Genomic DNA, 72,089 nt, shown 5'->3' with positions numbered 1-72,089 from the left:
TTTTGAAACCCTTTCTTAGAAAATTTGTGCTAGTGTTTATGAAGACACACTAATTTCCAACATATATTTGGAAGAGTACGTAGAACATGTTTACAAGGTCTTAGCACTATTGCAAGAGAAAAAAATATATGAAAATCCTTCAAAATGTGCCTTTAGGTTTTAAGAAGTGGAACATTTGGGTCATATTTATCATATTGTTGTCAAGGTGGATCCTAACAAAATCAAAGCTGCGAGAGAATGGCCAATCCAAATAGATTGAAGAAACTAAAAGGATTCTTAGGATAATCAAGAATTATGGTCAAATAGAATCACATCTAACAAAATTATTGAAGAAGAAATAATTTTCTTTGACTGAAGAGGCAACCAAAGAATTTGAAAAACTTAAAGAGGCTATGTGTACAACTCCCATCTTAGCGACACTTGACTTCAAAAAAATATTCATTGTGGAGTGTGATGACTCAAGCCATGCCATTGGCATACTTTTGATGTAGAAAGAAAGGCCCATTTCCTTTTAAAGTAGTGAAATTAAAGGAAAGAACTTACTCAGACCCATTTATGAAAAAATTTTACTATAAAAATACCACATATAATTTAGAAATGACATCCATACCTAATATCAAGACACTTCAAAGTAAGAAATGGATCATGATAGTATAAAGTACTTATTGGATCAAATATTATCTTTGGAAGAGAAACAAAAATAGTTCACAAATATATTTGGTTATGACTTTGAAATTATCCATGAAAGGGAAATAAAAATATTGTGGTAGATGCACTCTCAAGCAAACAGGAAAACACAAATAATTTACCATGTGTTATTTCCATTCCTCAATATAACTCGACAGAAGAATAAATTATAGAATGCAAACAAGATGAAAAGATATGGAAGATCACTCAACAATCATAGGAGGACCTTGTTGTAGTAGAAAAAATTACTTGGAACAATGATTTGTTAAGGTATCAAGATTGCTTTGGAACACACTCCTCCCACATTTACCCAAGCTAACCTGTCCACCAGGGTAAAAATGTGATGAAGAGTTACTATGATATGATTCAACTCCCTAAGTGTTACCGGGAATAGTGTCTATGCAGAACTGCTAATCCCACTAAGGCTGGTAGCTACCTTAGAAACAAAGTAAAAATACTTTCATTTTCCTTTATGAAAGATAGATGAGAGAAGAATAAAAGAGACCAACCTCTGTCTTGTGCTTGGTTCTTTGTTCGATTCCTCTCTCTTCTGATAGTCCTTTGCTACTTTCTTTCTTGTATACCCAGCTTTGCAGAGTACCTGTAGAATCAAAGCAGCATAACACTATACGAGAACATGGATCTATTATCATAAGCAATATAGGATCAGATGTATATTAACCACACAAATGCATAAAACATCAATCACACAAGTGTATGGAGGAAAACTAGAATAGTTTTATTGATAATCAAGAAAGATCCAAGAGAATTACAACCAATTGTTCTGACCCAGCATCATCCACTCAACAAGTAAGCCCTTCTTCACCTCATGAAAAGCTTAGATCACCCAACACTATGATGTTGCCTCAAGAAACCAACAGCAATTCCTTACAAGATGCAAAATTCTAGCCTCTGGATCTCTGGGATGAGGGATCCATATATAGATGTCTGCAAGGGAGATGAGTCAGCTTGTGATTTGATTAGTGTCTTCCCTCTAATAGTTGTTGATTCCACTTGGAGATTGATGATCTCTTACTCATCCCTGGTCGAATTTAGATAGGCAAGTGTCACTGGAGAAGTTTCTGGAAGATTCCATGCTTCTCCACCTTGCGGATTGACCCTGCCATTTGTCCCTTCTCGCCCATCGCACCCCATAGAAGGGTTTTTTGAAATGCAACACACCTACTGTGTGTATTTAGGTGGGATGCAATGCGCTTTGCCTATGGAGCAGGTGAAATGGTCCAGTTTTGACCAATTCTGAGTAGTTTTTCATGGAGAAATTCTGGGAGATGTTGTAATCAGTCGACCTTGTTCTTTTAGGGGTTGGAACAACACCTTTAAGGACTTAGGAGCCCTTGGTTTATGGACATTTTATGCTTGGGGTTGTAGTGCCCAAAAATGTCTATAACAGTTGCCCCTAAAGCATGAGGTCGTTAATATTTTGATGTCAGGTGAAATGCTTTATCATGAGGATCCGAAGTTCTTTCAAGCTGGAAGGAGACCTGTAATAAGATACAATACAATACATTATCTTCATAATTTTTTCATGATCTAGCTGAGGCGGGCATTCCCATGCTCAGCTTTATAAATTCATTTTTCATGTACATGAGACAGACAATCGTCTAAGTGTAGACTGATGATTCTGGTAGAGCCATCATCCCTTAGATCAGATGATTATCTGTGCAGCAATGATGTACATTTGATTTCTTTATTTTCCTAAATATATATCGCAGCCTGGATGGATGAAACTAGATCCAGGGTCTTCAATCTATTTCAATCTTCACTCAAAGTACAAGTTGATCCATGTGAGAGATGTTCTGGAGTTGAACATGGAAAGACATCACCTGATTACCAACCAATGATGTAAGTTGTTAACAGGCGCGAGAGGAATCACCGATAATGATAATGATCCTCAAGGTACCGCAATACAATTCACGTCGTGTGAATAAGAGACTTGCTGTTGAACACCACATAAAATCTTTGGGTCGAAGGCCATTGATGTAAACCTGTCGCTGGAAGTGAGAAACTTGCCATTGAGGCATGCAAGCTTCAAAGTACTGAAAGGGTTGTTCCTAGATCGCCTTCTTGGATAATGAGCTGATGTCGACAAGAAGAGATCCGTCATAGGAGGGCACTAATGAATCCCACATCAATGACACGGAACGGATCAAATGACTTTAATGGAGGTGAAAACAATCTGGTGATATATGGTTCAGGGTGGCGGTCATGAAAGAGTGGAGCGAAAATGTATTATAGTGGGTGAGACACAGGTGAATTCTCTGAATGACTTCTCTTGAACATATCGGCGACACTGGCATGATGGATTGGTAGCATTAACCCCAAATGTGGATGGTGTGATGGAACCATGGTGATATGATTAGTGAATGGAACAACCCAACCCGACTAGGATGTGGAGTGAAAGTGTCATGTTCAAGAGCGACTTGCTACCAATAAAGTTTCTTCAAGTTTTCTTCCCAATTTTTCCCCAGTCATTGCTGACCAGTACCTCTTTATTTTTTTCAAGCTTGAGGAGGATAACATATGCTTGTTCTATAATTTTCCCTTCAGGCAAACCCATCGCTATGTTTTAACAAGCCTAGCGATAGTGAAACTCGTTCTTGTCTGTTATAGACAAGTTTGTCGCTATTAGGTTTTAACGAGTTTAACGACAAAGATAACTCGGTCCTTTTCAATTTTAGAGAGTCTAAAAAGGAATGTAAAGGAAACTCCAAATATCCTTTTTCATCATCAAATCCCTTAAGTCTGAAAAAGTATAAAATAATACGAAAGGGATGAATTTTCAGTAATTTTAACGAGCCGAACAAGACAAGCGCTCGATCTTTTTGTGTAATAATCCCTCAGGTCCAAAAAAGATTAAAATCTAAAGGAGGGATAGCACTTCCGGTCACTTTAACGAGCTAGAGCGGCCAATGGCTCGGAAATCTTTTCATATTTTATGAGTCAGCTGAAAAGAGCTTAAAGGAGACTCATTTTTTAGGAACGAGTGATAAATTTGGGTAGCAGCCGATTCCAGGTAAGGTTTGGAATTTTCCAATCATGACAGTGTCACAAGGATGGCTAACAAGATCACTCTTTGCAGTTGTTCCTCAAAAGGGGTAAACAATCAAGTGGAGGTGAATGATCAGCAAATACAGAGTGGAGGTGATGATGAGAGCACGACCAAGGCTTTAAAGGCTGAAGTACTACATTCACGATGGTTATTTACTAGAAATTAGTTCATTTTTTAATGAGCTTAAATGCGGGGGGAAACACTTGCTCACTGCTTATGTTTATTTTTTAACGAGCTTGAATTCCACAATAAAACTACTCGATCCAGTCGTATAATAAGGATGTCTCATCTAAGATGCCATTTTTGTGGAGCTTGCACCTTACAAAGCTTTGCTCCAGATCCTTTCTTTATGCAAGTTAGGAAAAAATTAATCCTACGATTTTAAACGGTTAGAGGACCTACAAATTTAAAAAAAAAAATAGTCGCTCTTCGCTTGCACACCAAAAGGTTTGCATGCCCCCAGGTATAGAGAAAAATTTCCAGGTTACCAAGAAAGTTTCATCCGCATAGCAGATAAAATTCTTTCTCGGCGATGCCTATCTAAATAGGCAAAGAGGAGTGTCGTCACCCGGAATAACCTTAACGAAGGTATCTTATTCCAGTCTGTTCCCATTTTCTTGTAAGGACGGGTTCGCCAGATTAGTCATATATCCTTCGCGGAAATCAACCCTATACCCAAGGTTCTTCTGCCGAAGCAGACCAGGCTGCATGCCCGCTGGGTTTCAATCATGTCCCCCGAATCACTCGCGTTCATCAGGTGGACGGACTAGGGATTGATGAGACATTCCTTGCGTGAAAAGACCATTCAGGGATGGTATATGACTATTTTCCATGCGTGAACAGGGGAATGAAAGCTGGTCTACGAGCTTGACCACTCTTCCTTCGTGCGGAAAACACATTTCTCTAAAGATTGAGGAGACAATGGCTCCCATGCAATAAATATAGTCTTGTCCAAGGAGTAGATTATAATCCAGGGGTCCTTGGACTACCATTACGTTCATGTGAACGGTTTTCCCTCTCAATGTAAGGGGCACATTGGGAAGGATCCCTAACGGTCGACTGGTTCCTTTGTCAAAGCCTGTTAGATTTCTCATTTTAGGCAAAAGTGATGGCGAACCAAGTGCTTTCCAAGCAGTTGAGGAAAGGATACTCACAGAAGCACCTTCATCTATGATGGTATCGGACATAACCATTCTATATACTTGAGTGATGATTCGGAATGGTATACTAGCTGGTAAACGGGGTCTGCCTAGTAGATTCCAATCAAAGGAAACGACCAAGTTGCTTGGAGGTGGGACCGAATAGACGGCTGGGTATGACTCTGACGAACCTCCTTCCTACGGTAAAGGAATGGGTAAACTGCCCCCATGTTCATCGGAGTCTGTGCTTATGAAGAGAATTTGGACGGTGTCATCTTTGTTCTCTTCGGTGACTGTATCATCTGAAGATGGAACCTCTGAAGGCAAGACCAGGTCAACTGTCGCCTTGACCTTTTGACTTTCATCTGGTATGGATTCAGATGGTTTATCTTCAATGATAGATTCTTCAGCCGACCACAAGGGCGAGTCAGCCGGATTTTCAACTAGTGACGAACTTGACAAGAGTTTCTTATATCTAGGAGGGAGCCGTAACGGTGAAACCGGACGGTCGTCCAAAACTCTTTTGGCCTCATCTAAGAAGGGACAATGGTGAACGGCATGATCACCCTCACATAGTCTACAATGAAGTTTACTTTTTCCTTTTTTTCCAGGGGCTTCACTTTCACTAGTTGACGGTGTACTTTCAACATGATTACCAGAGGTTGACAACACCGGGTTGTGCAAACGAGGAGACCAGTCCCTTAGGATCCGAGGGATGCAAGGAAAATCTCTATGATAGTGGTCTCCTTTGCAAATGACACATGGCGATTTAGGCCTGGTCAGTGCAGTGTGTGGATTTTCGCTAGACAACGCTTGGTTACCCCTTTTCGCCTTTGGCGCCTTCTTCTTCTTCTCTTTCTTCTTCTTTTCCTTCTTCTTCTCAGGAACTTGATTTTTGGCTTTACCAGCTTCATCAAGTGAAGAGGAAGGAGGAGAGGAAGAATTGGACGAAGTAGAGGGTTGGGGGGTAACTCCAGTATCATTTAGTTGCTGACTTGATTGTTCAGGAATTGCGGTGTTCTGAACGACGGAGGTTGAGAAGAGCCATATGGGCAAACCAATTGTCAATCCTGGAAGTGACAATGTGGCCATGTGGGGTGCACCAACATCTCCCCAAGATGAGAAGGGACTAGGATTTCCTCCAAGAGGAATTCCTTGGTTGGTGGACTCCATTTTCCTCAACCCAAGACCAGCGTAGGAAAGGTGACAATTATTCCGTTTAAAATAAATTTTAGACACTTTGACACAACTTGTTTTTTCAATTTTAAAGAGTCGAGAAAAAACAAAAGATGACTCTAGTCGCCTTCGATTTTTAATGAGCCTGAAGTGACAAGTGCTCAGATGGACCTTTTCCGTTAAGGAGTCTGTAAAGGAATGAAAGGGACTGCTCTGGAAATCTAGGCAGAGGGATTACCAAACCAATCGCAAAACTGCAGAATACTTTTTATGGTACGGCAGTCAATCTTCCCGAATGTTGTGTTCAGTGCATTGTGATCGATAGGGCGGCAAACACCGCTTCCTATGGATAAAGGATTAAGCCTATTGTGGTCTCCCAAAATATACTCGACGGTACGTCGGAGCACAAGTCCGTACTGGCACTTATCATCTCAAAGTGGAGGAATCACCCAACCAACAGTGAAAACAACAGTTACCAGGCTTTACGACACCGGAATACGTCTCTAGCCTAGACTTCTAGATGTTGTATGTTAGGTTCCAAAGCCTTGTTAGATTCATTAAATTTATTTTATAGTTGATCTTGCTTAAGAAATTTGCCTTTCAGGTTCACCGCATGATGTAGATGTACAATTCCTAAAATGCAATCTAAGATGATAAACAGTCATTTTATCTTCTTTGTGCAATGAAAATCCTAGCTACTAAGGAAAGAGAGATAGCATTCTTTCAACAAAGAGCAAAGAGCACACACTATATGCACCATCCTAAATCAAACCAACAAACAGTCTAAATGCAAATGCACATGCATGTATTTGTTTTCAGCCTTCTTAATGTGTAAATGATAAAAAGAAAGCTAATGCGCAAATCTAAATTATTTTCAAAGTGACAATTACTAACAAGTTTCTTTTCAAAACAAAATGAGGACAATGACAACACTTTGCGATTTGGAATTGAAAACTTGCTTTCGACACTAGAAAAACTACTAATTCATATCAAATACAATAGTAACAGGGTAATCGACTATCAAGAGCAATCAGACTCTCTTCTATGACTAAAAACGACACTTGCGACACTTTCAAATCAAGAAACGACCGTACAATTACGTTACTTCTTTGTAAAGGAGAACTGAAAATGACTCAAGAAATACATAAAAACATTTACAGTTCTTTGCATAATGCAGGCGGAATAACAGCAAGGAAAGGGGTTTCAAATAGAGGTGTACTAACTACAGGCAGCAAAACTCTTGAATAGATCTAAAAAGAGTGAACACAGAAACCAAAATTTTAGGAACAATGCCTAGTCTGATCAGTGCACCTGTAACACAGTGAAACTGAAATGCAACGCACCTACTACACTCGAGAAGTGCGCTGAATTTGAGATTCACAAAACGGATAGTGTACTGGACTAGGGATGAGACTTTGATTGGGTTCCGGGTCACAGTTTGCAGTTTAGTTCAGGGATTTTGGCCGAGCAAGTGGTAATCAGTAAATCAATCACAGGGGTAGATCTAAGGAGGTTTCTAGAGCCACCACAAGGGCAATTATAGAGCTTGTAAATCAATTATTTAAATCATAAACAAAACCCGAAGATTGACTGAAGCAACGTTGATCTACTTTGCACTTGCATAGCAAATGCGGTTCGAAGGCTAGCTAGCTTGACTTCAGGCTCCATCTGTAAGTTTATAAAGTAAACAAATGTAGATGAACAAACAATCTACTCACTCCCCAGTGGAGTCGCCATTTTGTTACTGGGAATAGTGTCTATGCAGAACTACTAATCCCACTAAGGCTGGTAGCTACCTTAGAAACAAACAAATTAAAACTACTTTCATTTTCCTTTATGAAAGATAGATGAGAGAAGAATAAAAGAGACGAACCTCTGTCTTGCGCTTGGTTCTTTGTTCGATTCCTTTCTCTTCTGATAGTCCTTTACTACTTGCTTTCTTGTATACCCAGCTTCACATAGTACCTGTAGAATCAAAGCAGCATAACACTATACGAGAACATGGATCTATTATCATAAGCAATATAGGATCAGATGTATATTAACCACACAAATGCATAAAACATCAATCACACAAGTGTATGGAGGAAAACTAGAATAGTTTTATTGATAATCAAGAAAGAGCCAAGAGAATTACAACCAATTGTTCTGACCCAGCATCATCCTCTCAGCAAGTAAGCCCTTCTTCACCTCATGAAAAGCTTAGATCACCCAACACTATGATGTTGCCTCAAGAAACCAACAACAATTCCTTACAAGATGCAAAATTCCAGCCTCTGGATCTCTGGGATGAGGGATCCATATATAGATGTCTGCAAGGGAGATGAGTCAGCTTGTGATTTGATTAGTGTCTTCCCTCTGATAGTTCTTGATTCCACTTGGAGATTGATGATCTCTTACTCATCCCTGGTCGAATTCAGATAGGCAAGTGTCAGTGGAGAAGTTTTTGGAAGATTCCATGCTTCTCCACCTTGCAGATTGACCCTGCCTTTTGTCCCTTCTCACCCATTGCACCCCATAGAAGGGTTTTTTGAAATGCAACGCACCTACTGTGTGTATTTAGGTGGGATGCAACGCACTTTGCCTATGGAGTAGGTGAAATGGTCCAGTTTTGACCAGTTCTGAGTAGTTTTTCATGGAGAACTTCTGGGAGATGCTGTAACCAGTCGACCTTGTTCTTTTAGGGGTTGGAACAACACCTTTAGGGGCTTAGGAGCCCTTGGTTTATGGACATTTTATGCTTGGGTTTGCAGTGCCCAAAAATGTCTATAACACTAAGTATAGTTAAGGAAGTGGAATCGACAAACCGAAACCAAATTGTCCTTCCTCAGGAGCTATAGGAACCCAAGAGGCTAACAAACCACTCTAGGTGCCCAACCCCTGAGTTAAGTTACCTTTTGACTAAACCGGACCCTTAGTCACTCCCATAACAAGCCAACGATGCAAACGAGACACTCTAGTCATTCCCACAACGAGGAATCTATGGGAATGTGGCCTTTCTCAGGTAGTTATGTGTTAGGGATCCTATGCTTCGAGCCACTTTTTTAGGGCTCAGAATCAAGCCTCTTCCCAAAAATTCATGAAACTTCTAGAATTGATAAATAACAACAAAATAAGGTTACTAATATAGACACTTGAATAAGGACTTGAACTTACCCCTAATGGCCATTACAGGCATTCAATCAAACACATCATGAACGTGTAATCTATAGGTCATAACAACAAATTTGAACATAGGGACTTCATACTTATCTGAGATTCGTCTAGAACATCTGATGCCCTGTCACAATAACTATATTATAATATATTAGGTAATTCATTCATTAATATTCCAATTGCAAAACAAAACAAGGTGCGAGCCATAACTTAAGTCTATCATAAACCATGCTTATAACCAGCATATTAACAACAAAATAACAATGATAGAACTACCATCAAAACCGCATATTAAAAAGTATATTTAAACATGAACCATAAGAGGAAAATATCTCTTATTAACATATCTAAAATCCAACCAAGTTACAGGCTTCCACATACCACTTGACCATAGATTGGGATGAACCAAATCTTTCTTTCAGTCAATCACCCTCGTGCCATATTCCAAACATGAATGTGGGACTCACAGCAAAACCAATAAAGGCTTCCTCAGGCTTTACCATGTATCCTTCCAAGGGATTTCTAGGACCAAAAAATAGACATAAGTTATAGACTTTACCACAGTCCATACATATACCAGTCAAGGGATAACTAGGCCCTAAACAAGCATGGATGCCTCTGGATATCTCTACCTAAACCATGAATAATTTTTCCATCTCCACCCTCTAGGATTTACTGTGTATCCCACCATTACCGATCTAGGGATTCCTAGTTCCAACGAGGGTATTCACCTCTACAATTTACCATGTATCCCACCATTATTGATCGAGGGATTATTACACTCAATGAGGTTATTCACGTCTAGTCATTACCATGTATCTTCCATTACCAGTCAAGGGATTCCTAGGCCTTGTGATTTTTCCCAAGACCACTCCACTCAATTTCAAAACCATCTAGAAATCCATCTCAACTAGGTAAGAGAAACCCCATCACACCATCGCTATCTGGAAATGAAAAGGGAAGGCTAAAAACTGTTTTCACACTTGGAAAATCCCATGACAATGATAGCAAGAGAACCAAAAACACACATGCATGTACAATGCATGCCAAAACTAGCAAAGAAATCATACATGTAACTTGATACTTGCAATTAATCCTGATGTAAACACTTGATCCCTCTCTTCCTTTCTTAATATTTGCTTCCCTTTTTATTTCTTCTCCTTCCTTTTCCTTCCTTTATCCAATGCTAGAGTGCTCCAAGAATTATTTAAGTGTATGACATTATCAAAGAATAAAGAGAGAGCTCCAAAAATGAACTGACAAAGAGTTGTGAACTTTTCCTCAAAAGCATTTTTATAATTGAGGCCTCTATTTTATTCAATTTCCATTATTTTCCTTAATTTTCCTCCTCACATGAAACTTGTGACATTTCACCTTCCTTTTCTCCTATTTTCCATTATTTTCACAAATAAAATTCCAATTAATGCCTCTTGCTTTTATAAAGCCTTAGTCATTGCCTTTTCTAATTTCCCTTAGCCATAATAACCCAAATGAACACCCACAATAGGATATTTTTCTCAACATTCATCTTGGAATAAGAGTCTCATGACCTTAGTCTTATTTTTTCTTTATTAACTTTATTACATGGATTTTTAACCCCGGGGCTCTTATAGACACCTCCCCCTCAAGGTAACATCATCATTGGTGTTCAGTGACACCTACAACAAGCAAGATCACTGAAAAGAAAAACATACTTCCCATGGAGCTTTATAACTTAGCTCAATGCAATATTTATGTTGGGTCCCTATAATACTAGTGATTACCCCATTACTATTGTAGTTATACCCCTTATTAATATTGTTGTGCCCCTATTGCCCCCATATTGTTATTACTGTGCCCCATAGAATCCCTCTATTGTTATTTTTGTGGCTTTATATTATTATTGTTAGGTCGGATGGATTATATTGTGACTCCTTATACTCCTATATAAAGAAAGGAGGTTTTGTCATTTGAATCATCCAAGAATTGTTCATTTATGTAATGTAAAGGAGGTTGCCCCCTCGAAGAGGATAAATTCTAAGGCATTGATCTATCTTTTCTATCTTTTCTTGAGCTGGTTTCATAACATTTCGTATCAGAGCTTTGGATTCTAGGGTTTCGCTGCTCCAAACAGGTCATCGTAGAATTGTCACTATAACCTTTTTCTGTGACGTTTCAGAAGTTTCAAAAAAAACCCATTTGAGAAGAAATTGTGCTGAACCTCGGGTCCGAATTTCAGAGCTTTTCGCGCTATATTTGCGGAAATATGACCTGAGGAAGTTGGTATTTTCGCAGACTCCTGAATTGTATTCCAAACAGGTGACCCGGGGAAATCATCATAACTTTCTCTCTGGGGATTAAATTGCAATTTCGTAAGAAGGTATAGAAAGAGGACGGACTGTAGTTTCTTGTATGCATTTTTTAGATCCAAAGGTCGAAACAGTGACTCGTGGCACATCGTACAAGTTCGCTCTACTGAACTAGTTTATAATCAAGTCACTGTGGGAGATTTCGCATAACTCAACCTTGGAGAATCCAAATTGGGTCAGACTTGTGGCATTGGAAAGAGGATACAGAAGGCTACTACAGGCTGCAATTTCAGAACTGGAGGATCTGAAATTACAGAGATACATCAGATTCAATATCAGGCTTCTACAAAGTGAAAAAAGGTGTGTAGTTTTTTTTTATATTTTTACATAAGCTTGGTTTGAAGGAATTAAAAGGGCATAGTAAAGCATTATTATCGGTAATTGATGCCCCGAGGAAAGAAAATGCAAACACCTAGTAAGGAACCTGAAATCTCTAGCATGACTCATGAAGAAGAGGAAGAAATGCTACATGATATATCAAAATTACAAGAACAAGTGCAACAAATGTCACGCTCACAAAAGCTAACAGAAGCTAAGATAAATGGCATGGAATCTAAGATAAATGGCGTGGAAGCTAAGATGGATGATTGGAAGATAGATTTGAAGACAGACATGGAAGAACTGAAGATAGATTTGAACACAAACTTGAAGACAGGAATGACAGATATGAAGACAGATTTGACAAATTTTCTACAAGAAATACTTACTAATGGTGAAAAGGTAGTAAAGGAAACTCATGATGTGAACAAAAGAAATGTTAATCATGATATCATAGACTCTAATGTTGGATCGAAGACTCACCATATTCCAAAAATCGATATGAGGAAGTTTGATGGCAAGGATCCCGCCACATGGATATTACAGATGGAGCAATTCTTCGATCTCAATAATGTGCAAAACACACAAAAGGTACGTATGGAAACTTTATATTTGGAACCAAATCAGTTTGTATGGTATCAATGGCTTTTCTCTCGTAAACAATTTATCACTTGGGCAATTTTTACGGAAGAATTGATAGCACATTATGAGGATACAAAAAGCAACACTTTTTTTAGCCAATTGATAAGTCTCAAACAAAAGGGTTCAATAATGGAGCACATTGAGGAGTTCCAAAAATTGAACATAAGGGTAAAAGATATTCCAGAGGAGCATAGGATTGATGTGTTCATAGGGTCTTTAAAGGATAATATCCAACATGATGTTTGCCTTTGGGAACCTGATTCATTAGAGAAGGCATTCAGGTTAGCAAGAAAAATGGAAAGCAAAATTATGGCAACCAGGAAGCATACCACTCACAACTATAAAGACGGAAGTGTTGTTGCCCCTAGTCTTCCACAACCTATAAGGTTGACACCACAACAATTGGAAGAAAAAAGAGCAAAAGGGCTTTGTTACAGTTGTGATAGCAAATACACTAAAGGTCATAAGTGTGCTGAGAAGAAATTATTCTACATAGATTGTGAAGAGGAAGAAGAAAAGGAGCAAGAAAGGTCAAAAGAAGAGGATATACTCCAGGAACAAAGCCTAGATGAAGAACAAATAAATCCGACCATATCTTGTAATGCATTGGCGGGAATTACCACTCCTCAAACCATCAAGATAGAAGGACAAATCAAGAAGAAAAAGGTAATAGTGTTGATTGATTCAGGAAGCACCCACAATTTTATTCATTGTAGGGTAGCAAAAGAATTGAATTGCTTCCTATATCCAGCACCAGAGTGTCAAGTGATGATTGCAAATGGAGGAACAATAAATTTCTCTGGAAAGTGCCATAATATCAAGCTATCCATGGGAGAATATGTATTGACTAGCCCAATGCTTTCCATTCCAATGGGAGGTGTTGATGTTGTACTAGGAGTCCAATGGCTACAATCCTTGGGTACAATAGCTTTTAATTTTCAAGAACTTTTCATCAAATTTTCTACAGAAGGAAAGGAAGTTGAATTAAGGGGTATTGCAGGGAAACCAGGAAAGATAATCAGCTCTAATGGTATGACAAAGCTTCTAAAAAAGGAGCAAAGAGGTGTAATTGCACAATTATGTTCGCTAGATGTTTCCACATTGGAATCATCTATTTCTCCAGATCTCCAAAAAGTCTTGGACAATCATTCCAAGGTATTTGAGACTCCAAAAGGTCTCCCACCTATGCGTGATCATGATCATGCTATTCATCTGATTCCAGGAAGTGTTCCTCCAAACATCAGGCCGTACAGATATCCCTATGTCCAAAAGAGTGAAATTGAACGTATGGTTGCAGAAATGCTAGAGGCTGGTATAATTCAACCGAGTCAAAGTTCTTTCTCTGCTCCAGTAGTATTGGTGCACAAGAAGGATGGATCATGGCGCATGTGTCCGGATTATAGGGAGCTCAACAAGCTCACTATTAAAGATAAGTTCCCCATTCCTGTCATTGATGAATTACTGGATGAATTGCATGGATCAATTTACTTCACCAAGTTGGATCTTCGTTCAGGATATCATCAAATCAGAATGAAGATTGAAGACATTCCGAAAACAACATTTAGAACTCATGAGGGTCATTATGAATTTTTGGTCATGCCTTTTGGCCTTACCAATGCACCTTCAACATTTCAAGGTTTGATGAATTCAATTTTCAAACCATTCCTTAGAAAATTTGTGTTAGTATTTTTTGATGATATACTAATCTACAGCAAGTCTTGGAAGGATCATGTTGAACATGTTGACAAGGTGCTACAACTATTGGAGGAGAAACAATTATATGCAAAAAGATCCAAATGTTTCTTTGGAGTCCAGGAGGTGGAATATTTGGGTCATATTGTATCTCATGAAGGAGTTAAGGTAGACCCTAGCAAAATTAAAGCCATTAAGGAATGGAAAATCCCCACATCCATAAAGCATCTGCGAGGATTTCTTGGGTTGACAGGGTATTATCGCAAGTTTGTTAAGAATTATGGGAGAATAGCAGCACCTCTAACAACATTATTGAAGAAAGATGCATTTTCATGGACTCCAGAAGCAACAAAGGCCTTTGAACATCTTAAAGAGGCAATGTGCCAAGCACCGGTCTTAGCTACACCGGACTTCACAAAAACCTTTATTGTGGAATGTGATGCTTCAGGAAATGGAATTGGTGCTGTTCTAATGCAAGATGAAAGACCCATTGCTTTTGAAAGTCGTCCAATCAAGGGAAAGTTTTTAAGCAAAGCTATTTATGAGAAGGAAATGTTGGCAATACTCCATGCACTTAAGAAATGGCGACCCTACCTAATGGGAAGACACTTCAAGGTAAAAACGGATCATGATAGCCTTAAATACTTTTTAGAACAAAGATTATCCTCTGAAGAGCAACAAAAGTGGGTCACAAAGATGTTGGGTTATGACTTTGAAATCATCTACAAAAAAGGGAAGCAAAATGTGGTGGCAGATGCACTCTCAAGAAAGGATGAGGATGTGGAAGCATTGTTGTGCGCCATTTCTATTATCCAACCAGATTGGATAAATGAAGCAAGGGAGGAATGGAAGAATGACGAAGAAGTGTGGGCACTTATTCGAAAGCTACAACAAGATTCCAGTATGTTTGATACATTTAGCTGGCAAAATGATTCGTTATGGTACAAAGATCGCTTATACCTCTGTAAGAATTCCCAGCTAAAACAAAAGATTCTTATGGAATTGCACACTTCTCCCTTAGGAGGGCACTCAGGATTTTTAAAAACTTACCACAGGGTTAAGAAGGAATTTTTTTGGGATGGCCTTAAATCAGATATTCAAAAGTTTGTGGCGGAATGTTTGGTTTGCCAACAAAATAAAGTTGAAACAATTAAGACACCGGTTCTATTACAACCTTTATCCATTCCAAGCCAACGTTGGGAGGAGGTTTCAATGGATTTTATCACAGGTTTACCCAAGTCTGAGGGAAAGAGTGTCATCATGGTGGTAGTTGACAGACTTACCAAGTATGCACACTTTTGTGCATTATCACATCCATTTAAAGCCAGTACAGTTTCTACTGCATTTATGGAAACAATTCAAAAGCTACATGGAAACCCAAAGATTATTGTAAGTGACAGAGATCCCATTTTCACTGGAAATTTTTGGACAGAATTATTTTCTTGTCTTGGTACTCAGTTAGCTCATAGCTCATCTTATCATCCTCAATCTGATGGGAAAACTGAGATAGTAAACAAATGTTTGGAAGGATATCTTCGTTGCTTTGTATCTGATAAAAAACACAATGGGTCAAATGGTTGCCTCTGGCTGAATGGTGGTATAACACTTCCTTCCATACAGCAACAAAAATGACCCCATTTATGGCACTTTATGGGTATCAACCACCATCCATCACATCATATTTAAGAGAAAATTCTAAGGTTCAGGCAGTGGAACATCACATCGAACATCAACAACAAGTCCTCCAACTCTTAAAGGATAACCTCGTGTTGGCACAGAATAGAATGAAACAACAGGCAGATCAACATCACAGTGAAAGAAGTTTTGATGTAGGTGATTGGGTATTCCTACAGCTACAACCATATAAGCAAATGTCCCTCAAGCAAGCTAAGAAGGATAATAAATTATCACCAAAGTATTATGGTCCGTACAAGGTGTTGCAAAAGATTTGTACTATGGCATACAAATTGGAGCTTCCTGCAGCTTCTCGATTGCACCCAGTTTTCCATGTTTCATGTTTAAAGAAGGTTATAGGTGACAAGCTCCTAGTTCAAACAATATTTCCAGAACTTGACGAGGAAGGAAAAATTATATTGGAACCAGAAGCAGTCATAGAAACAAGAATTCAGCAGCTATGAAATCGATCAATTTCAGAGTATCTTATCAAGTGGAAGAACTTATCCGCTGAAGATTCCACATGGGAGGATGAGAATTTTATGCAGAAGTATCTAGAACTACTCAAGCGTTGAGGACAACACTTTTTTGAAGGCGAGGGGCATGTTGGGTCCCTATAATACTAGTGATTACCCCATTACTATTATAGTTATACCCCTTATTAATATTGTTGTTCCCCTACTGCCCCCATATTGTTATTACTGTGCCCCATAGAATCCCTCTATTGTTATGTTTGTGGCTTTATATTATTATTGTTAGGTCGGCTAGACTATATTGTGACTCCTTAGACTCATATATATAGAAAGGAGGTTTTGTCATTTGAATCATCCAAGAATTGTTCATTTATGTAATGTAAAGGAGGTTGCCCCCTCAAAGAGGCTGAATTCTAAGGCATTGATCTATCTTTTCTATCTTTTCTTGAGCTGGTTTCATAACAATTTACAATGAACAACCTGCTAAAAAGAAAACCAACATGACAACCATAACTCTTATTAGAGCTTTATAACTTAACTCATGGTGGTATTTACATTCATATACATATATACATATACCAAAACACCATGCCAAAACATATATTGAAATGCATCAACTCAACCAGCGTATAGAGAAGTATATATAGCCCACATTTGATTAGTTGTCTCCCATGTAGCTTCATCAGTCCCAAAGTGCTTCCATTGCACTTTAACCTACTTGATTTATCTGGAATTCCAGAGCATGAGAATCTTTATCTGCAAACTACATTGAGATTTCAGTTGGAATTCTACTTCTGGCTCCACCAGTAATAGAGACCAATCAATAACATGATCAACATATTTTAAATATATTTTAAGAAACAAAACATTGGAAACATCATGGAATTTCACTGTCATAGCTAGTGCAATTCTGTAGGCCACTACTCCAATCCTCTCAAGTATCTTGAAAGGCCCACAATATCGGGGTGCTAACTTTGCAAATGACCTAATCCTCAAAGAGCTCTTCTTGTGTTTGATGTGAAATTAAACATGTTCCCCAACTTGAAACTCATTAAACAACCTTCACTGATCTGAATAATGTTTTTTCTTGTCTTGTGTTTCCTTTAGATTCTTCATAATTACTTGCATTTATTTTTCCATCTCTGCCAACATTTCCAATCCTATCAGCGCCTTGTTCATTGGATCACTATAACTGATTAGAGTATTACAACTCTTCCCATACGATTCCTCAAATAGACTCATCCTCAGTGACTCATGATACCCATTGCTGTAAGAAATCTAAAACAAAGGTAGATACTCTTCCCACTTTCATTACTGATGCATTGCATACATTTTAAACATGTCCTATATAATCATGTTGACATGTTCTATCTTTCCATCTATTTGCTAATGATAAGCTATCCCGAAGGCCAATTCTATACCCAAAACTGCAAATAACTCCTTCCAAAACTTGGAAGTGAAATTAGCATCTTTGTTTGACATGATCTTCTTTAGTACACCATGAAATCTCACTCTACCTCTGATGAAGACCTTTGTTACATCACTAGATGAATATATAAACTTCACTGGAATGAAATGTGCTACCTTAGTCAACTTGCCCACCACAACCATGATGGAATCATGTTGTCTAGATGTCCTTGGTAAACCTATAATGTAGTCCACAGAAATGACCTCCCATTTCCATTATGGAATCAGAATCAACTGTAGTAATCCACCTGGATGCTTACACTCTGCTTTTACCTATTGACAATCCAAACATATCGCCAAAAACTCTGCTACCCCCTTCTTCAAATTAAACCAATGATGGAACTTACTCATCGCTGTCAATGTCTTATGATATCCTGGGTGACTTGAATACGACTTAGCATGAAATTCTCTTGGGATAAGATTCTTGAGCTCACTTTTGTCCAACACATAGATCTTGTAACTATATCTGATCAAACCATCCACTATACGACGATAATCCACATCCTGTTCACTTATACCTTGTTGTAACTTATGCCTAAGCTCCATGTACTTCTCATCCTGTTGATCTGCTTGTAAGATCTAATTCTGTAGATCTGTCCCATAAGAACTCATAGCTGATATATGATTCACTGCACTTTTCTGCTAAGGGCATATGAAACCCTGTTTTCCTTTTCCTTAATGTACTTGATATCAAAATAAAACTCAGTGATTGTGGCCAATCATATAGCTTTCCTAGAATTCAGATTCGGTTGGTCAAACAAGTATCTCAATCCACTGTGATCACTCATTAGTACAAACCTCCTGCCAAGAAGATAGTGTCTCCACATCTTCAATGCATGGATGATCGCTATGAACTTAATATCATGTGTAACATAATTATGCTTGTGATCATTCAATTTTCATGATTCATAGAACACTACTTATCCTTACTTCATAAGGACTCCACCAATTCCTCTTTTGTAAGCATCTGTACATACCATGAAATCTTTATCCAAATCTGCAATCTTAAGAATTGGAGAATTTGTCAAGAACTGCTTCAATGGCTTAAAACTTGTTGCACAATCCTTTGTTCATTAAAACTTATTACCTTTTCTTTGCTATGATGTAATAGGATATGAAATGTGTGAGTAGTTCTTGATGAACCTCCTATAGTAACCTGATTACCCCATCAATCGCCTTACCTCATCCACATTCCCAAGAGATGCCTATTCCATGATAGCTCTTATCTTTTCTAGATCCACTACTATCCCTTCATTTGAAACAACATGCCCCAAGTAATGTGCCTATGTCTGAATGAAGTTGCATTTGTTAAGCTTGGAATACAACTGATGCTCTCTTAGAAACGTTAATACTTATACTAAAATTTTAGCATGCTCTTTCTTATTGTTAGAAATCATCAATGAACACAATGACGAATTTGTCTAGATAAGGATGCAACACACTATTCATCAAACACATAAAAGTAGCTGGAGCATTAGTCAAAACAAAGGGAACTAGAAAAAGCACATAATGCAATGACTCAAACAATGTATAGGTAAACAACTGCAAATTGGACTTCTCTTGAACACATTGGCGACACGACTCTGGAGTGTGGCAACATCTGACTCAACATGGGACTAAAGGTCATGATGACAATGTGGAATATTCAAATGAGAGGCAAGATGGATCACCCAAACCTGGGAGGACAAGTGACTAAGTGAGGATATCCCAAACCTGACACGAGAGCAGAAGAGTGTCATGTTCAAGAGTGACATGCTGCCTATACAAAGGATGTCTCATCTTCATTTTCCCCCACTATTTCTAGCGAGTACCCCAATTATTTTTATCACAAGATTGAAGGGGATATCATATTCTTGCTATATAAGCTCATTCTTTGATTGAATCTACCCTAGTAAGTTTTATGAGCCCTAGGAAGAAGAAGCTTGGTCCCCTCATGGTGGTGAGCCTTTCGTCGTAAAATTTTAACGAGCCCCACATAAGAATAACTCAGTATATTTTTCATGTTTAGAGAGTTTGAAAAAGAAAGGAAAAATATAACTGGACCATGTCCCTTTTCATAATTTGTCCCTCAAACTCGAAAGGGTAGAAAACAATATCTAAGGGAACCTCTTGACCATGTCGACCAAGGTGTACATTTTTCATAAATAGTTAGTCTCAGCCCCAAAAAAGGGTAAACGTATATCGCTGTGACATCGATTCATTTACCTTAACGAGTTTGAAAATAAAAGTACTCGGCAATATTTTTAATTTTTGAGAGTCAGAAAAGAGTGGGAAGATGACTCCAAGGGGGTTCCTTTTTCGTTTATTTAAGGAGTCCAAAAAAGAGATAAAATAAAACTCCTATAATTGTTCAATAATGATAAATATTCACATTGAAGGCACTTGTAACTACATAAGAAACACACCCATCACTGATATCAAGAAAATATTAAAATATTACAAAATCTTTGACAAAATGACTTTCAAAACTTATCAATAGGCAAAAGTAATTTCATTTTTTACCATTTTACCAAACTGAGCTCTGAAAGTGCTTTTGTGCCCTAATTTCCTTAATTGTCTAGTGGCTACTGTGGGAGAATCGAGGGACCATTTCATGATTCGTCTACAATAGGTAAGAGCCTCATCCCTGCTCTTGCATTTCATAACCTTTCTATGCAATTTTAATGGTGAATTTTAAGCTAGAAAAGAGGATTTTTAAAAGTTAGGTCATCAGCGACCATCGCGGGTATGGTCATCGAACCCACGATGGTCACACTCGAGCCAAAAAGGTTGATGAGACGCTATCGCATTGTTTTGAAAAACAAGCACAATGGTGCCGAGAGTGACTTTGAAATAATAAAAACTCATATTAAAGCAAAAAATGGTGATTTTAACCATGGAAAAGGCACTAAAAAGGGTTTAAATCTTGTTTGCAGGAGAAAGATGGTCATCGAGTGGAAGGAAAGAGGCCCTGAGACCAAGGATCACCAAGCATCTCAAGGTCTGGCATGCATAAATGCTTTAAGGGATTGTGACCTGCTGAAATTCTTCGAGACCATAGGGTTGAGGGCACAAGTGGAACTGCTACCTTATCTACTCAACCTTTGGGATGTAGATCGAAAGATCTTCATCATCAAAGGGCAAGAACTAGAATTGGAGGAAATGGACATTTACTTCATCATGGGATTATCCAATGACCCATCAAGGAGAACCCATTTAACTCTTTGGCTCTTGCTAAGGAGGTGAGAGCACTAGGAGTCTAGTCCATAGATACTATCCTGGAATCAAGATAAACAATAGAGGTAAGGTGAATATTGCAACAATCACCAATAACCTTGTTCTGAGAAAAATATTGTTCACCCTGACGCATGTATTTGGCATGCAAGCTCTTTAAGAGGCCTCCAAGTCCCATTTTTGGTATGCCATTTCTTGTTTGACTTTTGTTAGCTCTTCTACATGCTTCAGCATTTGGAGGACCAAATACTAGCTTGTACATGTGTTTATGTAGAAAAGGAGCTCGCAACAGTCTGTTTCCTTCTTCTCCTTCATTTTCTTTATACTCGCATAGCCCTCACTATCTCTGTTTTCCTCTAAAACCTGGTTAAACCCACTTTCCCTCAGGTCCCTGGGTGCAAAGTTTAAACCCATGAGACCATGATCGCATGACCGCGCACTTTTCATAAGCTCTTTTCCCTCAATCGCTATCGCAAATCACATATGTGTGAAGGCTACACCCTTGACTTCCGCCGATGCGATATTGCAATGTGATCTAATCACTATCAGCAAATTGCATGTGCGTAAAGGCCCAAAATTATCAAAGGAAAGTGCCGGACCCGATATGACTCATCGCTCCTGTGTAATAAATTTCAAGTCCGCTTTCCGCCTCCGATAGTGTACTTGCCATATTGCATAGTTTTCCTCGGCTTTTAACCCCCGTTTATTTCCTCCATCGTTCAATCATCTGCCATGAGGTCCAATGCTATCCAGTTCCCCCCTACCATAACCTAACCACTCGTTAACTTGCGATAAGGTGGTTTTCACCCTGTCCCATCCACCATGCATCGCCCGGTGAGTGTGATCGCGAGACCATGTACGATTACCACTGTAGGCTCCAAAGTGGTGCGATCAATACCACCCGCCGCCTAAATTGTTTTCCTCGGCCGTTAAGCTCCGTGTACCTTCTGCCCCCGATAACTGTTGGATCTATCCACCCAAGATCCAATGGCTCAGGACTGTTTGTTCCCACTTCTTCCTAATGTCTCCCGTCGATAGATCTCTGTCGTCCATCCATGTGATCCAACGGCTGATATTTGTTCCCATCTTTCCCATTCATCTGCCATGCAGTCTTCACGTCCATAGCCTGTCCTATGCACCCGAAGGAAGAAGGAGGCCAATATCCAGTTCCCGACGCATTTGCTCCTCAACAACTGCTTTCAAGAGACAAAATGGCCGAGAAGGAAAGGACATGCCTCAAGCAGTTGAGTGAATTTACCAGTTATGGAAATCCTTCCATATAACACTCCACCTGCTCGAGAAGGATAGCAGAGCATCCGAGAAGGTCAAATTCACTCACAGACACAGTCAGATTGTAGCAGAGACCCATATTAGAGAGTTAAAGCGGTTGGTGGCCCATTATGACCCCTCCACACATAGAATAGCAGAGAATTTTTGTAAGGAAACTCTATATATACCCAGAAAACAGATGTAATCTAGGAGATGGGTTGATGGTTGTTGTTTTGATGTAAGGTTCAACTTTTGGACACTGTAACTACTTTGATACTTGCAACATCTGGTCTTCATTTTCAGCTAATACAAGCTTCTTTTGCTGTTAATTGCTTACTTTCCATTTCTACTCTATTCGAGGTTGTGCCTGTTATGCATTTGTTCATGTTCTCTTGATATTTAGCATTAGAGGGGCTGTCATCCTACCTCTATGTTGAAGTCTAGTATGTATCATTGAATGTGTTATGCAGGTTTCTATTTACTTAGTGCCAAAGAGCTTTCATCCTATCTATGCATTAGGAAATAGATTTGCGGACCTCCTTACTGGTTGCAGCTGGCCATCACATGGTCTTCTACATCTACTGGTGTGGTCAGTATTCTCCATGTTCACCTAATCCTCAAATTGTGAGTAATTGGTGGTCTATAGCCTTGTAGTCTAGGGGTGTTCACCCATGTCTGGAGTTAAGCATAGTAGAAGTGGTTATCTAGCTTGAACAAGCATCATTCATTAGATTCATCCATCTCCAACATTTTGTTGAGTTTGTAATGTTCCCGAGCATCTCCGAGATACAACCTAGGAGAGTTTCTTGGGGTGATAACATTAATTGGCGTTGTTGTTGGGGAGAGGAGATTGAAGCTCAACTTCCTTGGGAGAATGACACAGTTCCAGATTTTGATGATAGACAAAGTCTGGGCACATTTCTGGTTGTAATCATCTATCTAGAGACTCCACTGGAGGAAGACCAACCTTTGGCGACTCAACATTTTAGTCCTGGCTCAGTTCGTGAGACACACTCAAAGAAATCCTCAGAAATCACTAGCTGTTCCAGTGCATGACCCTAATAAGATTGTTAACCCAAAGAAAACATCACAGAAAGGAGCATCAGGATCAGATAAGCCCAAGAAATCTTATTTGTCTCTGCATGAGAAGTTTTTAGTTGAAGATACATAGTTTGAGGATCTAGAGCCTAGTATTCCTAGTGAAGAATCACCTACAGAGACTCATAAAGATCCTCATCCATTTAGTTCCCCTATGGATCCCAGTCCAAAGAAAGTCTAACATACAATCCATCATATTCCCTTGTCTCTGTCATCCATTTCATTGTTCCCCACTATTCAATCTACCAGTATCCTTCCACCTACCCCAGTCATGGCAGGCCAGCAAGCACCTACAAATATAGAAAGAATCGTTGGTGCAAAAAATCCAACTTCTTGTGATTGGTATTCTGCAATAGTTAAATTCTTACTAAAGCTAGAAATCTCTCCAGGCTTAAGCACAAGTCAAGCCAGAACTATAAAGCTTAGGGTAGCTAAATATTGCATTAATGAAAATCTGCTATATTGGACGGACCCATCTGGAATGCTTTTGAGGTGTCTGGACAAAGAAAAATCAATGGAGATTATGCAGTAGTTTCATTCCAACATGTGTGGAGGACACCATTATCGGAAAACCACTACCCATAAGATCCTCAGAGCTGGGTACTATTGGCCCAACTTATTTTCTAATGTCTTTTCATTTGTTAAATCTTGTGACAGGTGCCAAAGATTTGAAGGGAAACAACAGTTGAAGTCTCTGCCCTTAAAACCAATACATGCAAAAGGACCTTTTCAGTAGTGGGGCTTGGATTTCATTAGAGAAATAAATCCACATTCCATTGGCCAACACAGATGGATATTAGTAGCCACTGATTATTTCACTAAGTGGATTGAAGCAATCCCGACTAGAAAGGCTGATCATAATGTGGTCATGAAGTTTTTGACAGAAAATATCTTCACCAGATTTGGTTGTCCACATAAATTAGTCACAGACAATGCAACAGCCTTTAGGGCAAAAGAATTGGTGGATATGTGTGATTCAATGGGAATTAAACTGGTTCATTCCACCTCATATTATCCTCGAGGCAATGGTCTAGCAGAATCCTCTAACAAAAGCCTGATAAGGATAATCAAAAAGTTGTTGGAGGAAAACAAAAAGAATTGGGTTTCTAAGCTCAAGTATGCACTATGGGATGATAGAGTCACCATTAAGAAGTCCACAGGAAATTATCCATTCAGGCTGGTATATGGCACTGAAGTTGTATTCCCAATTTAGCTAACTCTCCCTGTGGCAAAGTTCCTGCAAGAAGAACAGAATGAGGAAGAAGATATGGCAAAAACGATCACGGATTTGGCAGAGGTACACCAAATCAGAGAAAAACTAGTTGAAAGGTCTGCAGCACATCAGAAAAAGATCAAGGAAGCTTTTGAAAAAGGGACAAAGTCAGGTAATTTTCAGATTGGAGACTTGGTTCTGAAGTGGGATGCACTAAAAGAAAAGAAAGGCAACCATGGGAAGTTTGATTCTTTCTGGACAGGGACTTTTATCATTTCTCAAATCCAAGGGAACAATACCTTCATGTTGAAAAGCATGGGAGGAGAAGCAGTTTTTGATGGCCTAGTTAATGGGAATTTTCTGAAAATTTATGTGATTTAAGGTCTTTTGGCCTTAAAGTTATAAATATTTTGTTTTATCAGTTTAGTGTAAGCAAAGTAGACTCCATGCCCAATGGAATAATAGGAAATATTGCTAATTTGTTTTTCACAGAAGAGGCATTGATCTGTATGTTCTTGAGACCTCACAGGGAGGATCTCATCCCCAGAAGGAGCCAGTGTTAGCTCTGCTACATGCTTCAGCATTTGGAGCTAGCTTATTCGTGTGTTTATGCAGAAAATGAGCTCGCAACAGTCTGTTTCCTTCTTCTCCTTCATTTTCCTTATACTCTCATAGCACTCACTATCTCTGTTTTCCTCCGAAACCTGGTTAAACTTGCTTTCCCTCAGGTCCTCGGGCGCAAATTTTAAATCCATGAGACCTTGATCACGTGACCATGCACTTTTCATAAGCTATTTTCCCTCAATCCCTATCGTAAATCACATATGTGTGAAGGCTACACCCTTGACTTCCGCCGATGAAATATTGCGATGCGATCTAATCGCTATCAGCAAATTGCATGTGGGTAAAGGCACAAAAATATCAAAGGAAAGTGCCGGGCCCGATATGACTCACCGCTCCCGTGTAATAAATTTCAAGTGTGCTTTCCACCTCTGATAGTGTATTTGCCATATTGCATAGTTTTCCTCGGCCGTTAACCTCCATTTATTTCCTCCACCATTCAATCATCTGCCATGAGGTCCATTGGCATCCGCTTCCCCCACTGCCATAACCTAACCACTCATTAACTCATGATAAAGTGGTTTTCACCCTGTCCCACCCACCACGCATCGCCCAGTGAGTGTGATCGCGAGCCCGTGTACAGTTACCGCCATAGGCTCCAAAGTGGTGCGATCAATACCGCCCGCCGCCTAAACTTTTTTCCCCGGCCGTTAAGCTCTGTGTACCTTCTGCCTTTGATAATCGTTGGATCTATCTGCCCAAGATCTAATGGCCCAAGACTGTTTGTTCCTGCTTCTTCCTAATGTCTCCCGCCGATAGATCTCCGCCGTCCATCCATGTGATCCAATGGCTAATATTTTTCCCCATCTTGCCCATTCATCTGCCATGCAGTCTTCATGTCCATAGCATGTCCTGTATGCCTGAAGGAAGAAGGAGGCTAGTATCTAGTACCTGGCACATTCGCTCCTCAACAACTGCTTTCAAGAGACAGAATGGCCGAGAAGGAAAGGACTTGCCTTGAGCAGTTGAAAGCATTTATCAGTTATGGAACTCCTTCCATATAACACTCCACCTGCTCAAGAAGGACAACAAAGCATTCGAGAAGGTAAAATTCACTCGCAGACACAGTCAGATTGTAGTAGAGACCCATATTAGAGAGTTAAAATGGTTGGTGGCCCATTGTGACCCCTCCATGCATAGAATAGCAGAGCATTTTTGTAAAGAAACTCTATATATACCCAGAAAACAAATGTAATCTTGGAGATGGGTTCATGGTTGTTGTTTTGATGTAAGGTTCAACTTTTAGAGACTGTAACTACTTTTATACTTGCATCGCCTGGTCTTCATTTTCAGCTAATACAAGCTTATTTTGTTGTTAATTGCTCACTTTCCATTTCTACTCTGTTCTAGCCTGTGCCTGTTATGCATTTGTTCATGTGCTCTTGATATTTAGCATTAGTGGGGTTGTCATCCCACCTCTATGTTGAAGTCTAGTATGTATCATTGAATGTGTTATGAAGGTTTTTGTTTAATTAGTGCCACAGAACTATCATCCTGTTTGTGCATTAGGAAATAGATTTGTAGACCTCTTTACTGGTTGTAGCCGGCCATCACATGGTCTTATGCATCTGCTGGTGTGGTAAGTATTCTCCATGTTTACCTAATCCTCAAACTGTGAGTAATTGGTGGTCTAAATACTTGTAGTCTGGGGGTGTTCACCCATGTCTGGAGTTAAGCATAGTAGAAGTGGTTATCTGGCTTGAACAAGCATCATTCCTTCCATTCATCCATCTCCAACATTTTTTAGAGTTTGTAATGTTCTTGAGAATCTCCGAGATACAACCTAGGAGAGTTTCTTGGGGTGATAACAACTCCCACCATCTTCAACTAGTGTGGAAGTCTTCTGGTGAACATGAAGTGCCAACTGACGAAAGGTAAGCACAGACACCTAAAGTAGTTCAGGTTTGGTTCCATACTAGTGACCTTCTTCTTGGAGCAAATACCACTCTTCTGGTATCAGTGGGTAGAAGTACCACATCCTTCCCTCGAGTTCTGAGGCTTGTGAAATGGAGCCAACTCATGCCTCAATGAGACACGAGCCAACACAGGCTCTATCCACCATAGTTCTTCGCTTCTCTTGAATGCCAGTTTTTGATGGTAGATGACCATGTATATGACGACACATATTTTAGAGGGGATGCAAATCTACCTCTAACACTGGGTGAACAGTGGACTGACGTATGCAAAAACTTGTTTTTTTGAATTTTTTCCCAGTTTTTATGTTTTTTATGAGAATGTAATCTAATACTCAACTTATGATAAATGTGCACATGTGGGACCAAAGAGACCACCAGACATGTCACCAATAGCATGGCAAGTTTCCCATATGATAATGGTTGTAGACTACGAAGAAGGGGTTGACCACTTAGCTGAGATGGAATGCAACCTCGAGGCAATCACTCGAGGGGCTCTAGATTATGCCACCATCGATGATGTTCGACTGCATTGGCAGAGACATATAGTAGGAGTCTCTGCAAGACTATGTCGGTTGTTAGGCCGAGTGATCAAAGCAGTCGCGTGCTACCATGAGAACTGTGCAGTTTGATAGTCCTAATATTTTATAGATTTCGTAGCCTTTGAAAGCCAAGTGTCTCAGAACACTCTATTTTTTGAAATTTTTATGTAAACACTCTGGCAGACGCGATATATATAGATATCTATATATATCTATATCTATATCTATATATATATATATATATATATATATATATATATATATATATATATATATATATATATATATATATATATATATATATCGATATATATATATATATATATATATATATATATATATATATATATATGTTTTATTTCTACTTATGTGTTCATAACATGATTTAGTTTTAAAAATGACGCAAATATCTATCAAGAACAAAATTTGCTAATGCATTGGCTAGTGTATTTAAATTACATGGAATATGTTGATAAGTAATGTAATCAAAATTTCTTTCCAGAAATCTAACACATAGATACATACGCAATATTTGTGGACTTCTTACTCAATAATGATTGTTTAATTATAACACAATGAGCTGGGAATCCAACTTAACACCTAAATATCTAATGCCAATAACAACTACTTTTGACAAAAGTTCAATAACTACACTATACTTAGCGATATTATTGATTGTTCGACCAAGGCAGATACCTTGTAAGTTAATCATCTCACCATCAGGGTCGTAGAACACCCATGCCTTGAACGAGAGGTTTTGTGCGCTATGAAAAGCACCATCAACAAAACCAATGTAATGACCAGATGGCATTTGCAAACCGAGTGGAAAACATGGTAAGCATAAAAATATATGCCTGCAAAGTAAACAAACGCACCAAAAATCAAAACGCACACTAATGAATTAACACACTAATGTAAAAAAGTTATCATATGAATTTCATGCATAATACATTTTGAGATACAACCCATTACAGGGTTGTGACAATGCATTCCCCTCATAATCACATATCTCGTAGGCACCTTTTTGTAAGACACGCTTGACAATGTAGGGCCCATGCCACATATGTTCGAACTTGCCTGCCCCCAAGTTATCGTTGGATTGATCATAAATAAGGACCAAGTCGCCTTCAACAAAAGTTTGAGGAGAAAATTTTTGGTAAAAATGATCTTTGACATGTTTCTTTTGAGCTTCGATAGTCATCGCAGTGATGCAACAAGTCTCGTCAAGTCTCTCAAGATATAGTAGTCGCTCCTTTTCAGGTGAGGTATTCAGAAGAAGTTCGATAACTAGCTTAAGAAAAGGGATTTCACACTTTATTGGAAGAGTAGCCTATAAACTGTACACCAACATGAACAGAGTGAATCCAATGGTCATCTTAGTAGAGGTTCAGTAAGCCCAAAGAGTTGAGAAAAGCATTAAATGCCAATATTTTATGTCCTTCCCAATGGTATGTTGAAGCATAGTAATCAGAACCTTATTGACTGCTTCAACTTGGCCATTAGCTTGTCGATAATATGGAGTTGAGCTATCATGGTGAAGGCCCAACTGAGCAGTTAACTCTGCCATCGTGTGCTAACGAAAATGTGATCCATGGTCAGTCACGATAGTTTGAGGGACACCAAAACATGCTATAATGTTGTTAAAAAGGAACTACACGGAAATAATACTATCAGCATTGTATGTAGGTATCGCCTCAACCCATTTCATAAAATATTCAACGACGATGATGATATAACCATTCCCCCCCAGCTGAGCGAGGGTTACATGTCATGAAATCAATTCCCCATTTGGAAAATGGGCCAATGCTAATTATTGGGTGTAGGGGTGCAGGTGGGGCACGCTGTTTGTGGTTGAAAATATGGCATTCATGGAATTTTTGAACTATAGTGCAACCTTTGAAGATATAAAGCTAGAAATAACTGGTGCGAAGGATCTTCTAAGCAGTTGCATATCCAGACATATGGCCACCACAGGAAATAGGGTGGCAATTATTTAGGACCCACTCAGCATCTTCAAGGGTGAGACATCTATGAACGAAAGAGTCCACACTGACCTAATACAAAGTATCACCAAGGATCTGATAGGGTTGGGACTAATGCCGGATCCGATATTAGTCTGATCAGGACAACTCACATCAGAAGATCTGGGTTTAGAGATAAACAATAATGTCTCCATACCAGGGGTCAAGAGTGCTGATCAGAAATAGTGTTTCATTGGGTATCTTCTCAATAAAATCGGTTGGGTTGCTTGCAGACGAAAGAGAACAAATTAACTCAGCAAAGATGAGTGATTTCTTTGATTTGGTAGTAGTGAATTCCAAATCAAACTCCTATAGGATGACGATCCATTTGGAGTATTTACCCCCCCAGTAACTGATGAGTCAGTATATATGTCATGGGGTTACAATAAGAAATTATAGTGGTTTTCCTTAAAAGGATATAGTGTCGAAATCTTTGGACGGCATGAACCGTCGCCAAAGTAAGCTTCTTGACATGAGCATAGAGAAATTCTATATCAAGAACATTCCAGCTCAGATAATAAACCATGTGCTCGTTACCATCATCGACGTCCTGAACTAACACCATAGCAATGGTGTTACTAGTTGTAGCCAAATAAAGGAAAGAATCGTGACAGTAATTCGGGGGATGAAGTAAAGGAGCACTAACTAGGGATTTCTTTAAGGCATCGAAGGATTCTTGAGAAACTTCACCCCAAATAAACGGGATCCCCTTCTTAAGTAAGCAAGTATAACCTTTCACAAGTTCGACATAATCTGGGACAAATCGACAGAGGAAATTAGTGTTTCCCTGCAAGGTCTGCGATTGCAGCAATGATTCTGGAGGGGGTAGATTGACTATGGCCTCAAGTTTCAAAGGATAAATTACGATCCCTCCACGAGACATGAAAAAATGTAAGAGTTAGCCAAAATCAATGAAAAACACACACATGTGTGGAATGAGATAGATATTATAATGTCGACATCATAAAAAGATAACCCTCAAGTGATCCAGATGGTCACAATGTTTAGGCGAATGAGTAGGCAAGTCGTCGAGGTATGACTAAACAATATGTTGAATGTCATGGAATGCATAGGATATTGCTAGTTGAAAAGTGGCACCAACATTATTTAGACCAAAAGGAAGCTTTTAGTAAGCAAAGGTACCCCAAGGATAGATAAATCTTGTTTTATGTTGATCGACGGGTGAAATATGAATCTGGTTATAGCCAGAAAATCCATCAATGAAAGAAAAAATATCACTTCCTGCTCATTCATCGATGATATGGTTGATAAAGGGAGTAGGATAACTGACTTCAGGACATGCGTGATTGATATAACAGTAATCAACACAAACACATATCGTTCCCTACTTTTTGGAAACAAGGATGATATTGGATACCCAATCCAGCAAGGGAATAGGATAAATGAAACCTTCTTTCGAAAGATTTGCTACTTATGCTTTGATAGCAGCAACCTTGCAAGGGTGCATAGGGCAAAGACGTTGTCAAACATGCTTAGCACCAAGAAATGTCAGGATCTCATGCACCATAATGATTGGATCAATATCGGGCATCTCCTCTTATGACCAAGTGAAAACGTCTCATAATTCTTTAAAAGCTGAGTATAGATATTTATCTCATCTGGAGAACAAGAAACCCCTATATGGATGTTCTCGACAATTCCCAATTTAATGGAAATGTCAATAGGCATCATAGTAGTGATGTTTCCCATATTACCCTCTGACAAAATTTCATGGACCGAGACAGGTGTTTGAAATAGAGGCGTAAAAGGAGGAGAAACATAGGCTTTAGGGTAGGAAGGCATCTCATCAAGGTGAGGGAGAAAGGAAGAATGATGATGTAGATTGTTCCATGGAACTTCCTCCAGAGACATGACTTTCAAAATACTCTTGTCAGTGGCGAATGTCTAATTCAAGGGATCTGGAGAATCCCAAGAACCATGCCAAGTGGATGGCACATAAGTGTCCAGGTTCATATTGAAGATTGTATGACTTTCTGAAGAAATCATCAAAGCTAAAACAATTTCTTGATAATTTATCTCCAATGGAATTAAAGGCATAGCATCTCCAAATGAGTCAATTTGATAGTCGGAAGGGATAACCCAAGGATAGATGGAATCCTATATCATATTAAATGAATGAACATGTGGACGCGGAAGGGTAAAAGTACCCATCAAAGTAGAGTCTTTGAAGAGACTTGCACCCATGCTCTTGTAAGGAATCTCAGTATTTCCCACATAAGGAACATTACCATTGGATGAATCAGAAGAAAAGAAAGATAGTTGATCAATCGTGACTATTTTTCCTTCATGAGGGAAACAAAGTATGCAGAACAAAGAAGACACCACACAAAATAAGGTGTGAGTCTAGCTTCGCCTGAGAAGAAGGTTGTAGTTGAGATTGGCATCTACAACTTCTACTTCTAATTCAATAGTCTTTCCTTCTAATCTAATCAGTAAGTTCATGAGAATACCATATGGTTGTGAACCTCTGCCATCAAAAGCTTCCAAAGTGTTTAGAGATTGGTTAAGAGGAGGAGAGCCAATGGATTTCCAACATGAAATTGACATGATGCAGGTCGAGGCACCTTCATCAATAATTGTGCAATGAATCGTCTTTCCTTTGATAAGGACCTAGATCAGAAATTTGATCTGATGAGGAAGATGAGGTACATGATTCTCTGGATAAAAAGTAATTAGACTCGAATCAAAAGGATCAATAACACCTATAGCAGACAACATTGACTTCCACTACATTGGACAGGATTGAAGAACTTCCAAGGCAAACATCATAGAAAGTGCCTGAGCTAAATCTTCAACAATATTATAATGTTGCATAGCTCTAGCATTTGGATTGAAAGATGACTTCTGACAAACACCTTTAGGGGGTGGTTGGATGACAGAATCGCTGTTAGGGTGGTTGATATGGAGTGGACCAGAAGAGGATAGAGTAGAAGGAGAAGCAACAACATGGGCTTCTTTCTCCTCGGTTTGTTTAGATGTAGCTTCATAGTCCCTGGTTAGAGTAGCGACCAAGATAGATGATGAACCTTGCATCATGAATGCTTGGGAACTTGAGGAAGCAAAAGACTAAGGATGGTCTACCAATTGGGTTTGTTGTGATGGAAAGGGTTCTTTTAAGATAGTCAGAGTCCCTTTCAGCAAGTGACTAAATTCATATCATCGAGGAAAATATCTAGTGTAACAATCCTCCTCACAGATGAGGAAAGGTTATTTTAGCTTTCATCGAGAAGCGTCATCAACATAAGATTTAGGAAGGTCCTGTTTTGGGGCATCTGCTTTGGTGTTACCTTTTCCTTTCCTTTTACCTTTAACGGATTTATTTGCTATGGTAGACTGGACAACATGAAACTCAAAGGTTTTACCAGGACTGGATGAATTATTAGAGGGATTATTGGAACCAGTGTTTGAGACCGATTTCTACCTCGGAGAAGCTTCTGAAGGAGTCTGAGACATGGAACCAATCACACCATCAATAGGTGGTGTATTCGAGGACTTAGACACTACCAGATCTAATGATGGTCTTCAATCATCAGGTAACATCTCATACAATGTGCCAGGTTTTGAATAGACGAGGTATAAATAGTAAGCACAGGTGATAGCCTACTCTTCAGTAACACATCCACCCATGGCTATGTCCTTTGCAATTTTGCTGATGAATGATTTTGTGAACCACTCAGTCAACAACTCATCAGCAATCTCAAACATGATGAGGTGATGCCGACATCTCCATTCATGGATATGATTAGAGATGTGGGTCGTGATGTCTTGCTTTAGTAACATAATAAAATGGGTTCCAGTTTCATAGAAAACTAGCAACTAGAAATGAGTGAGAAAAGACATAGTGAGAGATTTTAAGTCACTATAGGTACCTCGAGGCAATTCGATGTACCACTTGGTGGTAGCACCTATGAGATTCCTTTGGAAAATTCAAAGATGGATAGAATCATCGATGTACGAATTGTAGGAGCACTAGAGGTGATATGCCATCAAATGGGCGTGGATCCTCCTTCGCTTTTCCCTCAAACTTAGGGTGATCGCTTGGAATCTTCGATGGAACTAGAGGCTAGTATGGCATATGAAGAATGGGATAATTAATGATCCTGGAAACATTGGGAAACTCCAACATAGCAAAGAAAGGCAATTGAATATTAAATGGCATATAGGGCCTTTGAGGATACCCAAACTGTGGAGTCCATCCTTATTGGTAAGGGTTTTGCCCCCATAATGGTAGATTTTGTCCATATGGAATCTGATTTTGTCCTCACTGAGCATTACCTTGCCGATAAGGAGGATTTTATCCTGGGTAGGTTTGATACTGCCCTGCCATACGCCACTGATGAGCATTGTATGCGACCTATGGGTTATAAGGTTGTTGAACCTGTTGACCCTGGATGTAATGATTTTGAACCTGCTATTGCAGGGGCTAACCCTGACCTTGCAAAGGCTGACCTTGCTGATACACATATAAGGCATGCTATTGCCAAGGATGGCCTTGTTGCTGCAAAGACTGGCTTTGCTGTTATAAAGGTTGGCCCTGCGACTGCTGAGGTTGTCCTTGCAAGGACAAAGGTTGGGAAGACTATTGAACAAACTGCATCTGCAGGTAAAAATTTTGTTGCGATGGTTGCAAAGGCTGCCCTTGTGGTTGTAGCAATTGTCCTTACTGTTACAATGATTGCCCTTACTGCTGCAATCATTTCCCTTGCTGCTACAAAGATTGCCCTTAAGGAGGATTCGATCCTTGCTACTGTAAGGGTATATGGATAGTTCCTAGGGTGATAGACTCAGGGTATTGATAGTTCATGAATTAGATCTAGCCATATCCACCACACAAAGTGGATTGACCAGGCTGAACATAAGGCCCAACTTGAAGAATGTAAGGTGGATTGACCATAGCTTGTGAACCCTATGGGACATAATATGGTTGGAATGGGACCTGAGCCATCTATGGCTGGTGGTATCAGATGTTACCTAACCCAAATGGACCAATGGGGTTAGGAATAGAACCATAAAAGGGTTTATTCATTCCAACCATGTGAGTTTGTAATCCACTCACACTAGTTCCACCACACATCATAGAGATATTCAGCTCTTGACGCCCAGGTGGTGGCACAATCTGTCCACTTATTGGAGGGATTGAAGTACTTACCAAGACCTGACCTAAGACTGTCAGTTGAACTGGAAGAGTTGGTCGAAATGGCTAGAAACGTTGAGACAAAATGGTAGGTTGAACTGGAACTAAAGTGACTTCAGTTTGCACAATCGTTTGAGAGGTCGTGTTCTCAAGGAGTAGACCTGACGTAGTCATAGTGCCAGAAGACGTGATGGTGTTCTGATACAATGAAGAGGCACTAGGAGTGCCCGAAACCATCTGAGCTAGAGAGGTATAGCCATGTGGAAATATGGACTCACTTAACTCATGATAAGATAGAGACGGTAATCTTTCCATAAAAGGGAAACCTTCTGGAGGGAGCTCATGTCCCTGATCATAATCTACGTGAGGAGTGCGAGTAGCGGAAACTTCTAAATGATGGAGACAAGATTGGGATCTCACCTTCTAACTCCATACATGAAAGCAACTAGTGATGAGGAACAGAAGATGTCCAAGGAGATAACTCCAAAGCGATACCAAGGTGATCGTATAGATTGTACAAATGCTGTGGAGATATCACCATAGGATCGAACAATGGGTTTGATGGATAAACAACTAGTCTTTGTGAAATTTCTAGAGTCTAGGTACTCTCAGGTATCCGAATAGGATTATCAAAGGAATCCAGATCAGATTCTTGTCGTGACTAGGAATCTGATGGAGGCCAGTGAGAAGACAAAGGTTAGATACTCAGAACAATTCTAGGTTTAACACCTTGATCCTCAAATGATTGAGGAAGTTCCAGATTAAATCATTGGGAGGACGCTTCAGTATCAAACAACAAAGGGGAAATATGAGATGCACTCAATGGTTCAGCCACGATGGCTTCCCCTAAACAGGAAAAGAAAAGGAAACAATTTGATTAAGGCTTTAACAATCTTGAACTTAACAGGGAATTTCTCAATTTGGTCTAAGAAGCAACTACTTGGGATGACATGTTTACTGTGGGCAGTTATATTTTAGAAACAAAAACATTGCCTTCTGATTTTTTAAGAGTCGAGAAAAGGGTGAAAAAGTGACTCTATTCGCTTTCAATAGTTTTACGAGCATGAAAGGACAAGTTGCTTGATGATATTTTCAAATTTAAAGAGTCAGAAAAGATCAAATGACTTCTCTCATGAATCTAGGTAAAAGGAGTACCAACTAACCGTGAACTGTAATATACACCTCAGTGTTGGAAATAATACTGAGAGGGGGGGTGAATCAGTATTATCTAGCAATTTAATAAATCTTCCTTATTTGATCTTTGAATTATTTTTGCATGTCAGTACCATAAAATAATGAGCATGAACAAAGAAAATAGATAGTCACACCAAAGAACACAAGATGTAAGGTGGAAACCCAATGTGGGTGAAAACCACCTGCTGCAATATGTCTCTATCTTTTTTCAAATTAGAAACTCCTTTTACAATGATTTTGTACTGGTGCAGTCCTTTACCAGTACGCAGGCTGCAACCTGCAGAGAGCTACAACTCTCTCTCGTTTTCCAGTCTTCTCCTGGAAGGGAGCTACAACCCCCTACTTCTTTTCATAAAGCATCAAATGATCATCAAGTACATAACAGTTACGGTCCACTACAGTTATCAGATCAGTAATAACAGAACTAACCCAGAACACCTTATCAATAGAGAAATTCAATCAACAGAACATCTTAAGACAGAGACGCAGTTTTCCCTTCTGTGTCCTGCGACCAGACGCAGTTAACCTTCTGCTCCCCTGCATCCACGCGCAGAGATCCTTCTGTTGTGCTACGTGCCCACGCACTGTTACTTGAACTGCACTGCGTCCTGTTGCTGCAGGGACGCACCCAGAAACACTATCGCGCCGTGTCCTTTGCTGCAGAGATGCACTCAGAAATGCTATCGTGCCACGTCCTTTTGTTCCAGGGACACACCTGAACCTTCGTCGCTCTGTGTCCCCACGCAGATCTCCTGTTACTGCGCTGCGTCCCGGACGCACCTGAACCCTTCTATGCCTGCGTCCTGGTGCACCTGAACCCTTCTGCGCCTGCGTCCTGACGCACCTGAACCCTTCTACGCCTGCGTTCCAGCGCACCTGAACCCTTACTGCTCCTGCGTACCTCCAGGCATAGATGATTTCAAGACTTCAAGAGTAACCCAAACAGTCAGATCTACAGATCTGATCATGCGCCAAAGAGATCTCAGTCTTTCAGAAGATTCGCCTTTTTAGATCTAGACCAGAATTAGCCTCATAAGATATTCAACCAAAGACATGCATAGACCAAATGATCTCCTTTGCTTTATATAGGCAAGCTCCTCCTCAAATCATGGAACAATACCACGAGCCGACACCATAGTAACACAATACTGTCGGCTAGATACTAAGAGTAAAACACAAGAAACCCCCACGTGTGCTTTTATCTGCCTTAAAATGTGTGCACTGGGTGGACGCACCTCCTGAACGGCTGGCCTGCATCTCTGGACGCGGTCCCTGCATGGTTTACCTGCGGGTACGCACTTTCTGTAAGGTATACCTGCGTCCTCCTTATTTCCTTCAATATTTGAAAGCTGATCATCAACCTCTGCTGCTGACTTGAAGTACAGTGACCTGTCACCTGAATGGGTTGGCATCAAGGACAACACTGTAGCCATAATGCCAACAATCTCCCCCTTTGGACTTGATGGCAACCTCACAAACTTCAGCTTCATTCTCCCCCTTTGACATCAAGGGCAAAGGGGTATGCTCCCCCTAAGGACATGCTCCCCCTGAATATGAACCAGATCTGCAACAAAGAACAATAATCCACCATGAAAGAGATAGAGACATATTGCAGCTATTTCCAAGATCTCCTTCTGACCATCCTCCATAATGCCAACAATGCATTATATGCTCCCCCTGAACATGTACCATCAATCAGAAAAGATTCAACAATAAGATGATGCATCAACAACCCCCAGCTTTTGCCTGAGGTATTCAAAAGTGTCCCTGGGCAAAGGTTTGGTGAAAATATCAGCAACTTGTTCCTTAGAAGGAACATACTCCAACTTGACCTTCTGTTCAAGCACTTGTTCCTGGAGAAAATGATACTTGATTGGTATGTGCTTGGTTTTTGAATGCATAACCGGATTCTTTGAGATGCTGATTGCACTTGTGTTATCACATAAGATGGGGATAGGTGGTGTACAAGTGATTTGAAAATCCTGCAAAGTCTGCATCATCCAAAGAAGTTGGGTGCAACAAGATGCAGCAGCAACATATTCTGCTTCAGCTGTAGACAAGGCAATCGAACTCTGTTTCTTCCTAAACCAAGATACCAGTCTAGAACCCATAAAGAACGCACCACCACTTGTGCTTTTCCTATCATCCACGCTTCCGGCCCAATCTGCATCTGTATAAGCATGAAGAGTAAGATCTGTATCTCTAGGATACCATAAGCCATAATTTTGAGTCCCTTGAAGATATTTGAAAATTCTCTTCACTGCCTGAAGATGAGTCTCCTTCGGATTTGCCTGAAATCTTCCAACTATTCCAACTGCATGCATGATGTCCGGTCGGGTACCTATCAAATAAAGTAAACTTCCAATCATAGATCTGTAGGTTGGTTGATGTACTGCTGCAGATTCATCATTTGCACTAAGGCTACATCCTGTGACCATGGGTGTACATACTGGTTTTGCATCTTCCATACCATATTTCTTCAAAATCTGTTTGAGATACTTGGTTTGAGATAAAAAGATTCCTCCTTTTTGTTAGATTTGCAAACCAAGAAAATATGTCAGTTCTCCTAGTAAAGACATTTCAAATTCTTTCTGCATGACCGAGGCAAAGCTTTGACTCATAGCTTCTTCATTGCTCCCAAAAATAATGTCATCTACATACACAACAAGTATTATCAATTTGTCCTTTTCAACTTTTATATGAAGATTGCTATCTGCTGATCCTTTTGAAAAACCTTGTTGATGAAGATATTTGTCCAAACGGTAGTACCAAGCCCTTGGAGCTTGTTTGAGACCATAGAGAGCCTTTTTCAATCTGCATACAAGATTTGGATCATTTCCAAGAATGAACCCATCTGGCTGTTCAATGTACACTTCTTCTTCCAAGTCTCCATTCAGAAAGGCTGATTTCACGTCCATTTGAAATACTTTGAAGTTTTGAAAACTTGAGAGAGCAAGGAACATTCGGATCGCCTCAAGTCTTGCAACAGGAGCAAAGGTTTCTTCAAAGTCTATTCCTTCTTGCTGCGCATACCCTTTACAAACAAGTCTGGCTTTGTTTCTAATTACTTCTCCATTTTCATTCAATTTATTTTTGAAGACCCATTTTGTTCCGATTACATTCTTATCCTTTGGTCTAGGAACCAGCTCCCAAGTGTTGTTCTTTTCGATTTGCTCAAGTTCTTCATCCATTGCTTTCACCCAACATTCATCTTTGCATGCTTCTTTCACATTTTGTGGTTCAGTAGAGGAGAGTAATGCCAAATAGCTTGAGGCTTCTGCAACTGTTCTTCTTGTTTGTACACCTGCTTCTTTCTGCCCTACAATCTGAGATTCTGGATGATTCTTCTGAACATATCTGGATGGGGTTTTCTCTTCTATTCTTGTCTGCTCCTCTGGCTCTTCTTGAGGTTCTGCTTGAGGTTCTTCTTCTTCATCATTCTGTCTTTGAAGGTAGCCTTCATCTTCTTCTATGTCTTCATGATGTACTTGCCTAGGAATGTATCCCTTCTCATCAACCACTACATCAATACTGTCAACAATTCTGCCAAGTCTTTTATTGTAGCACTTGTATGCTTTGCTATATGGAGAGTAACCAAGAAGAATGCCTTCATCTGCCCTGGGTTCAAGTTTGCCAAGCTGCTCATCAGTATTCTTGATATAGCATTTGCTCCCAAAGATTTTGAAGTGCTTTACCGAAGGAGTCCTACCACTCCAAAGCTCATGAGGAGTTTGAGTGCTGTTCACCCGGACATTTGTTTTGTTGAGAATAACAACCGCAGCATGTGCAGCTTCACCCCAGAAAGTTGTGGGAGTTCCTGATTCATCAAGCATAGCACGAGCCATTTGTTGGATTGTTCTGTTCATTCTTTCCACAACTCCATTTTGCTGAGGAGTTCTAGCTGTAGATAATTCTCTCCTTATCCCATGTTCATCACAGAAATCGAAAAATTCATTTGAAGTAAATTCCCCACCTCTGTCGGATCTGAGGCACTTGATTTTATGACCTGATTCATTTTCAACCAAGGCTTTGAAGGATTTGAATTTTTCGAATGCTTCATCTTTGTGCTTCATAAGTCCTAACCAGACAAACCTGGAGAAATCGTCAATGAATAATATCAAGTATTCTTCTCCTTGAGGTGTCCTTTTTCTGAAGGGACTGCATGTATCTGTATGTACTAGCTCAAGAGGCATGCTAGCTGATCCTTCTTTCTCTGGAAAGTTAGTTCTGGTTTGTTTTCCAAACTGACATGATTTGCATATGGTGTTGTCAGGAATTTTAATATCTGGAAGATCGCGAACTGCCTGATATTTGCATGCTTTCCTTATTTGTGAGAAGCTTAGATGTCCCAACCTTCGATGCCATAACCAATGCTCTTCATCCTTGCTCAGATAGCATTGTTGTTGTCCTTCTTCAAATATGTACAGATTATTTGGAGTTCTTTTGCCTTTGAGCACTGTTTTACCTGTATCAAGATCACGAACAAGACATCCATTCGATCTGAATATAACCTCGGTTCTTTGATCACACATCTGACTGACACTTAGAAGATTATGCTTCAATCCATCAACATACAAAACATTTCCAGCCTTGACCTTTTCTTTTAACTGAGCAATGCCTTTTCCTTTTATAGTCGCAGGAGTATCATTTCCAAAAGAGACTTTCTTTCCTTTTTCTAGAGCAGAATAAGATTCAAGTTTTTCTTTATCACCTGTCATATGCTTCGAACATCCACTGTCAATGTACCATAGATTTTCCTGTCCCTCTGCACAAAATGCTATCGCACATCTTTCTGTTTGAGGTTCCTTTATTCTCCATGTTTTGGTGCTTGAGGCTTGTTCCTTTTTCTGCTGGAACCTGCTCCTGCATTCAGAGTCTTCATGACCAAAGTTATTGCAAATAGAACATTCAACTTCATTTTCAAGAACCGAAAAGTTGTTATAGGTCCTTTTTGTAATCCCTGTCATACTTCTTCGTTTTTGAGCTTCCCTAGTCATGATTGTTTTATATGCAACACATTGAGCTGCTTTGTGACCAAAGTTATGGCAAGAAAAGCATTGTCCATTGAAGAAACTTCTGTGGTTATCAAATCTACCGGCCAAATGATTGTAATTTCTATTGTCATCCATTCTTGAACCAAATTGAGAAGATTTTACCTGTGGCTGGTTGTAGCTTTTGTTCACCCTTAAGATGGATTGCCCCTGATAGTTTCTGTTTGTAATTCGTCCCTGCTTTACCTTATGATCTTCATTTTGCTTTTGCTCATTTCTTCTTGCTGCATCAAGATAACTTTTTGAGGTGGATGCTTGAGAAGTTTCTCCATTATAGCCCAGACCTGTCTTGTTTAGAGGAGATCGTTGCACATTGATAATCTCATCCAAAGTTTCAGATCCTTTGACAAACTTGAGATTAATAGCTTTTGTTTTCTCAATCTCTTTTCTAAGACCAACAATTTCACCTTCTAATTTTTCAAGATGTTTTTTCTTTTCATCAATTTGAAATTGTAGAGTATCAATGATCATGTTCTTTTCTTCTATACATCTCTTGAGTCTAGTAATTTCATCATAAAGGTTATCCACATCTACAGCATCCATATAATCATCATCTTCAAATGCCATTAACAACTTATATTCATTACCTTGTTCATCTTCATCACTGTTTGATAGACCATCACTATCTTCATGAGTGTAGTAGCTTTTCTTATTTGCGTTCTGTTTCTTGTTCCATCTAGCAGGTTCCTTTCCTTTATCCTTATAAGGGCATTTTGCAGCATAATGACCTACTCTTCCACAAGAAAAGCATTTAAAAGGTAACTTACCTCTGAACCTTCCAGAACCCCTTTGAAGATTTCTGACAAAATTTGATTCTTCTTCCTCTTCTTCTGGGACGTGGCTTGCTTCATAATAATCTCCCTTGCCTGATGCCTTGAAAGCAGCTTCTCTTCTGTCTGAAGGACCTCCCTTTCTCATTTCATAAGCAGTTAGAATTCCATGTAGCTGAGACATAGTAAGAATTCGTAGATTTTCCTTTTCTTCTATAGCAGATACTTTAGATTCAAACTTGGGAGACAAAGATCTTAGAACCTTTTCAACCACTATAGCCTCTCTTATTTCTTCACCCAAATTTTTCATACAATTAACAATCTCATCTACCAGAAGAAAATGGTTAGCCACACTTTCATCATTATACATCTTGAGAGTCTCATACTGAATCCTGAGAGTTTGAAGTTTAGCACGCTTTACCTGTTCATCTCCTTCATAGCTTGTGACAATTTTGTCCCATATTTCTTTTGTGGATTTGTAGTGCATTACCTTCATGAATTCCGTTTGGGATATACATCCTAACAGAGTATTGACTGCTTTTGCATTTGTTTCATACTTCTTTTTCTCTGCTAGATCTGTAGGAGTAGCTAAAGGAAAAGCATAGCCTGTTTCTACAATGTCCCAAACTTCTGTACCAAGAGATTGAAGATATGCAGTAACTCTTACATTCCAATAATTGAAGTTTGTCCCATCAAAAACCGGTGGCCTGATTGATGCTTCTCTCTCATAGTTGCTCATGATGAACGATCTACCTTCAAGCAATCAAGCTTCTCTGAAGGACCTGCTCTGATACCAATTGTTGGAAATAATACTGAGAGGGGGGGTGAATCAGTATTATCTAGCAATTTAATAAATCTTCCTTATTTGATCTTTGAATTATTTTTGCATGTCAGTACCATAAAATAATGAGCATGAACAAAGAAAACAGATAGTCACACCAAAGAACACAAGATGTAAGGTGGAAACCCAATGTGGGTGAAAACCACCTGCTGCAATATGTCTCTATCTTTTTTCAAATTAGAAACTCCTTTTACAATGATTTTGTACTGGTGCAGTCCTTTACCAGTACGCAGGCTGCAACTTGCAGAGAGCTACAACTCTCTCTCGTTTTCTAGTCTTCTCCTGGAAGGGAGCTACAACCCCTTACTTCTTTTCATAAAGCATCAAATGATCATCAAGTACATAACAGTTACGGTCCACTACAGTTATCAGATCAGTAATAACAGAACTAACCCAGAACACCTTATCAACAGAGAAATTCAATCAACAGAACATCTTAAGACAGAGACGCAGTTTTCCCTTCTGTGTCCTGCGACCAGACGCAGTTAACCTTCTGCTCCCCTACGTCCACGTGCAGAGATCCTTCTGCTATGCTGCGTGCCCACGCACTGTTACTTGAACTGCACTGCGTCCTGTTGCTGCAGGGACGCACCCAGAAACACTATCGCGCCGCGTCCTTTGCTGCAGAGACGCACTCAGAAATGCTATCGCGCCGCGTCCTTTTGTTCCAGGGACGCACCTGAACCTTCGTCGCTCTGCGTCCCCACTCAGATCTCCTGTTACTGCACTGCATCCCAGACGCACCTGAACCCTTCTACGCCTGCGTCCCGGCGCACCTGAACCCTTCTGCGCCTGCGTCCCGGCGCACCTGAACCCTTCTGCGCCTGCGTTCCGGCGCACCTGAACCCTTACTGCTCCTGCGTACCTCCGGGCATAGATGATTTCAAGACCTCAAGAGTAACCCAAACAGTCAGATCTACAGATCTGATCATGCGCCAAAGAGATCTCAGTCTTTTAGAAGATTCGCCTTTTTAGATCTAGACCAGAATTAGCCTCATAAGATATTCAACCAAAGACATGCATAAACCAAATGATCTCCTTTGCTTTATATAGGCAAGCTCCTCCTCAAATCATGGAACAATACCACGAGCCGACACCATAGTAACACAATACCGTCGGCTAGATACCAAGAGTAAAACACAAGAAACCCCCACGTGTGCTTTTATCTACCTTAAAATGTGTGCACTGGGTGGACGCACCTCCTGAATGGCTGGCCTACGTCTCTGGACGCGGTCCCTGCATGGTTTACCTGCGGGTACGCACTTTCTGTAAGGTATACCTATGTCCTCCTTATTTCCTTCAATATTTGATAGCTGATCATCAACCTCTGCTGCTGACTTGAAGTACAGTGACCTGTCACCTGAATGGGTTGCCATCAAGGACAACACTGTAGCCATAATGCCAACACTCAGCTAATAAATTGACCAATGACTTGACGTACATGTAGGAAATCTCCCCAAATGCTATGTTCAGTGTATCATGTTTACAGGGCAGTAGACTTGGCTTCCTATGGATAAAGGATCACAACCAATAGGGGTCTCCCTTTATATACGCGAGAGTACAGGGAGCACAAGTCTGTGCTAGCATTGTCTACTTCCGAATCTAACTATAGCTACTAGGTTTTAAAGACACTAAAACACGTCTCTAATCTAGACCACTAAATATGATCATTAATGTTTCAAACGGTCCTTAGGTTAATTGATATATTTTGAAGTCTATCTTGTAATTATGTCTCAATTTCAAGGCCCTAACGATGTTTCTTCTTCCTGAAATTCAAACTAGATGATGAAATGAAATCTTTCAGTTCGATGAAGGCTAGCTCCGTAGGGAAGAAAATCACTCAAATCATGCATCAAACCGAGTTCAATATGCATCTATGACCATCTTCAAATGCAAAAAATATGAAATCTAAATTTTTCGTATGACAAGGAAATGCAATGCCAAAACAAATATTAAAGCAAAATATCTAAGATATAATGATGATTTTTCCCTTCTATTTTTGAAATGAAACAAATGTAATCTAGTGCAAAGGGAAAGAGAAAGAAAGAAAGCCAAGAATTATGAAAATCACTTTCACATCAATGATTCGGATGCAGTGCAAAATGTTCTGAAAACTAGGAGAATAATTGCACTTTCGCATTCACTTCGAAATATGAACGACTTAAAGCAAACACTTTCTTTTCGTTCCAAAGAGATAATAGATTTGTAGTCTATCACTTGTCAAATGAAGCCTGAGAAACTTTCACTATATCCACTAATGAAAACAACTTAAGGCAGAAGAACCGAAAGTAATCTGCAACCAAGTTTCAATACACAAAGAATTTTTAACATAGGCAATCAATCTCTGATCGGAAGATGGATGAGTGTAATAAGGTTGAGTAGAAACCTAAAAGGCTAATAAAAATTCAAGAAAACTCAAGCCAAGTCAAAAAGAAATTACAAGCAGAGACTTAGAGAGTGAATGAACAAACACACTAGTAAATGTCAAGGAGAAGACAACTGAAACTGAAAATCAAAGAGAAAACCCTAAATTTATAAGTTTTCTGCAATCATCGCGCCTGTCAGAAGTAAAGTAGTGATCATCACTAATGTGACTAGAAAACACACGATATCATCGCGATTATTAGGATCATATATGCAATTGTCAAGGAAAATAACAAATAAGTCTAAAATCTTCAAAAATAGTTGAAGTTAACAATCTTCAAACATCTACCAGGCACTAAAACTAACTGCAAGCAAGAAATGAAGTCTAAAAATCAATGGCTGACCAAACTTGTCAAAAGACAAGGTGATGGAGAGGAAGGAAAAGGCCATAGGCTCCCCAACAGAGTCTCCATTTTTTTTACAAGGTTAATCATCTCTGTAGATAGAGTGGATCCCTCTAGCCCAATGAGTGGGTCTAGCAACTTGAGAGGACAATCAACTATACATCTTCCTAGATTATGATTGAAAAATAGAAGAAGAGAAAAGGCCTAACTTGGATGCTAATCCGATTTCCTTTGTTGAAATCTTTGAACTTCTTATGTCAAGGTCTTGTTCCTGCTTCTTCCAGAGCTTATGTACTTGAAAAAACAACCAAGAGACAACAAAGCATGCAAAACTATTAGAAAATCCAATCATAATCTATTTAGCTGATCGAGGAATGCCAAACCAATACATACATGAACATATATATTTTGGGAATATTTAAAGAATAAAGGGGATGCTTACAACCATAGCCTTGATTTTAGAAGGCTCTCCTTGAGTGGTAATCCAAGTCCAAGCCAAGAAACTCTCCAACACTCCTTCTCGAAGTCTAATGAATAACCTCTAGGCACAATGTTATAGACATTTTTGTGCCTTACATCACTGAGCATGAAATGTCAATAATTAAGGGATCCAAAGTCCCTAAACATGTTTTTCCTACCCCTAGAGGAACAAGGCCAGCAAACCACAACAGTTTATAAAAGTTCTCCACCTGAAAACACTCAAAAACAAGCAATTTCTGGATCATGTCAACTGCTCCACTGAGCATCTGCGCTGAATGTCAAGTGCTCCACTCTGTACCTACGCTGAATGTCAACTGCAAAGAAGGCCACTTGCGCTGAGCGTACTTGGACAAGTGGCAGACTCATTCCTCAAGGTGTCAATGCCCAGGAAGCTTCCAAAATGACACTTGGATCAGGGAATTCAACTGGTGATGAGTAAGAGGTTCCAAATCTCCAAGTGGAAGTAAGAATCTCCAAGTGGAAGAACTGAAGTGGGAGAGGACACTAGTCAGCTTCATGCAAGCCTTAAGCTAACTCATCCTTTCTCCAAAACTCCTATATATAGAGCTCTCTCATGAGGTCTAGGGAGGTTGGATTGTATTGTAAAGAATTGTTGTTGGATTGTGGTTGGATCATTGGGTGTTTATGCTTTTGAAAGGGGCTGAAGAAGGAATTCCTTGCTGCTGGGAAGGAGATGCTGGGTTGGAACCCTATGGGTTGTATCTCTTCCTGAACCCTGTTTATCAATCAATAAAGCTTCTTGGTTCTTTCCTATATGCTGGTGTTTATTGTATGATTTGCATTAGTGTATTTGATTTACTTCTAATCCTGAATCATTTATGAATATGTATATTTGCCTTTGTATTGTGTCCTTCTCTTGTTGCATGTAGCTGCTCTCTTGTCACAGGTAGCTGTTCTCTTGTGATCTTGTGGGTGCAAAAGCGAGGAGGCAAGTAGCTGTGGACACACAAAGCGGAGAGGATCTAGATCGAGGGACAACCAAAAGATAACGGTAAGTCTACCAATCTCCTCTCTTTCATATTTCATAAAGGAAGAAACCAAAGTAGCTGCATTCGTTTGTTGCTAAGGCACTATCACGCCTTAGGTGGATAGGATCGTCCTGCATAGGCATTTTTCCCCACAACAAATTGGCGACTCCGCTGGGGAAGAACTTTGTTTTAGTCATTCTGTTTGAGCTTGCATCATTGTTTACTTCATAGACTCAACGGCAACAATCGAACTGCTTTGCAAAGTAGAATGTTGCTACTTTGATCCTTTACTGGGTTTTTGTCTATGATCTTAACAATGGACTCATAAATGACTTGATGATCCTTTGTGATAGTCTTTAGTACCCTTTCAAAGTATCCCTCTGTTTATACCTTGCTTGTGTTTTTGATTTGGCCTGAAACAGTTGATTTTTGAGCATTTTATGACCCGGAAACCAAGAGAGACGAGAGTTTCTCCTTTCAGCGCAGGCACTGTGAAGGCAGTCTGCATTTCAACGCAGGTCCCGTGAAGGCTACCTGCGCTGAATGTCAAACTGACAGTGTTGTACCTGCACTGAACTAGTGTGGCCTTGTGCAGCTGGGGTTCCTTGCTGTCTTTTGCCTGTTTTGATCTCTGTTTTTGCTGCCTTTAACCAGCATAGGTACCACATATGTAATCCATTTTCTTTGCTTGTATTCAGCCTCATTTTTGTACAAAAAAGACTGTAAGTGTTTTTATGTGTTTGTGGCGTCATTTACAGTTTTCCTTTGCATGAGCGAAATAGTCATCCTGTAGCCTTGATTCAGATCTGATTGAGTGATTGATTGTGATCTTAGGAGAGAGTTCATTGGCTGTTTACAGTTTGATCTATCATTTGCTTTTGCTTATTGGTTTGAATTTGTCATTTTTAAGTGTCGAAACAAGTATTTCTTTCGAAAAATCGCAAATTGATTGTAATCTCTTCTACCCTTGCTGATTTGGGAAAAAGTAAACTTGTTTATTTTCAGTCATTTAAAAGCAAATTCGAAGTTGTGAAAAAAGATTTCTTTGTAGGCATTTATACTAAGAAAGTGAAAACAAACACCTGCATTGTGCATTTTGCATTTTTGATAAGATTGCATGTTGGATTTAGGAAGAGTGCATTAGAGTGTGCTGATTTCTCTTTGAGAAAAGATAGTCACTCTCTTTTCCCTTAGTAGCTAGGATTTTCAAAGTTGAAAGATTATAAAGCTTGCTTATCATCTTAGACTGCATTTAGGAATTTGTACCAATACATCTCGTGGTGATCCTGAAAGACAAACTTTAAAAAAGATCAACTTAAAATATATTGAATGAACCTAACGACACTTTGCAACATAACGCTCACAGTAGAGGTCTAGGTAGAGACGTGTTCCGGCGTCGTTAAACGTAGTGACTGTCGATCTCTAAGAAGGTGGGTGATTCCTCCTGAGGGACGATTGCACTAATACGGACTTGTGCTCCCACCTACGGTCGCGTGTATATTGGGAGACCCCTATAGGCATATATCCTTTATCCTTAGGAAGCCGTGTCAGCCGCCCTACTGATCGCAATGCAGTGAACACAGCATTCACAAAGATCGACCACCCGTACCGTAAAACGTATTCTATGGTTTTGCGAAAGGTTTGGCACACCCTCTGCCTAGATCTCCAGAGCAGTTTCTTTTGGCCTTTTTCAGACTCTATAACAGAAAAAGTCCAACCGAGCATTTGTCACTTCGGGCTCGTTAAAATATCAAAGGAGACTAGAGTCATCTTTAGCTTTTTCTCAACTCTTTAAAACTGAAAAAGAAAGTTGTGTCTAAAAGCATCGTTAACAATTTATTTTAAACGGAACAATCACCCTTATTCCCGCGTTGATCTTTAGGTTGAAAAAGATGGAGCACACCAACCAAGGAGTTCCCCTTGGTGGGAATCCTAGTCCCTTCTCCTCTTGGGGAGATGTTGGTGCGCCCCACATGGCCACATTGTCACTTCCAGGATTGACAATTGGCCTACCTGTTTGGCTCTTTTCAACCAATGTCGTTCAGAATGCCACCATTCCTGAGCAGTCGAGTCAACAGTTAGATCAGACAAGAGTTGCCTCCCAGCCTTCTACTTCATCTTCCTCTCCTCCTTCCTCTTCGCTTGACAGAACTGGTCGGTCAAAGAACTAAGTTCCTAAGGAGAAAAAGGAGAAGAAGAAGAAAGAAAAGAAGCAGAAGGAGCCTAAGGTGACTGGGGGCAAACAATCGTCATCTAACAAAAATCCACACACCGCACTCGTAAGGCCTAAATCGCCATGTGTCATATGCAGGGGAGACCACTTCCATAGAGATTGTCCATGTATCCCTCGGATACTAAGAGACTGGTCCCCCCGTCTGCACAATTTGGTAGCATCGACCTCTGATAGCCATGTCGATTGTTCACCGTCAACTAGTGGGAGTGAAGCTCCAGGACAGAGCGGGAAAGCTAAATTTCCCTGCAGACTGTGTGAAGGCGATCACGCCATCCACCGTTGTCCCTTCTTAGACGAGGCAAAAAGAGTTCTGGAAGATCGCCCGATATTACGAGCAAATCTTCCTCCTGGATATCAAAAACTCTTGCCATGTCCCTCGCTAGTTGAGAATCCGGTTGACCCACCCAGGTGGTCAGCCGAAGCACCCGTCATTGAAGATGAACCGTCTGGATCCATGCCTGACGAAATTCAAGAGGTTGATACGGTAGTTGACCCGGTTTTGCCTTCAGAGGCTCCATCTTCGAATGACACCATCACAGAGGAGAATCAAGACGACGCTGTCCAGATTCTCTTCATCAGCATTGACTCTGATGATCAAGGGGGCAATGCCGCCATTCCTTTATCGCAGGAAGGAAGTTCATCAGAGCGCTATCTGGCCGTTTACTCGGTCCCACCACCAAGCAACCTGGTTGTGTCCTTTGATTGGAACCAACTAGGCAGACTCCGGTTGCCAGCCAGTGTACCATTCAGAATTATTTGTCAAATATACAGAATGGTAATGGCTGGCACTATCATTGATGAGGGGGCATCTGTGAGTATCCTTTCCTCTATTGCTTGGAAAGCTCTTGGTTCACCTGCGCTTTTGCCTGAGATGAGAAATCTATCAGGCTTTGATAAAGGAACCAGTCGCCCTTTAGGAATCCTCCCCAATGTGCCAATAACACTGAAGGGGAAGACCGTTCAAATGAACGTGATGGTCGTTCAAGGACCCTTAGATTATAACCTACTCCTTGGACGAGACTATATATATTGCACAGGAGCAGTAGTCTCCTCACTCTTTAGAGTAATGTGTTTTCCACATGGAGGAAGAATGGTCAATCTTGTGGACCAACTTTCGTTTCCCGGATCACACATCGCAAATAGTCGCATACCATCCCTAAATGGTCTATTCGTGCAAGAAGTGTCTCAACCCACGGTCCGTCCTCCTGATGAGCGCGAGTAATTCGGGAGGACATGACTGGAACCCAGGGGGCATGCGTCCTGGTCTGCTTCGGCGGAGAACTTTGGGTATAAGGTAGGATTTCTGCGAAAGAATATGACTAGTCCGTACCCCATCCATGAAGGAAAGAGGGTTGTTCTAGAATAGGATTCTTTTGTCAAGGTACTTGGGAGAGACGGGGCCCGTCTCCCATCTTTGTCTATTTCGGTAGGCATTGCCGAGGAAGTGTCTTGTTTGACGAAACAATCTTTAGGTAACCTGAAAAAGGTAGGCCAAGGAGGGGTTTTATCTAACGAGACAATCTTTGGGTAACCAGAAAGAGGTAAGCCTCCCTCAATAACAACAATGTTTTGTCTTTGAGTAGTGTTCTTCTCTTGCAATGACAAGTAGCTATGAACACCCAAAGAAAAACAGAAGTGAGAAGGAGGAGGGGCAACCTTGAAATCATATTTTATACCTGGGGGCATGCAAACCCTTTTGGAGTGCAAGAAAAGAGTGGCTATTTACCTGCTTTTTGGGTTAGCTGTGTCGGAACCGGTTATTTATCTGTTTTTTGGGGTTAGCCGTTTCCGAACTTGCATAAAGGAAGGGTGCGGAGCAAAGCGTAGTGAGATGAAGCTCCATAAAAAATAGGGATCTCACAATGAGACAATCTTATCATATGACTGGTATTTCGAGCAGTTTTAGCAGCATAGTTCATGCTCGTTAAAAAATAAACATAAGCTTTCGAGCAGTTTTAGTAGCATAGTTCATGCTCGTTAAAAAATAAACATAAGCTTTCGAGTAGTTTTAGTAGCATAGTTCATGCTCATTAAAAAATAAACATAAGCTTTGAGCAAGTTTAAGCTCGTTAAAAAATGAACTTCCCGGTAAATAACCATTAAGAATGTAACCTGATCAACCATAAAAAGACCTTGGTCGTGTTTTGTGCACCTTCACCTCCACCGTTCATTTGGCCGATCGTTTACCTCCATATGATTGTTTGCCCATTTTGAGGAACAGCTGCGAAGAGTGATTTCACCTAGCCATCCTTGTGACACTGCCGTGATTGGAAAATTCCAACCTGTACCTGGAATCAGCTACTATCCCTGTTCATCACTCGTTCCTCAAAAGACGAGTCTTCTTTAAGCTCTTTTCAATTGACTCGTAAAATATGAAAAGATTGCCGAGTTTTGGCCTTCTAGCTCGTTAAAGGACAGGAAGAGCTATCCCTCCTCTAGATTTTAATCTTTTTGGACCTGAGGGATTATTACGCAAAAGGATTGAGCGCTTGTTTTGTTCGGCTCGTTAAAAGTACCGAAAACTCATCCCTTCTGTATTGTTTTATACTTTTTCGGACTTAAGGGATTAGATGACAAAAAAGGAATTTTGGAGTTGACTTTATGTACCTTTTCAGACTCTCTAAAAATGAAAAGGGTCGAGTTTTCCTTGTCGTTAGACTCGTTAAAATTATTAAATAGCGACAAACTTGTCTTTAGACGAGAACGAGTTTCCCTATCACTAGGCTCGTCAAAACATAGCGATGCGCTTGCCCGAAGGGCAGGTTATAGAACAAGCATATGTTATCCTCCTCAAGCTTGACAAAAATAAAGAGGTACTGGTCAGCAATGACTGGGGAAAAATTGGGAAAAATCCGAGAAGTCTTTGATGGTAGCAGGTCGCTCTTGAACATGACACTTTTCCTCCGTATCACATCGGGTTGGGTTGTTTCTTTCACCGGTCACATCACCATGGTCTTTGCCACACCATCCATATTTGGGGTAATGCTACTGATCCATCGCATCAGTGTCGCCATATGTTCAAGAGAAGTCATTCAGAAAGAGTCAACCAGGTCCCATCCACTGCCATAGATTATCCTTCATCCATTTCATGACCGCCACCCTGAATCGTATGTCACAGATTGTTTTCACCTCCATTAAAATCATTAGCTCCATTCCGTGTCACTGATGTGGGATCCATTAAGGCCCTCCTGCGACGGATCGCTTCTTGTCGACATCAGCTCATTATCCAAGAAGTTGATCTAGGAACAACCCCTTCAGTACTTTGAAGCTTGCATGCCTCAATGGCAAGTTTCTCACTTCCAGCGACAGGTATACATCAATGACCTTCGACCAGAAGATTTCGCATGGTGTTCGACGCCAAGTCCTTTATTCACACCACGTGAATTGTACTGCAGTACCTTGAGGGTCATTATCATTATCGGTGATTCCTCTCGCGCTTGTTAACGGTTTACATCATTGACCGGTAATCAAGCGATGTCTTTCCATGTTCGACTTCAGCGCAATTCTCACATGGATCGACTTGTACTTAGAGTGAAGATCGAACGAGTTTGAAGACCCCGGATCTAGTTTCATCCATCCGGGCTGCGATAATATATTTAGGAAAATAAAAACATTTGTTATGTACATCATTGCAGCAAATGATCATCCTCCTCGAAGGATGATAATTTCACCAGAACTATCAGTCTACCATCAGACAATCGTCTGTTCTATGTACCAAAATGTATTTATAAAGCTGAGCATGGGAATGCCCACCTCAGCTAGATCATGAAAGCAGAATGAATCATAATGTATTGTATTGTATCTTATTATAGGTCTCCTCCTAGCAAATGGATGAACTTCGGACTCCCCTGGATAAAGCATTTCACCCGATAAACGGCCTCATACTTTAGGGGGCAACTGTTATAGACATTTTTGTGCCTTACATCACTGAGCATGAAATGTCAATAATTAAGGGATCCAAAGTCCCTAAACATGTTGTTCCTACCCCTAGAGGAACAAGGCCAGCAAACCACAGCAGTTTATAAAAGTTCTCCACCTGAAAACACTCAAAAACAAGCAATTTCTGGATCATGTCAACTGCTCCACTGAGCATCTGCGCTAAATGTCAAGTGCTCCACTCTATACCTGCGCTGAATGTCAACTACAAAGAAGGCCACCTGCGTTGAGTGTACTTGGACAAGTGGCAGACTCATTCCTCAAGGTGTCAATGCCCAGGAAGCTTCCAAAATGACACTTGGATCAGGGAATTCGACTGGTGATGAGTAAGAGGTTCCAAATCTCCAAGTGGAAGTAAGAATATCCAAGTGGACTCAAGAACTGAAGTGGGAGAGGACACTAGTTAGCTTCATGCAAGCCTTAAGCTGACTCATCCTTTCTCCAAAACTCCTATATATAGAGCTCTCTCATGAGGTCTAGGGAGGTTGGATTGTATTGTAAAGAATTGATGTTGGATTGTGGTTGGATCATTGGGTGTTTATGCTTTTGAAAGGGGCTGAAGAAGGAATTCCTTGCTGCTGGGAAGGAGATGCTGGGTTGGAACCCTATGGGTTGTATCTCTTCCTGAACCCTGTTTATCAATCAATAAAGCTTCTTGGTTCTTTCCTATATGCTGGTGTTTATTGTATGATTTGCATTAGTGTATTTGATTTACTTCTAATCCTGAATCATTTATGAATATGTATATTTTCCTTTGTATTGTGTCCTTCTCTTGTTGCATGTAGCCGCTCTCTTGTCACAGGTAGTTGTTCTCTTGTGATCTTGTGGGTGCAAAAGCGAGGAGGCAAGTAGCTGTGGACACACAAAGCGGGGAGGTTCTAGATCGAGGGACAACCGAAAGATAACAGTAAGTCTACCAATCTCCTCTCTTTCATATTTCATAAAGGAAGAAACCAAAGTAGCTGCATTCGTTTGTTGCTAAGGCACTATCACGCCTTAGGTGGATAGGATCGTCCTGCATAGGCATTTTTCCCCACAACACACAAGCTGAGCATAAGGGTGCAAATGGACATAGATCAACCATTTGGGAATGGTAGAGGGGAAATTTATAAGCTAGGAGAGGGAGTTAGACCTACTCCAAAGATAGGATTAGGCCCACATCTTAAGGAGGTATCTCATAGGGATGAGACCAAGAGGTCAAATTATGAGGATTCGACCCCATCTATGTGAAACCACCACCATCTCGCCACTCTAGAAGCTTCCAGATTATGAAGCTTCTCATCCTCTTTGGGAAAACTTCCTTTTGAGACCATCGCGAGTATGAGAGAGAATGGAGTGATGCCATTGCTGACCTAACAAGGTGCAATATGCGATCATTTCAGTTTTGATCTTCATAAGGGTGATGATTCTCATTTCAGGTTTTCATGAGCTATTTCTTTAGGGAAAGCTCTAGATATTTTCCAGGCAAAGTTAAAGGAGGGATATGTAGAAATTTTGAATAATATGACACATATTCACATAGATTATCCTGATTATACACTTATAAGCGGAACATGCATAATACATAGCCTCCTCTACGTTGATCATCAATTTACAGAAGCAGAAACATTCACAGGCATACATAGAAGCCTCAATCACACATATCAACACAGTATTTTCTCAGGGAAAGCATCTCGCTAAAAACCCCAACTATCTGTATATTATAGTGATTGAATCATGTAACAATAGATAGTACAATACTCCTCAAAAGTACTCAGTACTATCTCCACATGCTACACATAATACATCTCAGATCTGATCTCCAAATCTCCCCCGCTGCTTGCCTGCCTCCACAGCTCAATACCTGCTCAAGAATGAATGAGAATGGTTTACCAAACTCGTATTTAACCTCCAAAGAATCACTCACACTGGGAAAGATGTGAGCATAGGCTATAATACTTGGTATTGGCCAATTCATTGGCATACTCAATCCCTTTGATTGTGCAAATCATCATGCACAACTATAGTCACAACTAATAGAAACTTGATCCTCTAACACCTGTCCCTCCTGAACTGAACATGCACCGACATGAAACTGAGTTAACTGATGTATTCTATAGTTGCATTATGAGTTAATAATTAGTTTAACAACTCATCATTAGTCTATTTGCAGTTAGACTAATTACAACTAGTTTAACCAAGTCAAACTGAACACAACTCCATCAACTCTACAATCAACTCCACCAAACTCAACTGATTGAGTTCTAACTGAAGTCATGCATGCAACAACTCAACTGACCCACAAAGAAAGCGTACTTCCTTCTGACAGCTGCATGTGCCACCTCTATAGCTCAAACTGAAGTGCTCCAAGAGAATAAGATCAAGTTTATAGTCCAAATATTATTATGAGACAATAATATTTGACTTTTCTATTTTGGACAGCCAGTTTAAAAATAGACTTTGATCACTCCTTTTGTGATCACTCAAACTGTGATCACTCCTGTTGTGATCACTCCTGCTGTGGTCACTCCTGATGTGATCATCCCTGCTGTGGTCACTCCTATTGTGATCATCCCTGTTGTGGTCACTCATGCTGTGATCATCCCTGCTGGGATCTAAAAATAGAACTTGCGCCATAATTTTCCTGCGGGCCCACTTAGTGAAGGCAACTCTTTTCACTAAGCTCCGTCATCTTGTTGCATTCTCAACAAGCATTTCTTGTTGCACACTTTTCAACAGGATATGAGCTGCATACACTGATGAGTATACTATATAATGATCATGCTTCGAGAACTTCAGGGCATGTAACAAGGAAGTGCAGGAGGCGTGACAAAATACTATGTAACAATATGTCAAGGATACCCTTATGATGTCATGTGTGTTAAATAATATTGTCATTGACATCAAAGTGAGGGAGGACCCAAAGGTGGATGCATTAGAGAAATTTTAAGGTCTAAAATGGGCCTCCTAAGGAATATTATAAAACAATATTGGAAATAATAAAATAAGATTAGATTACATCATCAAATTTTAGAGGGGAAAAATAGATAAAAAACATTTTTAACTCATTTTCAACTCATTTTCAACTTATCTCCCTATTGTTTTACTCAAATTTTGAGCAAGAGCAATTGTTGGATGTGAAATCTAATTCCTCATCCAAGGAGAACCCATGTTGAATACTTTTGATGGACCCTTCTAAATGAAAAATAAGACATAAATCAAAAACATGATTGTAATCAAATTTATCATGTACTTGTAAGTTAAAAATGTAACTTTTTTATCTTTTTACTTTTTGACTCCATAAATGGTGAATCATCCTCCATGATTGACATCATAATCTTGAATCCTATTGGTCCTTAGAAAGTTGATTTTTGTTGTATAATTTTGTTTTGAGGCCCATCTTTTACCTAAATATTTCTCTAATGCTCGATCTAAGGTGGGAGCACTATTTATAACTGGAGCGTTGCTAGGAAGAAATCTCAAATTTCAAAATGGCACACCTCAAAATTAATAAAAAGGAACAAACCTCAAAATTAATAAAAAGGAACAAACCTCAAAATTCATAAAAAGGGATTGAGAACCTGAAATTTTGTTATAACATAAAAGACTTACAAAACAAAAGTATTTTGAGGCTTCTCTATTAGTTAAAATAATGAGAATATTGTTGTCAACCATTAGTTCATTTACAATTATGTTTGTGTATGAAGTATTTTAAAAAGGAATATTTCTATAGATTTACTAATATCCTGATGTATTATATCTCCTAGTCTCACGCCTAGTCAGGAAGGTGCTAAAGTGTAGCACCTGAGGGCTAACCACCTCTCATCATATTGACAAATAGATAAGTTCACGAAAATTTTTATACCTTTTTATATTGGTTATTTATCATGGCTCTTGCTCAAAACATGTTAACGTGTAGCACATGAGGGCTAAGCCCCTATCATAGCCATGGTGAAAACTTCATGTAATAAAAGCTAATAAATGAAAAATAAGACCATGGTTAAGGGACACTTATTCCAAGTTGATTGTTGTGAAAACATACCCTAGTGGGCATCACTGGATGTGTGTTTTGGCTAACGAAAATTGGAAAACGCTAAGGCAAAGGAATTAAAAGGAAAGAAGACATTTTTGGCACATTTATCCATGAAAATAAAATGAATTAGGAGAAAATAAAGGTGAAAGGTCACAGGTTCCATGTGAGGAGGAAATTGAAGGAAAATAATGGAAAATGATGAAAATAGAGGTCTCATTAATAAAAAGGCTTCTGAGGATCAATTGGTAACATTTTGTCATTTCAAGTTTGGAGCTCTCTCATTATTCTCTCTCTATTTCTCTCTCTGTCTCTCTCTTGGTCACTTATAGTGTTCTTTGAGCACTCTATCTTAAGGGAAAGGAAGGAAAGAAAATATAAAGGAAGAAGAGTAGGATCAAGCAACTCTAGCAAGAATACTCACAGGAAACCTTTTTCATTTGTGATTTCCTAGCTAGTTTGGACATGCATGGATTAGCATGTTGGTGTACAATTCTCTTGTTGTTGATGGCATTGTTTTTCCATGTTATGACAGTGGTTTTTAGCCTATCCTTGTATTTTTCCAAATGCAATTATATGTTGGGATTTTTATCTCGGTTTTGAGCCTTTGTTTTCCATATGGAATTTGGAATCCAGGGCGGAGGTGGTCTCAAGGTTCATTCCCAAAGGCCTAGGAATCTCTTGACTAGTATTGGTAGGATACATGGTAAAGCCTAAGGGAGAAGTCTCAGTTTAGGGCCTAGTGATCTAGGTTTGGATTGTGGTAAAGCCTGAGAGACTGGTCTTGATTTAGGACCTAGTGATATGGGATTGGATTGCGGTAAAGACTGAGAGACAAGGAGACCAAAAATTCCTCAAGGATAGTGATGGGTTCAGGATGGCCTTCCAAGTTTGGTTGGGTTAAGATCGGAGGACTGGTTTTGGTGTGATCATGGTTTGGTGATGGTGGAGGTGGTTTAACCTCTGGATTCCCTTGGTTGTTCTTGGATTGTTTTTCTATGATATCCCACATTAATGCTTGGAATATGGCACAGGGGTGAATTTCCAAAAGAGAGATTTGATTCAACCATGTCTATGGTCAGGTGGTACATGGAAGTCCTGAACTTGGTCAGATTTTCATATGATTAAAAAAAGCTAACTTATCTTACCTTTGCACTAGTTTATATATGGACGTAATGGCTTCCATATCTCTAATATTTATATTTTTTTATGTTGGGTATAAGCATGGTTAAATGACTTCTTCATGTCACGGTTATTTCATGTATTTACTTGTAATTGTTAAATGGATGGATACAAAACCTAATTTATGATATGATAGTTCGATGGAGAAGGAGGTGATCCTTATGGTTATGTTTCATAAGTTATTTAAGTCATTTATGTTTTGTCTTGTATCCTAGACATGTAGGTTGCATTGGTGCCAAGTGTTTGACATAATTTCAGTCTTGGTTGGGGATGCTCAGGCCTAGTCTGAAGGTTGGTTTTGATTTATCAACATTATTAACATGTATTTGAGGGGTTCTAAATGTTGTAGAAAGTTCTAGGTAGAGGAAGGGATTATGGGCTAGAAAGGTGGCTCAAATCTCAAGGTCGTTGGCGTAGGTCTATCGATAAAAGTCTAGAGTCACTGGCACATAGGCATATGAGAATGACTTTGGGTTACCAGATTATTTCATTCCTATAACATGAAAGAAAATTTTAGTTAAAGGCTTAAAATGTTAGTGGGACCCAGGGGCATGATTTCTGAGTGGCTGACAGATCGTTAGGGATTGTTGTTGCTGATGTGGATGGGTTTTTTGATGTGTTCCATTGATTCCCTTTCCATAAGCTTACCAAGGAGATTGAATCCCTTATAGTGGCCTCTCTCATCACATGTTAGCCTAGGCTGGTTGGTTTCTTAGGTGGACTTGAGAGGAAGGGGTGTTACAGATTGGTATTATAGTAGGTTGTGATCTCTTTGGGTCATATCCGATACCACAGACTAGTATCAGAGCATGGTTGTTCTCTCCTTGGATGAAAGTGTTGGTCATGCATGCACGTCAGATTCATGTGTGTCTCTTACACTTGCATTGTGTCATGTTGATCATGAAGGTAGTAAGGTTTTCATTAGGAACTTGATGTTTCTTTTCTGCAATGCATCGTCAGAAGTATATGACTGGTTGCACATGGTTATATGTCACTTACATGTTGATTATATGTCTCTTGACTACATCCTTATATGTCAGGTGAATTCTTGAATGTTTTGATTACACATATCAGTCTTGTAAGTTGATTACAAGAACTGATCGCTTATGCTTGACTACATGCATTCATATGTATGTGTAGTTGATTATGAATTGCTTATTCATATTGATAGTTGCACGTCGAAATGTGTGAAATGGAGTAACAATTATTTTGATGCATGAGGTCATAACATGCATTGTTGCTATGGCCTTGCATTGATAACGAGACCCTAGCTAGAATGAAATTTATTCATACACGTATTTGATATATGTCTAGATGTTGTTATGATTATGTAACACATGTATCACATTGATTTGATGATCTTGAAGACAAGGTATCCTCCCTGAATTATGCTAAGGTATGCTGGTTTATTTTAATTTGGTTTAGATAACATAATATGCCCGGCAGGAAAGAGATTAGATGGCTAGCAAGGTGGTAGACTACATAGAATCTCCCTATGCATCAAATGGTCATCGTGGTGTGGGGAACTCTTCTGGCTTGGTAGAAACATTGAGAAGCCTAAAGGAATAAATAAGGAATTACAAAGGAGACAATGACAAAATCATGCAAGCACCAGAGAAACAAGAAGAGGTGAATGTAATACTACTTTAGAGTTTATCAGATTTCCAATGACGAGGACAACTTTGAATCAGCTATGGGCATGAGGGCAGAACTAATGGGGAATATGGTAGTGGGTCTCCCACTAGACATAGGTCAGATAGATTTGACACAATCATATATGGTAGGGGATTGGACATTCCGGATAAGTGAGTTGATCGACACAGGTACTATTCCAGTTCTGGTTCATATAGGCATCATGATCATGATCGTTGTCATTATTATAGGAGGAGTGATAAGGTGTACTTTTCAGATAAGTTTAAGAAGGAAAAGCCACCTACCTTTGATGGACAGATGAAGAAATCACAATATGCAGAAGCATGGTTAATGGAAGAAATTCTCCCGATTGCATGATTATTTAGAAATCATGAAAGAAAATATAGCCACTTTCAGTCTCAAAGGTAAAGGGGATATTTGGTGGGAAGACATGAAGAATGTCAAAGGTATACATGAGGAAGATTTCACTTTGCATGCATTTGAAACGCTCTTCAAGAAGAAGTACTTGTCTGAGAGGTACTATGATGACAAAGCTAAGGAGTTTTATGAGTTACAGATGGGCTCTATGGCAGATAATGAGTATACTAACCAGATTTTGGAGTTGTTAATATATGTGCCTTACCTCAAGGAGGAGAAGGCCAAGGTTCAAAGATTCATCAATGGACTACTAGTTGGATATAGAGATCAGATTGAGTTTGATGAGCCTATATCATTGGAGAAGGCCATCCGAAAGTTGAAGAATTGTTATGAGCAGTCGAAGCACAATGTTGAGCCTAAGCATGACTTGAAGAGAAATGAGAGAGCTAAAGAAAAATGGCCACCAAAGAGAGGAAGAACTCAAGATGAAAGTGAGAAAGCAAATGCAGTTACTTACAAGAGATTCAATACAAATGAGAAGGGATGTGGAGAGTAGTAAGCTAGAGGTGGTTGTAGGGAACCATTGCAGTGTTTGATATGTGGTAAGGATCATGGGAAGAGGGATTGTCTGCAATATAAAAGTGGAAGTATAGCCCATATCTACATTACTCAGGAAATGCATACAGTTGGTGATGTTGGACATATCATTCCTTGGATCTATGGAGCTATGGATAACAAGTAGGCAGATCATCTTGCACCAATCATTGAGATGGCCGGTAAGCTTTGTGATCAAGTTGTTTCTATTTTGATTGATCCTGGATCTAACTATAGTTATATTAATCCTAACCTAGTGGATAAGTGTGGTTTGATAAAATAAGTGCATGCATAATCTTGGTTTGTATAGTTGGCTACAGGTAAAAAGAAGCAATTTCACCATTGGGTAAGAGCTTATGCATTTGAGTTAAAGGGAATGCCTACAACAACACATTTGAGTGTACTACCATTAGGTTCATATAGTATGATTTTGGGTATGGATTCACTATATCTTCATAGAACCAGAGTGGATTGCTTTGACAAGGCCATTGTGTGTGTGGATGATAGTGGGGAAAAGAGGACTTTGCAGGGGAACAAGAAGAGTACATTAGTGAGGATGGTTACCACTATGTAGGCTAAGCACGATTGTAGAAGAGGTTGTGTGATGTTTGCAATACACATTTCTAGTGACAAGGGTAAGGAGGTTGAGGATGCAATTCTGTTAAGCAGGTACCGATTTTTACAAAAGTTTCAGGATGTATTGCTTGAGGATAATACAGATTTTCCACTTCATAGGGAGTTAGACTTTTTTATTGAGTTGGTGCTAGGGGTAGCCCTGACATCAAAAGTACATTACAGGATGAGCACACCTAATTTAGTTGAGTTAAATTTGCAGCTGAAGGAAATGTTGGACAAGGGGTACATTAGGCCGAGTGTATCCTGCCTGATCCAGTTCTCTCTCTATTCAATTTTATTTTTTATCTTTTTAAATTTTAATGGAATGGAGCAAATGAAGGATTCGTCTTTCTTTTATTGAATCTATTTCTTTGGGTGCACTAGTGTTGTTTGTGAAGATGAAATATGGTACTCTTAGATTGTGCATTGAGTATAGGGAGTTGAAAAAAGTAATGATCAAGAGAAGGTACTCATTGCTAAGGATTCGTGATTTGTTTGATCTGTTGAAGGGAGCAACAATGTTCTCTAAGATCGACTTGAGATCGGAATACTATCAGGTACACATCAAGGAGGATGACATCTTCAAGACTGCATTCAGGACCAGGCATGGGCATTATGAGTTTTTTGTTGTTTTGTTCCATTTGACTAATGCTACAACTACATTTATTTGTTTGATGAATAATGTGTTGCATCCCTATCTAGAAAAGTTTCTTATTGTATTCATTGATGACATACTGGTATATTCTAGGAATGAGGGAGAAGATGCTGAGCATTTAGCAATAGTGTTGAGATTTCTAATAGAGCATCAGTTGTATACTAAACTTAGAAAGTAAAAATTCTTTCAGACAAAGGTATATTACTTGGGGAATTTTGTCTTCGTGGATGGCATAGCAATGGATCCCAAAAATTTAAGGGCTATCAAGAAGTGGGAAGCTCCTAAGAATGTGGATGAGCTGAGGGAACTTATGGGTTTTGCAGGTTACTAAAGGAGATTCATCAATAAATTCTCATGGTTTTCATATCCTATCAAATCATTGTAGCAGAAAGGTAATAAGTTCGAATGGACAAAAGAATGTGAGGCTAGTTTTGCGCATCTTAAGCAGTTTTTGACACATGCACCAGTGCTAAATATTGTGGATCCGAACAAGGAGTTTGTAGTGTGTATAGATGCTTGGAAGATAGGAATTAAAGGATTTCTCATACAAGAAGGACAGGTAGTGTGCTATGAGTCACAGAAACTGAATGAGCACAAGAAGAACTATCTAATTCATGATCTTGAGCGAGCAATGATTATACATGCATTGAAGCTCTGGAGGCACTATCTTCTTCGCAGGAGATTCACATTGATGAACGGTCACAGTGGGTTGAGATATTTGTTTGATCACCTGAATCTAAATCCTAGGCAAGCTATATGGTTGGCCATCCTCAGTGAGTTCAACTCTGAGACTAGATACATTAAAGGGAAAGTGAATCGGGTTGCATATGCTCTTATTAGGAAGGTACAGGTAAATCATATAGAAGTTATGAGGTCTTATGGGATAGAGTTACAGGATAGGATCTTGCAGACAGCATAGCGAGATGAAAAATACATGGAGATAATGCACATATTATAGGACAACGTAGTTACAGGTATAGCTCCAGGTGTCAGTACTAGTGCAAGTACAGGTACAGGTGATTAGGATGCTAAGTCTCATCTCACAATAGATGGTTTGGTGAGATTTAGAGACAGGATCTATGTGCCAAATTGTAGTGAGCTCAAGAAGCTTATCTTGAGGGAATTTCATGTCAAGCCATACTCGGGTCATCTAGGATTTCATAAGACATTGGCGGTAGTGAAGAAGTTCTAATATTGGCATAATTTTAAGAAGGAAGTGGTAGAGTTCATGGCTGTTATAGACATTTTTGGGCACTGCAACCCCAATCAAACATTTCCATAAACCAAGGGCTCCTAAGTCCCTAAAAGTATTGTTTCATACCCTAAAGGAACAAGGTCAGCTAATTACATCATATCCCAGAAGTTCTCCACAGGAAACTGCTCAGAACTGGTCAAAACTGGACCATACAGGTTGCTCAGTGCTAAGGGTGCGATGCATCCCACCTGCCTAGTGTAAAGGGTGCGATGCATACTGAAAAGCCCTTCTGTAGGGTGCAATGGGCGAGAGTGGACAAATGGTAGAGACAGTTTGTGAGGTGAATGATCACAGAATATTCTAGAAACTTCTCCTATGACACTTGCCTCTCTAAATTCGCCTAGGGATGAGTAAGAGATCATCAATCTCTAGGTGGAATCAAGAACTATCAGAGAGAGGACACTAATCAAAATCCCAGAAGCTGACTCACCCCTCATGCAATCATCTATATATGGATCCCTCATCCCAGAGATCTAGAGGCTGGAATTTTGTATCTTGTAAGGAAGTGTTGTTGGTTTCTTGTTGGAATATCATAGTGTTGGGTGATCTAAGCTTTTCATGAGGTGAAAAAAGGGATTTCATGCTGGAGGATGACGCTGGGTCAGAACAATTGGTTGTAATCCTCTTTGCTATTCTTGATATTAATAAAGCTATTCAAGTTTTCCTCCACATTCTTGTATGTTTGATGATATATGAATTTGTGTGATCAATATACATCTGGTCCTATATTGTTTATGATTGTAGATATCTCTTATTCAATAGTATTATGCTGCTTTGATTCCACAGGTGCTCTTTGAAGTTGGGTAGATGAAGGAGAAGCGACAAGGATTTGTTAGAAGGGAGAGGAATCGAGCATGGAACCAAGCACAAGACTGAGGTTGGTGTCCTTCATTCCACTCTTATATACTTCTCATAAAGGAAAACGAAAGTAGTTTTAGTTTGTTTGTTTCTAAGATAGCTACCAGTCTTAGTGGGACTAGCAGCTCTGAGTGGACACTAGATTTCCCGATAACAAAATGGCGACTCCACTGGGGAGCGAATAGATTGTTTGTTTGTCTATATTTGTTTGTTTTATAAACTTACAGACAGAGCCTGAAGTCAAGCCAGCTAGCCTTCGAACTGCATTTGCTATGCAAGTGCAAAGTAGATCAATGCTACTTTAGTCTATCTCCGGGTTTTGTTTATAAACTGAACAATCAATTTGCAAACTTTCTAATTGCCCTAGTGGTGGCTCTAGTAACCTCATTAGATCAGCCCTTATGATTTCTATTTACTCTACATCACTTCCTCCGCCTAAATCCCTGAACTGAGCTGCAAACTGTGACCGGGAACCTAGTTGAACTCTCGTCCCTCGACCATCGCACCTTTTACTCTTGGGAATCTGGATGCATCGCACTTCCCATGTGCAGTAGGTCCGCTGCATTGCGCTTTCCCTGTGTTACAGGTGCGCTGATCAGACAAGACCTCTTTTGCTCTCAGATTTTGGTTTTTGTGTTCACTCTCTTCAGCTCTATTTAGGAGTTTTGTTGTCTGTGATCAGTATACCACTGTCAAAACCCCCTTCCTTTCCATCATTCCGCCTCCATTGTGCAAAGAACTGTGAATGTTTTTATGTATTTTCTGCCATTTTCAGTTCTCTTTTACAAAGTAGTAGCATAGTTGAACTGTCGTCTTTTGATTTGAAATTGTCGCAAGTGTTGTTTTCAGTCAATGAAAAGAATTCTATTGTTCTTGATGGTCGATTATACAGTTAATCTTGTATTTTATTTGAATTAGTATTTTTTCAAGTGTCGAAAGCAATTTTCAATTCAAAATAGTAAAGTGTCGTCATTATCTTCCTTTCGTTTTTGAAGAGAAATTTGTTAGTATTGTCGCTTTGAAAAGATAGTTCAGATTTGCACTTAGCATTCTTCTTGTCATTCACACATTAAGAAAGCTAAAAACAAATACATGCATGTGAATTTGCATTTAGACTGCTTGTTGGTTTGATTTAGGATGGTGCATCTAGTGTGTGCTCTCTGCTCTTTGTTGAAAGAATATCATCTCTCTTTCTTTAGTAGCTAGGATTTTCATTGCAAAAAGAAGATTAAACGATTGTTTATCATCTTAGATTGGATTTTAGGAATTGTACATCTACATCACGTGATGAACCTGAAAGGAAAATTTCTTAAGAAAGATCAACTGTAAAATAAATTTAATGAACCTAAAAACGCTTTGGAACCTAACGCACAACATCTAGAAGTCTAGGCTAGAGACGTATTCTAGCGTCGTAAAGCCTGGTAACTGTCGCTTTCACTGTTCGTTGGGTGATTCCTCCTCTTTGAGACGACAAGTGCCAGTATGGACTTGTGCCCCCACGTACTGTCGAGTATATATTGGGAGACCACAATAGGCTATATCCTTTATCCATAGGAAGCCGTGTCTACCGCCCTATCGATTGCAATGCACTGAACATAGCATTTGGGAAGATTGACTGTCGTACCGTATAAAGTATTATGTAGTTTTGTGATTGGTTTGGTAATCTCTCTATCTAGATTTCCATAGTAGTCTCTTTCATTCCTTTTTAGACTCCTTAAAGGAAAAGGTCCATCTGAGCACTTGTCACTTCAGGCTCATTAAAAATCAAAGGCAACTAGAGTCATCTTTTGTTTTTTCTCGACTCTTAAAAATTGAAAAAGCAAGTTGTGTCAAAGCCTCTAAAATTTATTTTAATCAGAATAATATCACCATTCCCGCGTTGGTCTTAGGTTGAGGAAAATGGAGTCCACCAACCAAGGATTTCCCCTTGGGGGAAATCCTAGTCCTTTCTCCTCTTGGGGAGATGTTGGTGCACCTCATATGGCCACATTGTCACTTCCAGGATTGATGATTGGCTTGCCAATATGGCTCTTCTCGACCTCCGTCGTTCAGAACACCGTGATTCCTGAGAAATCAAGTCAGAAACTGGATGATACTAAAGTTACCCCCAAACCTTCTACTTCATCCGATTCTCCCTCTCCTCCTTCCTCTTCGCTTGATAAAGCCGGTAAGGCCAAAAATCAAGTAACTAAGAAGGAGAAGAAGGGGAAGGAGAAGAAAGAGAAGAAGAAGAAGGAGCCAAAGGTGAAAAGGGGTAACAAGGCATCGTCTAGTGAAAATCCACACACTGCACCATCCAAGCCTAAATCTCCATGTGTCATTTTCAAAGGGGACCACTATCATCGATATTTTCCTTGCATCCCTCAGATCTTAAGGGACTGGTCTCCTCATTTGCATAACCCGGTGTCATCAACCTCTAAAGACCATGTTGAAAGTACACCATCAACTAGTGAAAATGAAGCATTTGGACAAAAAAGGAAATGTAAATTTCCTTGTAAATTATGTGAAGGTGATCACGCCATCCACCGTTGTCCCTTCCTAGATGAAGCTAAAAGAGTTTTGGATAACCGTCCGGCTTCACCGCTACGGCTTCCTCTTGGATACAAGAAACTCTTGCCGAGTCCATCGCTAGTTGAAAATCTGACTGACATGCCATTGTGGTCAGTCGAAGCATCTGTCATTGAAGATAAACCCGTTGAATCCATACCAGACGAAAGTCAAAAGGTTGAGGTGGCAGTCAACCCGGTCTTGTCTTCGGAAGGTCTATCTTCAGATGACACAATCACCGAAGAGAATGAGAACGACACCGTCCAAATTCTTTTCATAAACACAGACTCCGATGAACATGGGGGCAGTCTACCCGTTCCTTTACCGCAGGAAGGAAGTTTGTCAGATTCATATCCAGCCGTCTATTCGGTCCCACCTCCAAGCAACCTAGTCGTTTCTTTCGATTGGAATCTACTAAGCAGACCCCAGGTACCGGCCAATGTACCATTCCGAATCATTGTACAAGCTTACAAAATGGTCATGGTTAGTACCATCATAGATGAAGGGGCTTCTGTGAGTATCCTTTCCTCAATTGCTTGGGAAGCACTTGGTTCACCATCGCTTCTGCCTGAGATGAGAAATCTGACAGGCTTCAACAAAGGAACCAGTCGACCATTAGGGATCCTTCCCAATGTGCCCATAACGTTGAGAAGGAAAACCATTTACATGAACGTAATGGTAGTCTGAGGACCTCTAGATTATAATCTACCCCTTCGACGTGACTATATTTATTGCATGGGAGCCATTGTCTCCTCACTCTTTAGAGTAATGTGTTTTCCGCATGAAGGCTGAGTGGTCAAGCTTGTAGACCAGCTTTCCTTCCCTGGCTCACACAGAGAAAATACTCAAATGCCATCCCTAAATGCTTTTTTCACGCAAGGAATGTCTCAAACCAAAAAACTCAAACCACAGATCTCTGAAATCCAAGGAATGTCTCATCAATCTCCAGTTCGTCCACCTGAAGAGCGCGAGTGATTCGGGAGGACATGACTGAAACCCAGGGGGCATGCACCCTAGTCTGTTTCGGCAGGAAAACCTTGGGTATAGGGTAGGTTTCCGTAGAGGATATATGACTAGTATGACACACCGGTTCGTTTAGGAAAATGGGATTAGACTGGAATAAGATTCTGTTGTCAAAGTTATGTGAGTGGAGGCGACCGTGCCACTCACCTTTGTCTATTTCGGTAGACATCGCTAAGGAAGCATTTGGTCTGCAACGCAGATGAGGAGCTTTCATATGGTAACCTGGAAACTTTTCGCTATACCTGGGGGCATGCAAACCTTTTTGCATGCAAGCGAAGAGTGACCATTTAATTGGTCATTCCTAACTTGCATAAAGAAAGGATCCGGGGCAAAGCTTTGAAAGGTGCAAGCTCCATAAAAAATGGCATCTTAGATGAGATATCCTTATTATACGACTGGCATGAGCAATTTTTTTGTGGAGTTCAAGCTCGTTAAAAATTAAACATAATAAATGAGCAAACGTTCCCCCAGAGTTTAAGATCATTAACAAATGAACCAATTCCTGGTAAATAACCATTTTGAATGCATTATCATCAGCTTTTGAGCCCTGGTCATGTTCTCATCATCAACTCCACTCTGTTTTAGCCGATCATTCACCTCCATTTGATTGTTTACCCCTTTTTGAGGAACAACTACGAAGAGTGATCCTGTTAGCCATCCTTGTGACACTGCCGTCATTGGAAAATTCCAAACCTTACCTGGAATCAGCTGCTACCCAAAATTATCACTCGTTCCTCAAAAGCGAGTCTCCTTTAATCTCTTTTCACTTGACTCGTAAAATATGAAAATATTTCCAAGCGATTGGCCTCTCCAGCTCGTTAAAACGACTGGAAGTGCTATCCCTCCTCTAGATTTTAATCTTTTTGGACCTGAGGGACTATTACACAAAAAGATTGAGCACTTGTCTTGTTCGACTTGTTAAAATTACCGAAAATTCATCCCTTTCGTATTATTTTATACTTTTTTAGACTTAAGGGATTATATGACGAAAGAGGATTATTGGAGTTATCTTTACGTCCCTTTCAGACTCTCTAAAATTGAAAAGGACCGAGTTATCTTTGTCATTAAACTCGTTAAAACCGAATAGTGACAAACTTGTCCATACAGAGAAGAATGAATTTCACTGTCGCTAGGCTCGTTAAAATATAGCGACGGGTCTGCCCGAAGTGCAAATTATAGAACAAGCATATGTTATCCTCCTCAAGCTTGACAAAAATAAAGAGGTACTGGTCAGTAATGACTGGGGAAAAATTGGGAAGAAAACCTGAAGAAACTTTATTGGTAGCAAGTCGCTCTTGAACATGACACTTTCACTCCGCATCCGAGTCAGGTTGGGTTGTTCCGCTCACTGGTCATATCACCATTGGTCCATCACACCATCCATATTTGGGGTTAACGCTACCAATCCATGTCAGCGTTGCTAGTATGTTCAAGAGAAGTCGCTCAGAGAATTCACCTGTGTCTCATCCGCTGCAATACATTCACGCTCCATTCTTTCATGACCGCCACCCTGAACCCTATATCATCAGATCATTTTCACCTCCAAAATCATTTACTCCATTCTGTGTCGTAGATGTGGGATTCATTAAGGCCCTCCTATGGCAGGTCGCTTCTTGTCGACATCAGCTCATTATCCAAGAAGTCGACTTAGTAACAACCCTTTCAGTACTTTGAAGCTTGCATGCCTCAATGGCAAGTGTCTCACTTCCGGTGACAGGTTTACATCAATGGCCTTCGACCGAAAGATTTTGTGCGGTGTTTGACGCCAAGTCCCTTATTCACACCACGCCTTTACTGTAGTAGCTTAAGGGTCATCATCATTATCGGTGATTCCTCTCGTGCTTGTTAATAGCTTACATCATTGGCTGGTAATCAGGCAATGTCTTTCCATGTTCGACTCCAGAACATCTTTCACATGGATCAAATTATACTCCGAGTGAAGATTGAATGAGTTTGAAGACCCTGGATCTAGTTTCATCCATCCGGGCTGCGATATATTCAGGAAAATAAAGACATCAAATGTACATTGTTGCTGCATAGACGATCATCCGAATCAAAGGAGGATGACTCTATTAGAATCATCAGTCTCCCGCACAGACGGTTGTCTGTCTTATGTACATGAAAATGAATTTATAAAGCTGAGCATGGGAATGCCCACCTCAACTAGATCATGAAAAATATTATGAAGATAACGTATTGTATTGTATCTTATTACAGGTCGCCTTCCAGCTCGAAAAAAAACTTCGGATCCTCATGATAAAGCATTTCACCCGACATCAAAAGATTAACGACCTCATGCTTTAGGGGGCAACTGTTATAGACATTTTTGGGCATTGCAACCCCAATCAAACATGTCCATAAACCAAGGGCTCCTAAGTACCTAAAAGTGTTGTTTCATACCCTAAAGGAACAAGGTCAGCTGATTACATCATCTCCCAGAAGTTCTCCACAGGAAACTGCTCAGAACTGGTCAAAACTGGACCATACAGGTTGCTCAGTGCTAAGGGTGCGATGCATCCCACCTACCCAGTGTAAAGGGTGCAATGCATACTGAAAATCCCTTCTGTAGGGTACAATGGGCGAGAGTGGACAAATGGCAGAGATAGTTTGTGAGGTGGATGATCAAAGAATCTTCCAGAAACTTCTCCTATGACACTTGCCTCTCTGAATTCACCCAGGGATGAATAAGAGATCATCAATCTCCAAGTGTAATCAAGAACTATCAGAGAGAGGACACTAATAAAAATCCCAGAAGCTGACTCACCCCCCTACAATCATCTATATATGGATCCCTCATCCCAGAGATCCAGAGGCTAGAATTTTGTATCTTGTACGGAAGTGCTGTTGGTTTCTTGTTGGAATATCATAGTGTTGGGTGATCTAAGCTTGCTGGAGGATGACGCTAGGTCAGAACAATTAGTTGTAATCCTCTTTGCTATTCTTGATATTAATAAATCTATTCAAGTTTTCCTACACATTCTTGTATGTTTGATGATATATGCATTTGTGTGGTCAATATATATCTGGTCCTATATTGTTTATGATTGTAGATCTCTGTTCTTCGATAGTATTATTCTTCTTTGATTCCATAGGTTCTCTTTGAAGCTGGGTAGATGAAGGAGAAGTAGCAAGGATCTGTCAGAAGGGAGAGGAATCGAGCAAGGAACCAAGCGCAAGACTGAGGTTGGTGTCCTTCATTCCACTCTTATCTACTTCTCATAAAGGAAAACGAAAGTAGTTTTAGTTTGTTTGTTTCTAAGATAGCTACCAGTCTTAGTGGGACTAGCAGCTCTGAGTGGATGCTAGATTTCCCGATAACAATGGCTAGATGTTTAAATTGTCAACAGGTCAAGGTAGAATGTAAGCATTCAGGTGGATTACTACAGCATATAGTAATTCAAAAATGGAAATGGGACATCATTTCCATGTATTTCATTACAGGTCTTCCGAGGACAGTAAAGCAACATGATTCTATTATGGTCGTTGTCGATAGGTTGAGCAAGGTAGCTCACTTCATTCCAGTAAAGAATACATATTTAGCTAGTGAGGTAGAAAATTTGTTCATTAGAGAGATAGTGAGACTGCATGGTGTTCCAAAGAAGATTGTGTCAGACAGGGATGTGAAGTTCACTTACAAGTTTTAGAATGAGCTATTTGTAGGCTTGGGCATAGAGTTGGCCTTCAATACATCCTATCATCTGCAGACAGATGGACACACATAGAGGGTCAATAGGATCTTGGAGGATATGTTAAAGATGCACGTGAGGCACCAACAGAAGAAATGGGAGGAGTGTCTTCCATTGGTTATCAAGATTCATTGAGGATGAGTCCTTTTGAGGCATTGTATGGACGGAGTTGTAACACTCCCATCCGCTGGTGTGATCTAGTGAATAGGTTACTTATTGTACCAGATATCTTGGCAGACATCGGGCAGGAAATGCAAGTTATAAAGAAGAATGTAAAGGTAACACATGATAGATAGAAGAGTTATGAGGATCATCATAGAGTGTTCAAGGAATTTCATGTTGGGGAGAATGTGTATATTCACATCAAGCCCAAGAAAAGCTCTTTGAGGATTAGTTAATGTGGCAAGTTCAAACCACAATATTGCGGACCTTTCAAGATCCTTGAGAGGGTTGGACTGGTGGCATATCGACTTGCATTGCCTCAAACAATGAAATTCCATGATGTT

The sequence above is a fragment of the Pinus tabuliformis genome, chromosome 9 (genome assembly GCF_031772625.1).
Source record: "Pinus tabuliformis cultivar Carrire ecotype Pingquan chromosome 9, CPIR1, whole genome shotgun sequence".
Classification (NCBI taxonomy): Eukaryota; Viridiplantae; Streptophyta; class Pinopsida; order Pinales; family Pinaceae; genus Pinus; species Pinus tabuliformis.
The sequence above is the reverse complement of the archived record's forward strand: the minus strand, read 5'-3'. Positions refer to the sequence as shown.